This window comes from Pan paniscus, chromosome 5, assembly GCF_029289425.2.
Source record: "Pan paniscus chromosome 5, NHGRI_mPanPan1-v2.0_pri, whole genome shotgun sequence".
Classification (NCBI taxonomy): Eukaryota; Metazoa; Chordata; class Mammalia; order Primates; family Hominidae; genus Pan; species Pan paniscus.
The window spans coordinates 30,728,949-30,789,896 of record NC_073254.2 but is presented as its reverse complement, the minus strand read 5'-3'; the positions used below and the strand labels follow the sequence as shown (position 1 = coordinate 30,789,896).

The following is a 60,948-nucleotide window of genomic DNA, read 5'->3' as shown; positions in this document are numbered from 1 at the left end:
GAAGACAAACACCAAATCTCTTGATCTTGGGGTCTAATTTATATGGAAAGACTTGTAATACAAAGTTTTAATGCACTTTTTCATAATAAATTATGTCAAATACATACTCATGAAATCAAGATTCCACCCGTGTGGATATCACTGTTCTTGTCATGATAAAGATATTTTGATTTATCATAGATGTCCAAGGAAGGTCTTAGATACAGGATTGCGATAGATTAAAAATAAGCATCACTTACATTTCTAGGCATTTGGAGAAAAACCAAATCCTCCTCGCCCTTTTTAAGCTCCACTTTAGTCAATAAGAGGTCTTTCTCAGATTGTAGTTGTTTTTAACCAGCTTCAAATATATATTTTAAAAATCTCATCTAGCTGTGAAAATGTTTTCTTGAAAAATGGCAAGCCAAAAATGGTATATATAAGCAAAGTATAAAAAGAGATAACAAGGCAAAAATACTTAGAAAAGTGATATTCAAATGTACAGTGGAAGAAAAGTGATATTCAAATGTACAGTGGAAAAATGATATGATTCCTTTAAATTGCTTGCCTATGTTACCTGCCTTTGTCATCCATTTGACATCCTGCTGTGTAAATGAATTTTCTTCGGAGACAATTCTTGCTAGCCGATGACTGATGGGATGTGCTGCTCCAGGTCATATTCATATTGTAAGGCCAGTTAGATTGTTCCTTATTATAACTGAAAAACTATATTTTGCCATTAGAATGTTAGTGTATGTCATGAAAAGTAAAACACATATTATCAATAATTGAAACTATCCTAGGTATTTACAGTGGTGCCTTGTAATATTTTGTGTGTGTGTTTTTTTTTTCTTTTTGAGCCAGGGTCTCCATCTGTCACACAGCCTGTAGTGCTGTGGTGTAATCACGGCTCACTGCAACCTTGACCTCCCAGGCTCAAGGAATACTCCCACCTCTCAGCCTCCTGAGTAGCTGGGACTACAGGCATGTGCCACCACATCCGGCTAATTTTTATAGTTTTTGTAGAGACAGGGTTTTGCCATGTTGCCCAGGCTGGTCTTGAACTCCTGAACTCACGAGCTCCACCCACCTTGGCCTCCCAAAGTGCTAGCATGACAGGAGTGAGCCACTGCACCTGGCCTATATGATGTTAATAAAACCATCTTAGACTTTTTTTTTTTTTAACAATTAAAGGCTTTTATTTATATTTTTTTATCTGAAAGAATTTTGGACTTCAGAAAATAATAGTACAAACACTTTTCATATAGTTTCATATGAGTCCTTAGATGTTAACATTTTCTCACATTACTGTACTATTATCTAATATCTGGACCGTATTCATATTATACCAATTGTTCCATTAGTGTCTTTTATAGTAAAAGAAAACCTCCTGGATTATGTGTTGCATTCAGATTGTCAGTCTCCTTATCCTCCCTTAATCTGGAACAATTCGTCAGTCTTTTCTTGTCTTTTATGACATTGGCATTTTGAAGAGTACAGATCTTGTACGATATCCCTCAATTTGCGAATAATCATTTTTAAGGTAAAAGCAAAGATAGCAGAACGTAACATGCACTGAGAAGTTGAACAAAAGATTTATTAAAAGCCAGACCTCCTCTTTAATGTCCCTCATGCACTCTTGCTGTTTTCTAGGCAAGATCTAAATTCATGGTCATATAAGAGGCTTTTAGATCTGGAATCCTATTTGAAGATCATAAGGACAAGAGGTTAGAGACTTATGCTTTGATTTGTTGTGCCACGCTTTCCCCCCATCAAATTCCAATTACACGGGTTGCAAGTCAACTTTGTTAAGAGTCGGCCATTTTGCCTTGGCCTAATCTTCACATTGCAGGTTTCTCAGAGCTATGCAAGCCTTCAGTGGATGCTGTCCCCAAAAGAAGTAAACTACAAAAGGAGCTCACTAGTCACTATTCCATCCCTCATCCACTGGGACTATTTGATTCCTCTGGCTTAAATAACCTTTCTATCTTCTTTAATAATGAGACTGTGGTCAGTTGAGGACATTGCCTGGCTGCCTCTCAGCTCTCCCGTTTGTGTTTCTGTTTGCAGCTCTCCTGCCCGACTACTGTGGCAATGAAGTGTCACATTGACTCAATGGCAGGAAAAATATGTAAGCAGCACGTAAGCGAGTCCTGTGTAGATGTTTTCAAATACTCCAGCCCTAAGGGAGTAGGCACCTACCTCAAAGCACTGTCAGCCTTTGTCCCCATGTTTTACCCAAGAGCAAGCAGGCCTCTGAGGAAACAGCAGCTGGGGGCTCAACAACCCCCTCACTCATCAAAAATCATCTAAGAAAAGAACGGATTGCAGACAGAACCTGCCCAAGGTGCTGATGGAGCTGGCAGAGACTTTAGGGTCATGTCTTATCTCCTCCTCTCCCTCATTGCTTCACTGCTGAATAAAGTTTTAACAACCAGCAGAATATTATTACAAGAATATTAAATGCACACCAAATCTATACAGAAAAATAACGCAGAAGGACATACACTCATGTTGGCCGTGATTGTTTTGGCTGGTAGGTATTTACAAAAAGAAATTTTAAAGAAAAGAACTATCTGGGCCAGGCGCGGTGGCTCATGTCTGTAATCCCAGCACTTTGGGAGGCCAAGGTGGGCGGATCACGAGGTCAGGAGTTCGAGACCAGCCTGGCCAACATGGTGAAACCCCATCTTTACTAAAAATACAAAAAACTAGCCGGGCATGGTGGCACACGCCTGTAGTCCCAGCTACTTGGGAGGCTGAGGCAGGAGAATCGCTTGAACCTGGGAGGTGGTTGCAGTGAGTCGAGATCATACCACTGTATTTCAGCCTGGGCAACAGAGCAAGACCCTGTCTCAAAAAAACAAAAACAAAAACAAAAACCAAACTATCTGACTTTACTTAATTTTAGAACTTTATTTTAATGAGTGGCCATGGCTTTTGTTATCTAAAAATAATACCTAAAAATATTCAAGTGTGGCAGTTTTTTAGAATTAGTTAAAATATTAATGAGATATTTTAAACTAACCAAGAAAATTAAACTTTGATATGAACCTCCAGTATGAATAGACCGAGACTCCATTAGTTGCACTTCAAAGGATAAATATTAATATTATTCTGCCTACTTTGTCAATTCAAGATACTAATTAACTATTCAGGTTATTTCCCCAAATGATGTTTAGCAGGTATTTTTATTTGGACAAGTAGGTTACTAGAAAGATATTAGGAAGTTCTGCCTCTCTTTAAATTCTACTAAATCCTTTCTTCTTATTTTTTTTATTTTTATTTGTATTTTTGAGGCGGAGTCTCGCTCTGTTGCCCAGGCTGGAGTGCAGTGGCGCGATCTTGGCTCACTGCAAGCTCCGCCTCCCGGGTTCATGCCATTCTCCTGCCTCAGCCTCCCGAGCAGCTGGGACTACAGGCGCCCGCCACCGAGCCCGGTTAATTTTTTTTGTATTTTTAGTAGAGACGGGGTTTCACCATGTTAGCCAGGATGGTCTCTATCTCCTGACCTCGTGATTGGCCAGCCTCGGCCTCCCAAAGTGCTGGGATTACAGGCGTGAGCCACCGCACCCGGCCGCTTCTTATTTTTTAAAACACTATATGCTCTAATTACCTGAAATCCTTTGAATCTTGCTAATTATAATAATACCATCTCAATGTCCCAGGACAAATATTAAGGCAGTACCCTCCTCAAGGTTCTTGTAAAGTAACACGTAATTTCAGATACAAAGGAAGGAAAGTGTTTAACCTGAGTAACAAGCTGTATCATGCCACAGAGATTTTCATACAGAAGGATGCGTATATACTGTATTTTAAATAAACCAAGTATATGTTTTAATATGACAATGTTTCAGATATTTTGAGAGAGAAGTGAAACAATGCTTTCTCTGAAAGCTTATGAACCAAATTAATCAGTAGTTCATTTGTTTTCAGCCTCCAAGATTTCGCATTCCATTGCAAGATCATCCTACAAGTTCTTGTTCAAAGTTCTTTATGCAACGTCCACACAGGCAAAATGCAAATGTGATTGGTGAATGTTGCCAACCTTCGGCTTCATAGGCCAGAGAAGTGCACTTGTGTGGATTTTAATGCTGACCTTGCAAGTCATATGAAGGCCAAGTCACAACCAGAGACTCAATTTTCTGAGCTGTAAAATGGAGTAATACCTGTTCTCTGATTAAGTGAGACGGGTCACATAAAAGCATCAGCAAAATATTGGGAGAAATACTTAAATTTCTGTTTCTTAAAGTTCAGAAGATCAACATACCTAACATAATGAAAGTAAAATAATGTCAAGTGTGAAAATAATGCGCTGTGCAGTGCAATGATAGAATCAACACATGTTCTAAGACAGGGATCCTCAACACCAACCCCCCACTGCACAGCAGTAGATGAGCAGCAGGCTAGCAAGTGCGAAGCTTCATCTGTATTTACGGCCTCTCCTCATCGCTGGCATTACTGCTTGAGCTCTGCCTCCTGTGAGATCAGCAGTGGCATTAGATTCTTATAGGAGCATGAACCCTATTGTAAACTGTGCATTCGAGGGATCTAGGTTGTGTGCTCTTTATGAGAATCTAATGCCTAATGACCTGTCACTGTCTCTCATCACCCCCAGATGGGACTGTCTAGTTGCAGGAAAAAAGCTTAGGGCTCCTACTGATTCTACATTATGGCAAGTTGTATAATTACTTCATTATATATTACAATGTAATAAGAATAGACATAAAATACACAAAAAATGTAATGCACTTGAATCATCCCTAAACCATCCTTACCCCCACCCTGCAGCCAGAGAAAAACTGTCTTCCATGAAACTGGTCTCTGGCGCCAAAAAGGCTGGGGACCACTGTTCTAAGAGTCATACGGAAAATGGGGTGCTTTCTGCCCACTCCATGTGACTGCTGTGGAAATGTCATTGGCTATTAAAGGAAGCTTTGCCACCTCCTTTGCTGGCCTGGGCAAAGGAAAAGAGAAAAGATTACAGACATTGCACTAGGCATAGAAATCATTAAAAATGAAAATTTAAAGCAAATACAAACAGTCCTACTGTTCTTTTCTGTGTTGCTGGATTTGATCTAATACTACATAAGACACATTTGCATCTACGTTCATGAATGATATTTGTGTAGAGTTCTCTTCTTGTAATGGCTTTGTCTGGTTTTGGTATCGGGATCCTAGTGATGGCCTCACCGAATGAGCTGGGAAGTGTTCTCACTTACATTTTCTGGAAGAATTTGTATCGCATTGGCGTTGATTGTTCCCTAAGTGTTTGGTAGATGTCACCAGTGAAAACCGAATTTCTTTCCTGACTGATGCCAAATTCCCAAGTTTTCCCACCGTTTCCTGACAGCCAGGCCTGCTCAGAGAGAGAGGTGACCACAGAGCCCCAATTTTCTATTCCAGAATGGGGTGACTCCAGAGCAGAGCAGGTCTCTAGATGCTTCTCCCCTTCCTGATGCTGAGCAGTTCAACTGCAATTCCTCCATCTTACTTCCCCCCTTCCCTCCCTTGAACTCTAAATTGGAGTTTGGAGAGAACTAAATATTGAATTAATAATATTTTAGATATTAAAATGATTTCAGTTAAATTGAAGAAAACTTAAGACTTTGTAACAAAGCTGTCATGTAGTTTTCCAGAAAATTAGCCATGCTCCTTGGTCCTGTAGTTAAAGGAATGAGTCCTGCCTCTGCCATTTTATGATTTTGTGTAAGTTACTCCCCTGGCTTAACCTTGGTTTCCTAATCTTTGAGGAATTTGCTTGCTTGTTTGATTTTGGTGAGGATTAAATGAAATTATGCAGAGTCCTTGACACCCAGAAAGCCTACAATAAATACTGGCTATTATTACAACTCGTTAGGCCTCAGTTTCCTCAAAAAGGGGAGACTAATTTAAAAACATGAAAAGAGGCCGGGCACAGTGGCTCATGCCTGTAATCCCAGCACTTTGGGAGGCCGAGGCCGGCGGATCACCTGAGGTCAAGAGTTTGACACCAGCCTGGCCAACATGGAAAAACCCCGTCTCTACTAAAAATACAAAAAATTTAGCCAGGCATGGTGCCGGGGACCTGTAATCTCAGCTACTCGGGAGGCTGAGGCAGGAGAATCGCTTGAACCCAGGAGGAGGAGGTTGCGGTGAGCCGAGATCACGCTACTGCATGGGGTGACAGAGCCCAGCCAGGAGGCTGTTAGGTTATGTTATATACAAAATCATTTTCACAATTTCTTTCTGCTACCTAAGAAAGAATTTGCCCCTAGTATATTCATCTTTAGTGAAGCATACTTGATGATTGGTCAAAGTCATTTGTGGCTAGTGTATGTATTCTGAAACTTCATTATCAAAACTGGAATTACTCTATTTCATTTGGAGTTTAATTCTATTGGTTTCAAATTTATATTTTTCCCTTTATTTTTTGTTGAATATATGAGAAAATACTTAACCTGGGCCATGTTTTCATCATCGTTGTTGGACCTGATTTATTTTTGTAGTGAATTGGGTACAACTGTCCTAAATAACCCTCTATCTTGGTCTCTCACAGGGTAAGCCTGTCTCACAAGGTAGCCACATATTTAGCAGAGTCCTGGCTACTAATATAATCCAAGTAGGTAATATAGTAGCTGAACAGCAGAAGAAAATTTCTAGATTATGAATGGAACATGTAACTCAATGTAGATAGCTGTAGATGATCAAGTATAGACTACAGGTCTAAATAGGAGGTTATTTCTACATGATATTTCATTTTACTGTCTAACCACTAAAAAGTCACTAAACATACTTTGGCAATTTCATTATTGGTGGGCTTAGTTAGACTTTTACCTTAAAAACAACAACAAAAGTATTCTCAGGTATTAGCAAAATTGGCTTATGGTAAATGATTTGAGCTAAAAATATTGGCTTTTTTTTTTTTCTCTTGAGACAGAATCTCGCTCTGTCACTCAGGCTGGAATACAGTGGTGTGATCTCGGCTCACTGCAACCTCCACCTCCTGGATTCAAGCAATCCTCCTGCCTCAGCCTCCCAAGTAGCTGGGATTACAGGCGCCTGCCACCATGCCTGGCTAATTTTTGTATTTTTAGTAGAGACGGGGTTTCACCATATTGGTCAGGCTGGTCTCGAACTCCTGACCTCAGGTGATCTACCCACCTTGGCCTCCCAAAGTGCTGTGATTACAGGCATGAGCCACTGCAGCCGACCCCCAAAAATACTGATCTTAAGATTAAGCACAGAGTTTTAAAATTATGTACTTCTAAGTATGCCAGTCCTGGAATTTTCTTCTCCTATTTTATCACTTTATTTCAGTAAAAGAATGTCTTTCCTTTTTCAGTCGCTGCCTTCCTGATTGTGACTTAAATTGTACATTATATAGCTTTTCTAAATACAATTTAAAGTTATACAGATGACAGGAAGTAAAGGATTTTATCTTTGTGATTGTTATATGTGGCCCTAAATAGTGTAGCCTTTTTTCCTCAATCAGAGGTTATTTTCCAGGTCATCAGTCCAACTTCTTAATAGTTAATATTCTTCAAAACTCCATGTTTGAATGGAATCGTCACTGATTGTTATTTTATGTCTGTAGTTTCATTATCTGGTTTCCTCCACTTCCAACAAAAGCTTTCAAAAATTTTCTCCCCTCTGGTCTTGAAAGTAGAAAATGGGATGCCATCTGGGCTAATAATAAGCTGAGCGCTTCTGTTTAATAATGTATTCAGTGGGCTAACTTAGTCCTTTCTGAACTGACACATAGCAGAGAGGCACTTTAAATATTTTTGAGTGAATAAGTGTTCAACTTTCAAAGCAAGTTAGATTTTAGCAATCTTATGGATAAATTTATATTAATAGAATCTGTTAAATTTTTTATTTTAGAATAATTTGTAAATTTAGTATAGTACAGAGTTTTCATATACCCTTCACCCAGTTTCCTCTAAATTTAACATCTTATAACTGCCATACATTTATCAAAACTAAGAAACTGACATTGTATATTACTATTAAGGAAGCTATAGACATCTTTTGGGTTTCACTAGTTTCACCGCTAATGTTTTTTTTCTCTTCCAGGATTCCCTCCAAGATACTATGTTACTTGTCGGTTATCCTTAGTCGCTCCAGAACTGTGACAGTTTCTCAGACTTTCCCCCTTTTTCATGTCCTCGACAGTTTTGAAGAGTTCTGGTCAGGTATTTTTGTAGACTCTCCCTCAGTTTGAATTTGTCTGATGTTTTCTCATGAAACATTCAATAATAAGTATAAGTTTTGGGTAAGATTCCCACAGAGCCGAAGTGACATTCTCATTGAGTCGTATAAAGGGATACAAGATGGAAACATGACACTGACAACCTTAATTGCTTGGTTAAGGTAGTTTCTCCCAGGTTAATGTAATCATTTCTAAAAATAAAACTATCAATGCAGCCTCCAGATGCAGCAAAGTTAGAGATTTACAAACATGAAAGACACATAGAAAGTATTAAATTTCAATGACAACTGCACAAAACTTATTCAAATAATGACTCTAGTGATATTTCCTTCCTGCTTTTAAATGAATTGTTAAATGTATCACTTCTCTTAAAATATCTATGCAGTGACTGCATGGAAATGTATATTAAAATCATTTCTGCATTTCCTTTGCCATGTTAAAATAAAAGATATTCTAAAAAGCTACATAAAATACTAAATCATCTTTATAATAATTTTGAAAAATACATCAACATTTCTAAACTATGGCAAGTCACCTTCAGTTGTAATCATTTGGTAGGTATAACTATCTTCTACTTTTCCAATTACAATATTTAAAAATATTTTTGATATTGCACCAGAACCTATATAACATATACTCTGAAATAGCATCTATGTATAGCAGTAGAATACTGAGAATTTGGTCCAGCATACTTATTTAGTTTTCTGATTCAGCTTGTTTAAATTTTTCATCTTAGTGAATATACATCCCCAAACTTTTAAACATTTTTTTCTCTAGCACTTTATTTTTTCCCTAGTGGTGAATATCTTCAATTTTGTAGACAATCAAGTAAGATATTCAAAGGGGGTGAATGCAACCCAGATGCCCATCTACAGGTGAATGGATAAAGAAAGTGCAGTCTACAATGGAATATTATTCAGCCTTAAAAATGAAGGAAATCTCATCACATGCTACAACATGGATGAATCCTGAGGACTTTTGTTAAATGAAATAAGCCAGTCACAAAAAGAAAGATACTGTACAATTCCACTTACATGATGTATCTAGAGTACTCAAATGTACAGAAACAAAAAGTAGAATGATGGTTGCCAGGGGCTGGGGGAGGGGAATAGGGAGTTGTCGTTTAATGGGTACAGAGTTTTAGTTTTGCAAGATGAAAAAGTTCTGGAACTCTGTTTCACAACAATGTGAAATATGCTTAACCTTACTGAGCTGTACACCAAAAAATGGTTAAGATGGTAATGTTTGTTCCTACCAGAATAAAAAATAATTGCCTCTATACGTTTTAAACATTTATTTATTTTGAAATAATTCAGACATGCAGAAAGTTGCAAGAATAATACAAAGAGTTCTTTGTACAGCAGTTGTTCTCTATTCCCTTCATCCAGATTCCACAACGGTTAACATTTTACCACATTTGCTTTATTCTTCTGTGTGCATGTGATACTTTTATATAATATTTGAGAGTAGATTGAAGACATGATTCCCTCTTATTCCTAAATACTTCAGTATGTATTTCCTAAGAACAAGGACATTCTCTTAAAATAACCACAGTATAATTTATTAAAACAGGAAATGAACACTAATAAAATATTATTTTCTGATCTACAGACTTTATTCAAATTTTGTTAATTGTCCCAATAATGTCCTGTATAGTGAAAATAAGATAAAATAGACAAAGAAAAAAATCCAGTCCAGAGTCCACTCCAGGATCACACATGGCCAAATCTCTTTAGTCGCCTTTAATCTGGAATGGTTCCTCAGTCGGTCCTTGATAACCTTGATATTTTTGACAAATACAGGCCAGTTATTTTGTAGAATGTCTCTCAATTGGGTGTTCTTAATGTTTCCTCAGATTAGATTGAGGTAATACATTTTTGGCAGGAATACCACAAAAGTGATGTTGTATTCTCAGTGCATGATATCAGGAGGCAGGATGTAAATTTATTCCATTATGGGTGATGTTAACTTTGATCACTAAGTTAAGATGCTGTCTACCCAGTTTCCCTGCAGTAAGGGTATTATTCCCCTCTGCATTTCCCCTCACCCCTTGTAACTGATAAGTACTTTGCGGGGAGATACTTTGAGATTACGTAGTATAGATTATATTCCATTCCTCACCAAAACTCTCACCCAGTAGTTTTTAACATCCATTGATAATTCTTGTCCAAGTCAACCATGACGATGAGGTTTGTTGAGTGGTGACTATCACTTCCTTTCTTCTAGATTTTTTGCTGGTGTTCTACTACAGTGAAGAGCTTTTCCTTCTCATTGATTTATTCGTTTATTTATTCATTTATTTACTTATCACAGTATAGACTCATGGATTCTTATGTTATTCAGTGAGCTATAATTTGTTACTGTCATTATTTTGACACTCAAATTGCACAAGATTTGGCCAGTGAGAACCCTTCAAGCTATTTCCTGTGTTCTTTTGACATGGCCCCATCCTTCTTTGAACACTTCTTTACTTTCTGGTTCAAGATGTTTCAGGATCATTTTTTATTTTCTCTTTTCCAACTCTGGAATCAGCCATTTCTCCAAGAACCCCTTGTTCCTTTTAGTGGAGAATAATTGTTGTTTAGTTTTGTTTTTGAGACAGGGTCTCTCACCCTGTTGCCCAGGCTGGACTGCAGCCATGTGAACTCGGCCCACTGCAGCCTCAACCTCCCAGGCTCAAGTGGTTCTACCACCTCAGCCCTCTGAGTGGCCTTGACAACAGGTGTGTGCCACCATACCCTGCTAATTGGGAATAATGTTTAGAAACTAATATTTGAGCACTAGAAGTACTCATTGCTACAGGAGTGTCATTACTTCTAGGCCCTTTCAGCAGAGAGCTAGGATGTGAGTGTGTGTGTGTGTGCACTCACACATGCAGTTTACAGGAAGGGTTCCCTGAGAACTGAATGCAGACAGACATTAGTGAGCAGAACGTTTGTTAGGGAGCGCTCTAGGGGTGAACTACTATGGAATGCAAGGGAAGGAAGCAGGATTGGCACAGGGAGAAGATAGGCTGCGATGCGGTCTCCACAAAGACCTCAGTTGACCCCATGGGAGCTCTGATGCTGGATGTTCCTTTAGAGTTCTGAGTTGGGATGAGGGATTCAGGCCTTCATACCCCTGAGTCAATCAGTCATTGAATATGAGCCTCCCCAGGAAGGGTTCATGAAGTCAGGCAAGGTGGCTCTCTTTAGCTAAGGCAATTCCAAAAAGGGCTGGCAGCGAGACCTGTTAGTCAACAATGTTTCCAGCATTTTTGGTAATAAATCCTTTAGTCATGAAAAGACTGGGCAGCAGGGATTACTCATGACACTTCCACACACATGCTTATCTCTATCAATATCTGCCTGCCATCCATCGATCCATCCACCCATCCATCCATGAACCTGTCTATCTGTCTTAGAAACAAGGAGTTTGGCCAGGCACGGTGGCTCACACCTGTAACCCAGCACTTTGGGAGGCTGACGCAGGTGGATCACCTGAGGTCGGGAGTTCGAGACCAGCCTGACCAACATGGAGAAATCCCGTCTCTACTAAAAATACAAATATTAGCTGGGCATGGTGGTGCGTGCCTGTCATCCCAGCTACTTGGGAGACTGAGGCAGGAGAATCGCTTGAAACCAGGAGGCGGAGGTTGCAGTGAGACGAGATCATGCCATTGCACTCCAGCCTGGGCAACAAGGAGTGAACCTCCGTCTCAAAATAATAATAATAATACTAATATTTACAAATAAGTATTTGTTATTTATTATATTGTATTAATCTTATTTGAATAACATTTACATATTTGTTATTAATGTATATCTATTATTGCATCATGGGAAGTCATTTTAGCTTAGAAGATTGCAAGTCCAGTATAGTGGAGGGGTTGAGAGAATACATGCTGGAACCAGACTGAGGATGTGAAACCTTCTCAGATGTGTGGCCCTGAGCAAATCATTTAACCTCTCTGTGCCTCAGTTTCCTCATCTACAAAATAGAAATATCAACTGTATGGTTTTACTAGACTGTTAAGCATCTCAAAGTTAACACATCTAAAATCCAAATTTCCATGCTGGGAGCAGTGGCTCAATGCCTGTAATCCTAGCACTTTGGAAGGCTGAGGCGGGAAGATTGCTGGAGCCCAGTAGTTTGAGACCAGCCTGGGCAACATAAGGAGACCTTGTCTCTACAAAAAACACAAAAATTAGCCAGGTGTGGTGGTGCGTGCATGTAGTCCCAGATACTTGGGAGGCTCAGGTGGGAGGATTGCTTGAGTCCAAGTGGTGTTCGAGGCTGCAATAAACCAACATTATGCCACAGCACTCCAGCAGGGTGACAGCATGAGACTCCATCTCTTAAAAAAAAAAAAGAAAATCCAAAATCCAATTTCTGTCTTCCCCTTCCCCTTCAAGACTGCTGCTTCCTCAGTTTCCCCAAAGTAAACTGCAACTTCATCAAGTGCTCAGGCTCAAAGCCCTGGAATCATTATCGACTCCCCTCTTTTTCCCCCATCACATATCTAATTCACCCATGAGTCCCAGGTTATTACAATAATCCCCTGACTGTCCTTCCTATTTCTGCTTTTGCCACCCTAGAATGTATTCTCCACCAATAGCCACAGTGATACTTTTAAAAACAAATCTTTTAATGTCACTTCTCTGCTCACAGCCCTCTAATGACTTCCTGCCTCACTCAGAATAAAAGCCAGAAAGCTGGCAATGGCCCACCTGATCCAGCCCTCTGTACTCTTGGGTCTCATATTCTATCCCTCTGGCCTGTGGCTCCCTGCCCTGCAGCCACACTGGCCTCCTTGCTGTCCCTGAACTGAACATGCTTGCAGCTCAGGGCCTGTAGCACCAGCTGTTCCCTTTGCTTAGAAAGCCTTGTTCCCAGATATTCCTACCCCTTCTCCTACTGATCTTAACTCAAAGCCTTCTATGACTCCCCTATTTAAAGTGGCAGGCCTCAAATCCAGCATTGCCTACCTCCTTTCTGGCTTTATTTTCCTCCACAGCACTTCACATCGTCAGGCACGTTACACAATTTACTTGTCTATTTCATATGGGCTGTCTCCTTCCTCTCCTCCTCCACCCTCTCACCCCCCAGGCATGTAAAATCCATGGGGCAGGGACTTTTGTTTTGCTCACTGCTATATCCTCAGCTCCTAGAAAAGTGCTCGGTGCATAGGACACCTCAATAATTAATATGTGTCCAGGGCTCCCAAGACCACCTCCAGGTTCAGGGATTTACCAGGGGGACTCACAGGACTCAACATAGAGTCATACCCATGGCTAAGATTTATTACAGCAGGAGGATGCCAGGCACAAACAGCAAAGGGAAAAGACACATGGGGCGAAGTCCAGGGAAGTCAGACACAAGCTTCTGAGGAGCCTTTCCCACCAGAATCACACAGGACACACTTAACTCCTCCACCAATAAGTTGGGACCTCAGGTCTGAAGTGTTGTTTACTAGGGAAGCTCATTAGAGGATTACGACCTATGGTTTTTATTTGGGGCTGGTCACTAGGCACCGCTGCCCGGCACATACCCAAATTCCAGACGCCCAGAAGGAAAGAGGTTGTTTGGCAGAAACCATATTGTTTGTACAGTTTAGGCACAGTGAGTCCTTCTTATCAGTTCTGGGAATGGTGGGAACCCTCCCCAAGTCCAAATTCCTGGACACCAGCCAAGGGCCAACCTCACAAGCAGGCCTTTCTAAAGATAGCAATCTCAGGCCTGCCATGTTAACTCTGCACAGCGTGTTAAAAAAATTTGTTACTTTTCAGTTGACAAAAATAAAGCATTTTAGAAAACAAGAGCAAGATAAGGTCAATTAAAGAAAATCTTTCATTTTTTTGCACATTGGAATCATGGTGATAAATTTTGATCTTACTTATGCACACACAAACACTGTGCATATTTTTAAAGTAGCTTGGCCTGGTAAGAAGATGTGGATGGAACCTCACACATTGCTTGGATTCTATACATTTTAGGATCTATTTCTGAAGGGAATGAGAAGAAGCAAAATCTAGATGGAACGAGTGTCTATCAGAGAGAGTGGAACCTGTGACTGCCTTTATTGTTTTTTATTTGAATATATATTTTTATTTAGAATGCAGGATTAACGGCATGATAATAAACTGACACTCACAAGTCTGTACTGAGAAGCACATAATCTTCAAAACATGTTGTTTTTCACGAGTAATTTACACATAGCAGTATTATTATTTAGTACTAGTGTCAAAGACGACATTTAGATTCTTCAGCTTTAGGGCATTTAGCAACATCAAAATGATTTATAGTCAGACAGAGGAAAGCAATTCTAAAGCAGTTTCTTTTTCTTCCCTGCCAGTTCCTTTGCAGTAAGATCCATCTTCTTACATGAGGAATCACTAATGGAGAGAGCGTCAACAAATTTCCAGGTCTTATTCTTGAATACGACAGAGAATGAGTAGAATGATGACTGGGAATACCATAGGAGTCACTATTAGAGATAACCCCACTAGACACAGACTCTCCCTATGGGGTTCCAAGCCAGATGTCTCTGAGGTGGTTGGAGATGGCTCTTGTAGTGGACATTGCCCTGGATGATTTTTGAGCCTTGATGACAGCAGCACCATGTTGCTGCACAGCCATGAATTCTCCCTGGGGCCAGCTGTCATGTTTCAGAGCTTCATAAACAACTTCCTTTGCTTGCAATTTCACCTTGGCTTGGTTGACATCTGGATACTGAGTGAAGGAATGGTTTCCCCAGATATGTAATATTCTTTACATTGTCAGCAGTCACACCAAGTTTAAGAGTAATTTGAACTTGAGTTTGGTTGTGATCCAAACAAGTCAAGCAACTGAAGTTCTCATTGAAGATGGATGGAGCCAACTTGGAGGCAGTCAGGCAGTTGATATTGGCTGGGTTTCCCATAACAATAACCTTAACGAACCTCTTGTCATATTTCTCCAAGGCTGCACCCTGCCATTTGATGATTTTTACATTTTCAGTAAATCTTTCCTCTCTTGGCGTGGAGCCCAAGAGAATGGCCACATCCAGGTCTTTGAAGGCAACTTCTTTGTTTGTTTGGATGACATCTGTCAGGAGGGGAAGGGCACAGTCTTGCTGTTCCATTAGGACACTGTTCAGGACAACAAGCATGGGGGTGATATCCAATGGCACAAGAATGATAGGCTAGTCTTCACCAAAGACAGATGCATTTCTAATACTGTAGAGCAGTGAATATATGATTTGACCAGCTGCCCTAGTCACAAGGACTGGGATTGGTTCAGACATAACGGGGAACTGTGTGACAATTTTAGCACTTGCCAAGTGAGCCTCAGGGAGTCAGGTTACCTCTACTGCACAACTGACTTGTGACAACCTTTAGCACAATACATTTATATTTGGTTTTGGTTTTGCTTTTTGAATACCCAGTGCTCAGAAAAGTAGCTGGCACATACAAAAAGCTGCAAAAATATTTGTACAGCAGGTAAATGATACACTATAAATGCTAAAAATGATTCCATTTCATAGACACATGAGTAAATTCAAGCTATATCAAAAACAAATGTGACTTGTGGCAGATGCTGAATATAACTTGAAGATTGGTATTAGAGCTACTGTGAGAAAACAGGTTAAAATATTTTTATTGTACCATACTTAGATATGTTGGAATGGAAAGTAAATAGTTGGCATTGCTGCTTTTGTTTGGTTAAGCTAAAACAAGAGAGGGAAAACATGCATGCACGCACGCACACACGCACACACGCACACACACCCCTGAAAAACATCTGGTGTTGTGTGGAATTGGGGAAGGAGAATCCCTAGTTCTCTGAATCGAGACTTGCTTAGAGCAGTCTTCTTCAATGCGAGACTGTCATCATGATATTGAGACTGTAGGGAAACTTCTCAGGACAGAAGCTCCCAGAAAACTTAAGCCAAAATCATTTTTCAAGCTATAAGACCAGTAAAAGAAAAGCTGGCTTACGGCTGGGCTTGGTGGCTCACACCTGTAATCCCAGTACTTTGGGAGGCCAAGGCAGGTGGATCACCTGAGGTCGGGAGTTTGAGACCAATCTGGCCAACATGGAGAAACCCCATGTCTACTAAAAAAAAAAATACAAAATTTTCCGCGCTTGGTGGTGCATGCCTGTAATCCCAGCTACTCAGGAGTCTGAGGCAGGAGAATTGCCTGAACCCGGGAGGTGGACGTTGCAGTGAGCCGAGATCGTGCCATTGCACTCCATCCAGACTGGGCAACAAGAGCAAAACTCTGTCTCAAAACAAAACAAAAAAAAAAAGGAGCTGGTTTACTGAAGTCTGAAATGAGATAGGTAGGAGAGATTTAAGAAAAGTATGTAGTCTTGAATATATCTTGTGGTTTTAGAACTGTTTCCCATTAAAGCTTTTTTTAAATAAATATTACATTTTGCCTTATATTTTTAAAGCATTATTGAGGTGGAATATGGTACTTTAACTTGTGATGATAATTAGCATGGCCTTTATATATACATATATATTTGCATATGTGCGTAAACATACACACGTACACTTTTACTCCCGTTACTGATTAAAAATGGTTACTTTCTACTAGCTTAGGTAAAATACAAAATTTATTTGTAAATTGTGGAGAGATTAAAACAACCCACTTTAGAGGGGTGACATTAAGCCATTCTCATGCAGGCAAACTCAACTCTGCTTCATACTTGTGGCCTCGTGGCTGACACAATCTTTAACAACATTTTAATGTTCAAGAGTAAAAGTAAGAAGAAGAAACAGTCTTGTGAAAGACAACAGTAATGTGATGAAACACTTAAGAGTTCTACATTTCCGCGTTAAGTCACTATCCCTCTAAAATATTACTGTGGAACTTCTCCTAGGCAAATATTGACTCAACACATAAAGGGGCCTCAAGCATGTTTCTAGATATAGGATTCGAAAATGAATGCTAAACAATTTTTCTGGGCTATAGTACAATGAGATATTCCTAGAGTTTTAGAGATGAGTCAGTTCTTAAGAGACCCAGATGTAATTTTTCACTGTGCAGACTGAGAAAGTAGGCCCAGAGATTTTAAGGCATTTGCCTAAGATCATATGACAAGTTCTGGGCCAGTGGAAGAACCCATATCTGCTACTCCTAGAATTCTCTCCAGGTTATCCTACTGCTTCCTTCAGTCTCCAGAGAAGGGATTCAGGCATTAAGCACCCACTATATATATATATATATAAAATAGATAGATAGATATTATATATATATAATTCATATAATTTATATATATATATATAAATATATAAAAATACAGCAGGCATGTCCAGCCTTTTTGCTTCCCTGGTCCACATTGGAAGAAGAATTGTCTTGGGCCACACATAAAACACAGCAACACTAACAATAGCTGATGAGCTAAAAAAAAAAATTGCAAAAAACATCCATAATGTTTTAAGAAAGTTTACGAATTTATGTTTGGCCACATTCAAAACCATCCTTAGCAGCATGTGGCCTGTGGGCCGTGGGTTGGACAAGCTTGATATTCAATAATCTAGAAGCTTCTGAATTAATACAGGTTTGATCAGGAAGTGATTTTATGCCTCTCAGGCTGAAGTGGGCGAGGCTTGGCTGTATGATGCCATTTTTAGGTTGTACTCAAGAATGAACAGCTGGGGAAAGTATACCCTCATTTGGTTTTGCCATGAAACCCAGGAATCTTGGAATGTCCATCGAAACTCTGGAAACTTTGGATATTAACTCTATGAGAATCCTAGCACTTTGGGGGTCTGTTTTTTTTTCTCAAATAATGCTGCTTTGTAACAAGCCTGCCTTCCTTTGGTTTGCAGACTACCCTGAGCCAGCTGGTGAGCCTAAAATATCACGCTGGCCCATCCAACTCGAATTTAGGGCAGCAGTTTGAATTTAGTTGCAAGTAATACATTAAAACCTGAAGAATGTTTTTGGTGTGTAGCTATATATTTTGAAAAAACTAGGGGATTGCTCGTGCTTGGGGATTCTCAATGACACGTGACTCCAAAAATAGAACATGGTGGCCATCTCTCCAGGGCCGACTGAGGTGACAACATAGTCGCCCAGCTGGAGTTGCTGCTGAGAGGTACCTGCCCAGATTTGTGGTAGTGCAGCTTGTCCCCTAGATCTGCCTGCAGGCTTTGTGGATATGCCCCCAACCTCTCGCATGCTCAGTACTCCCCCGGGAGCAGTGAAACACAGAATCTCTAGTCATTTTTTGCTAGCAATCTAATGGAAAGTGGCATTTAAGTTTACTGTGTTTCACTCGTACCTCATGATTACAAGCCCACTCTGAGCATAACCTTAGCAGCATAGCAGAAGGTAATGCCTACTCCTGGCTCTACCCCCAAAATGAGAAAATCTGTCTTTAATTAGACAGGTACAGTCTAAATGGTTCATAAATAAACCTCTGGCATCATATTGGGATCAACACCCTGTTCCTGCCCTCACTCCTCCTACCTCCACCAAATCAGAGTGGTACTTTTCCAACAAATGACTGCCATCATACAATACTTCCTTAACCCGATGTTCTTAACCTGAGGAAGCAGTAAGACAGAAATTAGCATGAAGGGTCTTGTTTCTTTAGGGAGCATGATACCTAATCAGTTTTCAGGACACAATAAGAGTGTGTTCTTACTGGGTTTTCTTACCAGGACTCAAAGAAGTCAACAAAATTCTATCATTGTTGCTGCCCCCCCCACCCCACCATCCCCCTTGCCACCCTGCATAACTAAATATTCTAATTAATTTAAGGAAATTAATGTCTACAGACGCTAGAATTAACAGTGGCCAGAATGAAGGAGAAAATCTCTTGTTAGCTCCTATTGTGTCAATCACTGTTTTTAATTTAGCAGTAATAAAACTCAGCCCCAGTTGGAGAACCGTGACCCTCACCATCTGGTATGGTAATTCACAAAACCTCTAGCTGGGACACTCCCAGCATCCAGGGGTTGAAATAGGATCGTGCTGGGATCAGATCCCTTGGCCCACGCTCCAGAGACCCAGGGCCAAAAGCAAAGGAAAACACCGAACATCAGAATGATGCCATCCCTGGGGTAGCAAGTAGTTTATCATGCGCTTTCCCAGACATCTGGCAGAGCATCTGTGGGGTGGAGGTCAGCGGAATCATGGACCATCAAGTCTGTAATTTTCCATTTACAAAACAGAAAAGAAAAATGGAAATGACCATGCAGTATGCTTCTGTGATCTGGATACTTTTACCACAAGTACTATTTGGCATTTTATGGCTGCCAAAGAAAGATAATCTGCCACCCATTCAGTGGAAAGCATTCTCTTGGTGAATAAAATAAATGGAAAGAATTCATCCTTATATATCACATGTTAGGTTGAAGTCACTGATGAATTAACATAGCTAAAACTCACCTTAGAAGGCTTCCCCCTCATTAGCTACCACTTAACTATCTATCTATATGTATTTGTTACAACAAATATATATGTTTTGGTAAACTGCTCAGTGCCTAGGTTTTATTTATTTATTTATTTAGAGATGAAGTCTTGCTCTGTCACCCAGGCTGAAGTGCAGTGGCACCATCTCGGCTCACTGCAACCTCCACCTCCTGGGTTCAAGTGATTCTCCTGCCTCAGCCTCCTGTGTAGCTGAGATTACAGGCACACACCACCCCGCCCTGCTAATTTTTGTATTTTTAGTAGAGACGGGGTTTCTCCATGTTGGCCAGGCTGGTCTCGAACCCCTGACCTCAAGTGATCCACCTGACTTGGCCTCCCAAAGTGCTGAGATTATAGGCGTGAGCCACCATGCATGGTTGTGCCTAGATTTTAAATGTTTATTTAAAGATCTTTATACTTTCTCTACATGCTAAATTTTAGTCAATTCCACCTTAGGATAAAGCTGTAAATTTCAGATATATCAGACCAAACAAGGAAACAACTCAGTTTAAAGACAACAGTTCCAGTCTTTTACTTTCAAATAATACTTTTTAAAGGGGAAATATTTTGTGCTTCTAGATGTTTTATTATTTGTTCTTATAAAAATCATAGTTTCATTTTCTTATAAGTTTTATCATACAAAAACAATAACAGCAACAATAGACTAGCTTCCCATATAACTAAAATAACATGGATTTCGTATTCTTCCTTTGGGCATTTCATATTGGCATAAAAATAGAATATATCTAACAATCTAAAGTAAGTTAGAATTGCTATATTTTCCACTGATATAATTTCTTTTTGCTTGGAATCCATGTTGGTACCTGCCTTTTAAGATAATAGCCTTATTACTATTATCTTAAACATCTCTGAGTGGTAGAGAAAACTAAGTAAGACACTTCTTTGAATAAGCTAAGTATAGCAACATCCAAACTCAACTTTTAACTCTTGTTGTTGTAGTTAACAAGTCTCAACAAAACCTTTGGCTCTCTTGTTCCCCCATGCTGTATCTACGGCAAGCAAGACCTTTAACCTACCAGACTTTACACACCTGTTGGTCTTTTGTTGGTCTTTGAGTCTGACCTTTGAAGCGAGCTTGACCTGCAGCTGTGCTGCCTGGCAGCTTAAATCCTCTGCAGGCTGACTTCATTCTTGTGGTTTACATCAGATGTTGTCTAACTGGGTTCAACGATTAGAGAAAGTGCATTATTTATGTCTTCATTTGGTCCGAATGTTTTTGTGTGAATGTGGCCCCTCTTGAGGGCTCTGAACAATTTAAAAGAGCCCAGTAAGATACGAATGGGAAATATAAGTGCATTGCTGTTTCCAGAAAAACCTGTGCTTTATCACCTTTTATTCTCACCTCATAATTACAAAGAAAGGCTGAATGAACCCGTAATAGTTCAACAAGTCACTAATGCAGACACCATGGCCTACTCCCCTTTGATTATCTGTAAGAAAACATCATGTTAACAACAATGAAAATGGGTATCTAAGATGAATTTGGGAATGTGAGCCCCTTATTTTCATATCTTTTAAGATAACTTGTCAGGGAGGATAATTGCCACAGGCTTTGGGGTCATTGCTGATTCGGACAAAATTTAAACAGCTGCTGCAAGCACCTGTTCTTTATCCCAGGCCCTCACAATTGCTCGCAATGTGCTCACAATTCAGAATCAAAAAACCTTATTAAAGCAATTTGATTACTTTTAAATGATGTTTTATTCATGCATGCAAATAATTTTATGTTTCATGTCATGTATGTCTTTCTTTCCACATAGGCGAGTCTAACGACCAAAAAGAAAATATAGGAATTGAATTGTGGCAATGTGTACTAACCTTGGAGTGTTGATGACCACCACCAACTCTTACCCATTCTGATCTCAAGCCAGATTATTAATGCGGATAGTTAAACAGGTTTCAAGAAAGATCACGTATTATTGAGTCCTAGAACTTCTTGCTAGCTGCATGAGGCAGTGTTGGAAGTAGAAAGTATATTTCTTGGAGAAAAATTTCTACATCCCTGCCACTATCCCTCAATGCAGGAGGTGAGACAGAGCACAAAGGGAAGAAGATATGGAGACAGCCGTGGACAACACTAGGTTCCTCTCCGAAACTTGTCAAGGGAAAAAGAGGGAAATGAGCTTTCATCCAAGATCCTTCCAGGCACTGCTCTGATTTCAACAGGGAAGTGGCCCAAGTGATGCTTAGTGCAGGTTAACTGACCTTAGATTCTCTCTGGGAAATGCTTTCTTGTCCCTGCTACACCTTTGCCAAGGCAATGGGTGAAAGGGATTCCAGGGCACTGTGGAAGTCAAACACCACAAAGAGAAAGAATGGCTGCTTCTTTGCTGTCCTTTGTGTTATGGTTTGAATGATGGTCCCCAAAGATATGTTGAAGTACTAACTCCCAGACCCATGAGTGTGACCTTATTTGGAAAGTCTTTGCAGATGTAATCAGGTTAAGATGAATTCATGTATTAGTCCATTCTCACGCTGCTAACAAAGGCATACCTGAGACTGGGTAATTTATAAAGGAAAGAGGTTTAATTGACTCACAGTTCTGCATGGCTGGGGAAGCCTCAGGAAACTTACAATCACTGCAGAAGGGGAAACAAACATGTCCCTCTTCACATGACAGCAGCAAGGAGAAGTGCAGAGCGAAGTAGGGGAAAGCCCCAAATAAAACCGTTAGATCTCGTGAGAACTCACACACTATCATGAATACAGCATGGAGGTAACCGCCCCCATGATTCAATCACCTCCCACTGGGCCTCTGCCACAACATATGGGGATTATGGGAACTACAGCTCAACATGAGATTTGGGTGGGGACACAGCCAAACCATATCAATTCACAACAGATTAGAATGTGAGATTGAATTCAATGACAGATGTTCTTAAAAGAAGAGAAAGCAGACACAGTCATGCACAAGGAAGAAGACCATGTGAAGACAGATGCAGAGATTGGGGTGATGCAGCTACTTACCTACCAAAGAATGCCATGGACTGCCAGCAACCCCCAGAAGGTGGGTGAGAAGGAAGCAGATTCTCCCTCACAATCTCTAGTAGGAACCAACCCTGCCAACAGCTTCATTTCAGACTTCTTGCCCCCAGGACTGTGAGAGACTGTTTCTGTTGTTTTAAGCCACCCAGTTTGTAGTGCTTTGCTATTGTATCCCCAGCAAATGGATTCACCCTGCCATGCAGCAAGGCAGTAACCATGCTCTGCTTCCTCCCTGTCTTTCCCAGAATAGAGGCTGGGAGACAGTGGACAATGGTAGATCCCTGTGATGCTTACTGATTGAAGAGTGGAGTTTGGCCTCTAAAGTCTCTCTCTGATGGGCACAAACCACCACCACAATAGTAGACCCACCATTCATTGAGTGTGTGCTACATGCCTGGCTCTGGTGTCACATGTGACTGAAGATAACAACCCTGTGGGGTTGCCCAAATCTCACAGAAGAGGAAGCCCAGGCTCAGATTCAGTCACTTGCGCAGGTCACAGAGCTCGAAGATGGAGAAGCTCAGATAGGGATTCCAACTCCACACCGCCACAACAGACTACTGTCTTCTTCTTCTTCTTCTTTTTTTTTTTTTTTTTTTTTTGAGACAAGGTCTGGCTCTCTCACCCAGGCTGGAGTGCAGTGGCACAATCTTGGTTCACTGCAACCTCTGCCTCCTGGGCTTAAGCCATCCTCCCACATTAGCCTCCTGAGTTGCTGGGATTTCAGGCATGCACCACCATGCCTGGCTAATTGTTTTGTTTTTTTTTGTAGAGATGGGGTTTCACTTTTTTGCCCAGGCTGGTCTCGAACTCCTGAGCTCAAGTGATGCACCCACCTCGGCCTCCCAAAATGCTGGGATTACAGGCATGAGCCACTGTGCCAGGCCCAAGACTACTGTCTTCTTAGCAATTGTATTAAAATATTTGATGCCTTGTCACATAGTGGCACAAGGAGGTGTTTTCTGAAGAGGGTGGCAACCTTTTCCTTAAGTGTACGGAATTTAACTCAATGATCCTTAAAAATGTTTGCCTCAATTCCATTTTTTAGGGAAATGCAGAGAAAGTGGAAAGGTAGTAAACTAGTAGTTGAATTGGGGAAAGCAATAAAGAGGACTCAGAGAGTGGTGGTGATATTTTTACATTTCTTTATTTGGGTGACATTTTAAATCATATTCATTACATTTTCTGTGAAATGTGAATGATTTAGCTGTAGCACTTAAAACTAATGAACCAAGAGGCTATTTAGTCAGTGAATAAGTGGGGAACGAATAAGTCTAAATCCACATTGAACGTTTTAGAGGCTCAGCGTTTGCTGTAAATGATCTTGTTTCTCTCCCCAAGCCCCTAGTCTGTCTTGTAAGAACAATCAACTTGACCTACCCCAAAAGGTATGCTTTTGACTCACAAGACTGCCAAATGAAGCCAAGATAAAAGCCGTATGTAGAGATATGAAGATTGTAAATATTTGGGCTTAAAGGGCATCTATTCCTGCACAGTGTGAACCAGTCCATTCACAATATGCCAGCCTCAAACATATATTTTGAAATCAAAGGTAATAAACAACCTCTGAGTGTCCATGCATATGCATGTGGCACCCCTTGCATATTTAATAAACCGTGCACGTATGCCTTGCGCAAAAGCCATAGATGTGCCTCCGCTGGTATCTGAACTGTCCCTACTCCAAACAAAGCTGTGAGATAGGTTGAAGCTCAGGACTGTGGGGAAGCCTTGAGCTCCTCTGAGGAGTCTGTCTTTGGCTTCACCACACCCCAAGCTGAGCATATTTTCTGGAAGGCATTATGTGGTTTGTTAGCAGCATCATTCTGAGTATCATCTGGAATATTCACGTGTCAGAGTCTGTGGACTGTCTCCCAACCCCCCAGTTCACTTCCTCTTCGTCCTGGGTATAATACTGGACTACCTTTCCCAGTCTCCTTTGCAATTAGGTGTGGCCATGCAACTGAGTTCTAACCCACGGAGTGTGAGTGGAAGTGGTATGAGCCATTCTGGGCCACAGTTTTTAAGAAGTGGATGTTTCTCCTCCATGTTGTTTTCTTTTTTGGCAGATGGATCTAGTCCAAGAGAAGGCCCTAGAGGATGGTGGACCAGAATGTGCAAGGAGCCTGGGTCTCTGAGTCACCATGTGGAGGAGAACCACTTATCAACCAGGTGCGGACAGTTAAGTGAACAGTGAGCGAGGAACAGACTTCCCTTGTGTTAAGCCATTGAGATTTGGGGACGATTTTAAGTGGATTTTTTAATCATAATCTAGCTGCCCAAAGTGTAGTTCATGAATTGGTGCTGATTCATGAACAATTTATTACTAGTCCACAACAAGAGAAGCATAGTAATTTGAGAGTAAGCATTAAGAAGCTTTTATAATAATTTAATACTACCATTATACCTAAGTATCATGAGTGGATTCATCTCGTTGAGCAGGGTATAACCGGGTTGGGTACTGATGAACTCCTGTAGTGAGTTGCATATGGCACAAGTGACATACACATGGGCAGTGACTGTGATCAGAAATTGAAAGTAAAAGCTCCCTACAACTGTGTGAGAAGCACTAGTCTGGCCTACTATAATGAATATAAGCCAGCAACTGAGACTGCTACAGGTACCCCAACTTTCTGCCTTTACCTATGTTACCATCCATTTGCTGCTAGAAACCGCTGATGCTACCCCCAAATATTTACTGAATACATATTCTCCCCATCCCCACTGCCCCAGCCTTAGCTTGGGCCCCACCCTCTCTCACAGGGATTATTGCTGATTAACTCTCTGCTGCTTCTCCTTCTTATCCAACCCCAAGATTGTCACCAGACTGATCCCTCTAAATGAAAATCTGACCGGAGCACACCCTACTTGAAACCCTTCCACAGCTTCCATTGCTTCAAAAATAACTTTGACTTCCATCTGGATATTATCTGAAATTCTAGCCTCATCTATTACTGCTTTCTGCCTTGCAAACTGTGCTCCAGTGACAGTTGAAATTTCATAAATGTGCCGTGCTGAATCATGTCTCTGTGCACTTGGGCTTGCTCTTGTCTCTGCCTTGAATCGTCCTTCCTTCCCTCTAAAACCCAATGAAAAACATCTTCATTCTTTAATACCAGCTGAAGTTCCCAGAGATCTCCTTTGAGTAACTTCTCCCAAGTAGAATTAAGCCATCTTTTCTCTGTACTTCTCTTACATCTCCTTCCGTTATTTTGCTTGTCATATAGTACTTATTTTAATTTTTCCTTATCTCACCCCTCAAAGCTTTATTTATATGGCACTGGGCATGGGGTCTGGCCCAACAAAAGGTAATCTTTCAGTGTTGAATAAATGAATGATTGAATGAGTAAATGCAGGCAATAATAAACAACTTAACTCATCAACTGGCTTTGCTCTTGCCCTTACTCTTGCCATTTAAGCAAGGGTCTGTCTCATATTAACTTTCTTCTAATTTGTAATGTAAATGGAACAACACAGGTAGCTTGTTAACATAAGAGACTTGAAAAAAGAACGGTAGCTGGAACCAGCAGCTCTTCATAAAACTTTTGTTCATACTTCCATGCTTTGGATTTATGAAGGTGTTAAGTAAGCTTTTTAAATCTTCTGAAGATCTATGTTAGCACACACTCCTGCTACTAGCGAATTTCTTTCTAATATGGCTTTTGCCATTCCCTAAAAAAAAAAAAAAAAACAAAAAAACTACAATCAGGAAGAAATGAGTTGGACATCCACCAGCCTGGTGACAGCTCCCTCTGAATTCATAACATACCATTTTTCACAAGTGTTCTATTTTGAGTACAACCTAAGCCCGCCTCCTCACCACCTTTCTGGAAATTGTTTTGCAGTCTACAAAGAAAAGAATCCTTGGACTCAAAAGTTAATAAACATACAATACAAACTCTAGTACACATTTTGAGACAAGATTCAAACATACTTTTTTTTTTTTTTGAGATGGGGTCTCGCTCTATCGTCCAGGCTGGAATGCCGTTGTGTCATCTTGGCTCACTGTAACCTCCGCCTCCTGAGTTCAAGAGATTCTTGTGCCTCAGCCTCCTGAGTAGCTGGGACTACAGGTGTGCACCCCCATGCCTGTCTAATTTTTGTATTTTTAGTAGAGATGGAGTTTCACCATGTTGGCCAGGCTGGTCTCGAACTCCTGACCTCAAGTGATCCACCCACCTCAGTTCCCAAAGTGCTGGGATTACAGGTGAGACAATGCGCCAGTCTCAAATGTACATTTTGAAATCAAAGGTAATAAACAAAGTGAGGTGCGTGTCTGAAAAGAGATTCAGATATACATTTTAGAAGGAAGACAGTCATGGTATTTGTTGAATAAAGGGCCTATGCCCTTGAGGGAGTAAAATATCAGAAATATTTTTGTTAACTGTTTTAAATATTTATAATGTATGATATATGTTATCAAGTTATTTTGATTACAGAGGGGCTGGTTTCCCTCATCATCGCCCTGACCCTCGGATGTACAAATGCACATACTTAGTGTAGTCATCAGGCATGATTATACCTTGCCAAGGATTTTCATTATTTACCATCAATGTAAGAGACACCTAAGCGGGGTGGACAAGGAGAGAAGAGGGGAAGGAGGGCCTTCCTCATAGGAAGCAGCAAACTACAGCTGTAAGCAAAGGAAAGACTATCGCACACTGCAATGGGAACCAGTCTGGTGGTTTTCAAGTTCCTGCCAATACTCCTGACGCTGTCCGCCCAGTTCTTCCATACTTTGTTGTGGTCTTGATTCAGTCACTTGTGCATGCCACTTGCTCTCTTAGGCTGACGCTGCCAGCAGGCTTTGGAAACTATGGTTCACTCCAGACTTTCTGAGGTCTTAAACGGTATCCAAAATTTGCAGAAGAGTCAGCCCCTTCTTGTTTTTGTTTTTAAGGGTACAATGAAAAAACATTTTAATAGTTATTTTTCACTCATTCCAACGTCAATATCTGAAGTGTGGAATATTATAAATCCAGTTGATATTGACCTCACAGATGAAAGCAAAACGTTCTAAGTACATATACTATATTTTTAGTAGTTTGTCAACCTTTTAATGGAAGCATATGTGTCAGTTTATCTTCCCGACTTGAGAGTAAAAGCCTGTTTATACCAAGGGCTGGATTATTTGGGTTTCTTTTTTTGAACATTTTAGAATACCAGCCTCATTATATTTTGATGGCAGCTTTGATGTGCTGTGGCTTGGTATCTGAAGGTCTTTGGAAGTAGTACAGGGCCAAATTACACTGAGACGCATCTTTCTCTGAGGATGGTCAAGAGAGTTTCATAGGGCACAGTCCACTGGGACCAAGGTGGTTTTTCTGGAGAATCCATGCAGCCACTCACTTGGCTGGTATAGATATGTTTATGACAGTCCAGTTTTGGTCTGGCAGCCCACACTTTTGCCAAGAAGGGACTTGGAATAAAAGTGATTGATGATGACAGCAACGTCTGCTCTAGGTGATGGAAGAAGACAGCTGGAAAGAGTTGAAACCTCCTTGAATTTTTTTCAAATTTTGGAATATTTGTATGATATATAATTAGATATCTTGGGGTTGGGACCCAAATCTAAACACAAAATTTATTTATGTTTCATACACACCTCATACACATAGCCTGAAGGTAGTTTTATATAACATCATTCATGATTTTGCATATGAAAGAAGCTTGTGTTTTGACTGCAACCTGTCCCAGGAGGTCAGGTGTGGAATTTCCCACTTGTGGTGTCATGTCATTGCTCACAAAGCTTCAGATTTTGGAGCATTTTGGATTTCAGATTTTTGGATTAGGGATGTTCAACCTGTAATGGCCTGTTTTTCTTACAATCGACTAATAGAGATTTAGGTGGGACGATGCCTGGAGTCTCTTCTGTGACTCCAAGGTGGGTGTTTAACATATTAACAGTTGTTTTATCAATGGCTCCTTAAATTCAAGAGAGGAATGGTCACCTGCCCTATCACCAAGATTCAAGTTGAACACACGACCTGGTCTTCTGTCTACCACCAGGAGCCTGCAGCTCCTGCTCAAGTTGGTAAGTCCCTGAGACATATACCTGTCATCTTCTAACTCTACACTGTTGAACTTGATGGGATTCTAAGAAATGTCATTTTAAAGATCTTTTGGGGCCGGGCGTGGTGGCTCACACCTGTAATCCCAGCACTTTGGGAGGCCGAGGCAGGTGGATCGCCTTAGGTCAGGAGTTCGAGACCAGCCTGGCCAACATGGTGAAACTGTCTCTACTAAAAATACAAAAAAAAAAAACTTAGCTGGGTGTGGTGATGGACACCTGTAATCCCAGCTACTCGGGAAGCTAAGGCAGGAGAATTGCTTGAACCTGGGAATTGGAGGTTGCAGTGAGCCAAGATCATGCCACTGCACTCCAGCCTGGGCAACAAGAGCAAAACTTCATCTCAAAAAAAAATAATAATAACTTTGGGGGGTAATTCAAGAATTTTTCTTAAAGTAAACCATATCTCTGTCTTTTAACTCTCTCTCTCTTTTTTTTTTTTTTTTTTTTGAGACAGAGTCTTGCTCTGTCACCCAGGCTGGAGTGCAATGGCGTGGTCTCGGCTCACTGCAACCTCCGCCTCCTGGGTTCAAGCAATTCTCCTGCCTCAGCCTCCTGAGTAGCTGGGATTACAGGCATGCACCACCACGCCTGGCTAATTTTTGTTTTTTTTTAGTAGAGATGGGGTTTCACCATGTTGGTCAGGCTGGTCTCAAACTTCTGACCTCAGGTGATCCACCCACCTCGGCCTCCCAGAGTGCTGGGATTACAGGTGTGAGCCACTGCACCCGGCCCTTAACTCTCTATCTTTTTATATTCAGAGCTCCACATCTTTCAGTAATATACAATACTGCTCATTCCACATCAGGGCTCACTTCCCTTCCTTCTCCTTCGAGGTTTTAGGGTTATCTTTGAGTCATCTGTGGTCAGCTGAGAAGAAATGAACAATTTATTCTATTTTGAAAGAGCAACATACGTTGAAATTCTGAACCCCACAACTGACATTTTGCAGCTTGTTCTCCCAATCCTAAGCTCAGAAACAGCTTCCCATCGAGCTCATACAGACCTTTTCTCCTACTGTAAGAGGGCAGGAGTAGGGGTGGGGGTGTTGGTAAATAGTGACTCTTCTCACCGAGGTGCCAGGCACTGTCGTTTATTAATAGCTATGTGGTGAAAAAGCATGACTTAAAAGCTAGGAAAACAAGAACAAAAATTTCTCTGCTCAATCAAAGAGTGTGTTACTGTACAGCCAGTGTAGCTGCAAATAGTCCCTAATTCATAAAATGATTGTGTTTTAGAAAACTCAACATATATACATGTGTCAGTACATTGGTGTGTCTGGGGCTAACAGTGGCTTTCTCTCATGAAAAAGGATGAAAGGGAACATAGGGAAGCTTACTGAATCCATAATAATATTAGCTAGCAATAGTTAACCCTTATTAATCTCTTACTCCCTGCAAGGTACAACAACTATTATTATTAGCTATTATTATCACTCCTATATTGCAGAGATAAAACCAGGGTTCAAGGGGTTAGGCAAGTCAAGGTCACAGAGCCAGTAAGTGGTAGAGACTTAAATCTGGTAGGCTCTTTGCCATTCTTCTCTACTTACTGCTGGCATAAAAGGGTGAACAGGACAAGGAACACTGGCCTGAAACTGGCCTCAAACCTTGGTTTCCTGCAGGAGGGAGACTGACTGCTTTGGAAAAACAAAGCAAGAGAGGAAGTGATTTTTATTTCCTGCCGTTATGTGTACAGTAGGCATTCAGCAAGTATCTGAAGAAGTCAACTCCAGTTTTGTGCCTCTTCCTCTCTCCCAGGCAATCTCTAGCGTCAGCAAACCTAGATGACTTCTAGTCCCTGCCACAAGCAGCTCAACCACCCCAATCGCCAGGCTGCCTGCCTCACCATCAAGTCCCGCTCCTAATCCTATGGAAATAACCAGGCCATTAATTCACTCAGTTCATATTTATTATACTACATGTCTACTATGTGCGTTGTTAATTCCTGGGAATGCAGCAGTAAACAAGAGACCTTGTTTCTACCCTCACTAAGCAAGAAAACAAAGATATACATAGGAATTACCATCTGTATTTTGTTCAAGAAGAGAAAGCAAACCTGGATGTTCAATAAAAAGATTAAAATTTAAAATCAGCTAAACGATGAGAGATTCATATTATAGAATATAATGCACCCATTGAAATGATTATATGGGTTGTACAGAAAAACTTACTGCCATGGAAATACATCCACATTCTATGAACTGAAAATAGTTAATACAAATAGTGTATTTGGGGTAAAAATATAACAAGACATAGATAAGCACTAACAACAACAACAAAATAAAGTAAAAGGGGTCTCACTATGCTGCCCACGCTGGTCTTGAACTTCTGGCTTCAAGCAATCCTCTTGCTTTGATCTCCCAAAGTGCTGGGATTACAGGCATGAACCACCATGCCCGGCTGAATTTTTTCCTTACATGGCTTTGCCTTACTTGAGGTGAAAACTTTATGGGGTCATTCTACCGATAAGTCCCTTGAGTTAGCAGCACCATTTCACTGATAGGTTTACACTTACCAATTTTTCTTTCTTTCATTAGTATAATAAGCAGGTTAATAATTTAAATGTAATTAAATAACAATATTCAACAGGAATATTAGTTTGAGTGACATGTGATAACAACATTCAACAGGAATATTAGTTTGAGTGACATGTAATGTTTTAGGTCACCAACAGTTATTAATGACAATTTCTTTTTCTTCTTTTTCTTTTAGGCTTTAGGATTCAAATAAGAAAGTCTACCTTTGCCAGAAAGCAGGGACGACACATCCTTCTTCAAGGCCAGCCCCAAGCGGACTCTTTAGACCTGAGGTCAAACTGTAAAATGAACAATTATCTTTCCTGCTAGACAGGCTCCCCCTGAAGTCCTGCCCTACCCTGATCTCTGAGCATCTCACCTACCCTGGACACACTGCTTTGGTAGAAGGAGCACCTCATTGTTATCAACACCCACCAGACAGCACTGCAATCTAGTTTTCCATTCATTTCAGCCTACTCTCCATATCTGTCCCATTGAGGTAGACTTATTTCTGTTCTAATGAAATTGATTCAGAAATGAATTTTTAAAATCCTGGGGGGATTAATAACTTATTTCTCTTGAACAAAGTTTTAATCCAAGTTTTTATTTATCTGTGTAAAACAAATAATTGCAATACAGATCTATAGAACTGCTTCTGTGTGCTCCAAATATCTGGCCAGAGTTTGTCTAGTCCCTGTTAAGTTGCCAAGGAGGGAAATCTTCCCAAGCAGGTAGGCATAGAAGCCAGCTGAAATGGCCGAGGAATGCTCTACTAAATCCATGCAGGGCCCTTTGTGCCAGGCCCTTGGTCACTCACCTTGTGTCCATCTCAGCCTCACACCTGCCTGTGGCATCTCCAAAGTCTCTGATGGGACTTTGGGTGCCTCCTTGCCGGGTCAGTCAGAGCGATCATGTTGCCTGCTCATGACATTGCCTCCAGGTTCTCAAACAACCTAGGATCCCAGTTAGTGAGCCAGCACATCCAGGATTGGCCTCTCCCAATTCCCAACATCCCAGGATCCAATATAGTTAGATAGTTATTACACCTTTATGATGTTATTTTCACTTGAGTTATCTTGAACATTGGCTTGCTCATGAGTTATTTCGCAAATGCAGAATGAACCTCAGTGTACATATCAATGTGCATGATAGGAAAGCAATACAGTATAGTTCAGAAACAACCACCATACAAAGATACTAACATCAAGCTGTCTTCTTCTCTGATTATATAGTGATTGAATAGCTCCTAAGATCAATAGACCCAATTTGTCTCATAAAAATTACACACACACACACACACACACACACACACACATCCTATCTGGTTTTACTTGTTTGTCTAGTTTTGGGAAGAATTTTTAATAAAGGAAAACTTTATTCTAACAGTCCACATTTGCCCATATAAGTTTCTATTTCTTATTTGGGAAAAATTGCCATTTCCAAAAATAAGTACAAAGGAGACTGACATAGATTTCCAAATACCTCCATGAATATCTTATATTCCATGTAAGGTAATTTTGAGCTCTTCCCCAGCAACAAGTTATTATGTATAAGAAGAAGACACACTGTTTATAATACATTTTCCACCAAAGAGCTGAAAGTAGTTTACAGACATGACCTCATTTGGCTTTATAACAGTCTATAAGACTGAAACAGACTGTATTTTTTTGATATGTTTAGGTAACAGATATTGAAGTCATCAAATTGACACCCCCACACCAAATCACTATATTACATACTATATTGGAAACAAGAATCTCTGTATGACTCCAAACTTCTGAGTTTATGTTAGCTAGCCAAGATTGCAGGTGGCTGAACATCAAACTATAGCAACAGCCAACTTAAATTACAACACACCAGTGTAAATAAAGAGGCCATGAGTAATATGCTTTGTACGGCAGCAGACACTTATACTCAGTTCGAGAGTATCACTACATTCTGCTGCATTCAAGGATAGTGATCTCACTTGGATGTTCCCTCAAAATCTCATGTTGAATTGTAATCCCCAGTGTTGGAGGTGGGGCCTGGTGGGAGGTGTTTGGGTCATCAGGGTGGATCTTCATGGCTTGGTGCTGTTCTCTTGATAGTGAGTGAATCCTTACGAGATCTGGTTGTTGTAAAGTGTGTCACCTCCTACCACTGGCTCTCTTCTCCTTGCTCTTGCTTTAGCCATGTGAAGTCCCTGCTCCCCTTTACCTTCCACCATGATTTTAAGCTTCCTGAGGCCTCTCTAGAAGCGGATGCTGGCGCCACGCTTCCTGTACACCCTGCAGACTTGTGAGCCAATCAAACCTCTCTTTTTTTTTTCTCTTGAAACGGAGTTTCGCTCTTGTTGCCCAGGCTGGAGTGCAATGGCGTGATCCCTGCTCACCGCAACCTCCACCTCCTGGGTTCAAACGATTCTCCTGCCTCAGCCTCCCAAGTAGCTGGGATTACAGGCATGTGCCACTACTTAGTAGAGATGGGGTTTCTCCATTTTGGTCAGGCTGGTCTTGAACTCCGGACCTCAGGTGATCTGCCCATCTCAGCCTCCCAAAGTGCTGGGATTACAGGTGTGAGCCACTGCACCTGGCCTAAACGTCTTTCTTATAAGTTACCCAGCTCAGGTATTTCTTTATAGCAATGCAAGAACAGCCCAACATAGATATATAGAAAAACAACATTGACATTATAAAGTAATTCCTTATCTCATAAAAGGGAAGCCTACTGATTACAACCACAGAGGTGAAGTTATTAATATCTGCTTTTCTTGTTTAATGATCCTTCATATTTTGTAAGTACTTACTGAATATCCACAACTATATCTCCGCCTGTGCCTGAATACAGAGCTGACATTACGCTGGATGGCAGTATAGCAAAAATGTGAACTCCCTTCGGGTGTTACAGATTGACTAGATGATACAGAGTCCTGGTAGTATTCAAAGGGTTTCCCCACTAGCATATGCAAACCTTATCTGCATGTGGATTACATTCAAATGTGTCCAATGCACCATCTTCATTGTATCCTGTGACTGTAGATCATGGTGGTCATGGGCACTGATTCTAATGACAGACTGCCTGGGTTCAAATTCCAGCTCTACGGTTTACCAGATGTGGGGTTTGAGCAAGTTACTTAATCTCAACTTTTTCGTCTGCAAAGTGGGGCTTTGCAGATGCAAAAACTACCTACCTACCTACCTTTTTTTTTTCTTAACCTACCTCAGAAGGTAAATATGAGTTATTAAGTGTGAAGTGCTTACAATATAATACCTCGCACACAGTAAGTGCTACGTGAGTGTTGGCCATATTGTTCTACTCCCCCAGAGGGAGCAATGCAAGAACAGGGTGGAGTCAAGAGGCTGTTGAGAGATGCATAGCGAGACTGCAGAGAAGACAATAAATGCATGTGACAAAAAATGTGGTAAAAATAATGAAGAAGTTTTTATCATTTTTTAAGACAATGAAAATTAGGAATGAGTTCTTCAAAGCAATGAAAATCTCAACTGAAGCTGATGAGCTTTTCCCCATAACCTAAGTAGAAAAGAGAGTCTGAACCTGGTGTGAAAATGTACACATACATAGATAGATAATAGTGTTTTGTACTGAAAGACATTTTAATAGCTTAATTACCTTACACAGGTCATTTAAAAAATTTATGTTTCTTTTTCCTCATCAGCTCAACAGAAGGTTTCTTCATATTTGAAGCTGAGGAGAGAGCTTAGAGATCTTTCACACAAGAAATAACCAATATAAATTTGATGCATGCATGAATGCATAGATTCAACTATACTCTTATTTAAAAGAAACAACCTTCTGGTATGTACTACATTCATTTTATTTCATTTCAACATGCACTTATGAAACAGCTGTACATCCCCAGGTGTTGGGTAAGATGGCGGGAAGACAAAGATGAGCTTGTCAAACTCTGTGACCTTACGGAATTCACAGTCCAAAGGAAAAGGTAAGACCTGCAGTACATTAATCCTTGTGCACTAACCAGGACAAAGTACAGGATTGCTAGAGATAGGGCTTTTGTTAAAAGACACGGCCCAAACTGAATCAAAATTCAGTAGTTTAATTTTCCTCATGGTAGAGTGCAGAGGGCTGGGACAAGGGCCAGAGGAACAGGATGCAGAGAAGCCTCACTAGGTGGGCACTCCCTGAGCTTGAAGCAGGTTAAATGAATTCTCTCAGCAGGCCCCCTACGCCCACTCAGTGACCACTGTACTTACCACTATCTGCAGTTCACGGTGGAGAAATTGGCAGCTCAGAAAGGGAAAAATCTCTTGGCCCTGGCCAAGTAGCTAGTGACAGGCAGATCCAGTTTCCACTTGTTTCTAGCTTACCCCAGAGCCCTTGACATCATCCCAGAGTGTCACATCCATGCAGGGCAAAATCCTTTCCAGCCACACCAGGTCATCTGGACAGCCAGGCTCCAACGGGTTTGAGCTAAGTCTTAAAGCTGTCACCTGACCAATCATTCAGCAAGAAATATTCAGGGGGAGGAATGGAAGATGATCAAAGTCTGGAAACTGACAACTGTTTCCCAATAAATGCTTATTTGTATTCAACTCTTCTTTATTTTTATTTCTATTTTTTTAGAGACAGGGTTTCTCTCTGTTGCCCAAGATGGAGTGCAGTGGCATGAGAGTAGCTCACTATAGCCTTGAACTCCTGGGCTCAAGCAATCCTCCCATGTCAGCCTCCCAAACAGCTAGGACTATAAGCATGCTCCACCATGCCTGGATAATTTTTTTAAAAAGCTTTTTTAAGAGATGGGGTGTTCCTTTATTGCCCAGGCTGGTCTCAAACTCCTAGGCTCAAGTAATCCTCCTGTCTCAGGCTCCCAATGTGTTGGGTTTATAGGCGTGAACCACCATGCCTGGCCCTCAATGGTTTTCGTAAACACATGTGAGCAAAGAGGTAAAACCCAGCCACCCAATTTCAATAATACACAATTCTTGGTTAAAAAGTAGATAGGATGTTTGAGTTGTGCAAATGTCAACTCAAAAAAATACTAAGGCGATGTCTTAGTATTTTTGTCTTGATACTTACAAGTTAGGCTTAAGTGAAATATTCACTATTTTTTTTTAACAGGAAGTGAAGAAATCAATGAGTTAGTGGCAGTTTTTCCTGCCAAAACATAGTCATTCTGAATAGAAGGAGAGAATTCCTGTTTTCTGGGTTGAACACACGCTCAGTGCCAGGAGGGTGAAATCTAACCTTCCTTTCAATCTCTTGCCCTACTGTTTTTCCTAAGTTATGTTTATTTATTTATTGTTTTCAGTGCATACCAAAGTAATTCAGAAAGCCAACCATCTTAATAAAGAGACGAAATACAACCTAATACAACCATCCTAAATAGTTTTAATAAAGAAATGTTTATCAGAGTAATAACTTATTTATAATAATAAAAATCATAAGCATACAAAGTGGAGCTATGATGGAGGTACAGAGAATAATGAAAATACCTAGGCAAAATTGAAGTGTGTGTCTTCATAACACTAAATCACATAGGCATTTATACTGCTAATGTGATAATAATCGCTATTCATTTGATTCATCTATTAGAATGTGAAGGTGGTAAAAAATTTCTTTCCAGAGTTAGAATAACTTTGGTTGGCTATCTTCATCAATTTAATCACCTGGTTAATTGATCAGATCTTCATTTCACACAGGGCTGTTGATCAGATCTTCATTTCACATAGGGCTGGTGGAAGGTGAAGGAAGAACAAAGGCATGTCTTACATGGCAACAGGCAAGAGAGCTTGTGCAGGGGAACTGCCCTTTATAAAACCATCAGATCTTGTGAGACTTATTCACTATCATGAGAACGGCACAAGAAAAAGCGGCCCCCATGATTCAATTATGTCCCACGGGGTCCCTCGCATGGCACATGGAGATTATGGGAGCTACAATTCAAGATGAGATTTGGGCAGGGACACAGCCAAACCATATCAGAGCTTTTTATCCAATGCAGCCAGGTTAGTGGGAGTTGGAAAGAGGCACTTCTGTCCACAACACAGCATTGCTAGAGCTGTCTGATACCTAAAGGAGTGAGTCAAGGCCAATGTTGACTTAGATTTCTTTAACATCCTTCTTCCTAGGACCTTAGGAGTGCAAACCAACTCACATAAATTAAATTAGATTCTCCCAGTATTTAAGCTTTGCTTTAAGAGTACTACAAGGCACATTCAAACTTTTAAGGTACCCCAGTGACCAGAACAGTGGCAAACACACAGCTGGCATTGAGTAAACAGTGGCCGAATACACAGATAAATGAATGAATGAATTTATAAGCATTTAAAACCACAGCATTAAATATTTATTAGAAATACAAAAGCACTTAGCATACTTTTTCTGAAGTTTTTGTTAAACAGAGAAACTGAATTCATTAGATCCATTGTGTTTAAAAAATCCTAGTGTAATATAAAGAAATAAATAGATTCATTCTTTTCATTTTTCAAACTTCCCACAGTGACTGGCCAGAGTAATTCCAGAGTAAACAGAAACAGAACTGAGACTCCTGCCCGTGAGGACAGATTTCACAGTCTACTTCTGCATGGTTCATTAATTTATAATTTGTGAAATTAGCAAGAGAAGAGCCTAAAGAAAATACAAAAAGAAAATGAATGATTTATTTGATCTACCTTTTGGGTTCCCAACTCTCTCTCTATTATTGATTCTTGATTATCTAAGTTAAAATGAGCAAGGAATAAACAAATCCCAGGTAATATTATATTCATTTTAGTCAACTAATTAAACTACTCATCAACCATTTGTCAGAGCTGCAATGCAAGGAAAAGCTACTCATCAACCTTTTATTAATTTAATTGTTAAATTGACTCTTTGAGTTTCATCTCTCTACTCTTAGAACAATGTGGCCCAGAAAGGCCAGAGAATAACAAAATAGAAAAGCAAAATGTCCAAATAGTCTACACACTGGATAATTGTCCTGTTAATAATTAAAGTTTAGGGGAGCTCTAGAGTTGGTATAAGAACACCTCTGCGGTAGGATGAAAAGTGGCCTCCAAAAAATATCTACATCCTAATCCTTGGAACCTGTGAATGTTACCTGATGTGGTAAGAAAAAGGGGGCTTTGCAGATGTGATTAAGGATCATGAGATCACGAGATGGTCCCGGGCTATGCAGGTGGCTCTAAGTGCAGTGACCTGTATCCTCATAAGAGGGAAGCAGAAAGAAATCTGACACAAGAAAAGAAGGAAATGTGAAGATGGAGCAGAGAGAGACTTGATAATGCTGATCTGGATGATGGGAGTGATGCAGCCACAAGCCAAGGAATACCAGAGCCACCAAAAGCTGAAAGATGCCAGGAATGGATCCTGCTTTAGAGCCTCTGGATGGAGCGTAGCCCTGCAAACATCCTGATTTTGGCCCAGTGATACTGATTTTGGACTTCTGGAGTCCAAAATTGTGAGAAAATAAATTTCTGTTGTTTTAAGCCACTAAGTTTGCAGTAATGTTACAACAAATTTATTTCTATCCATAGGAAACTAATACGTCTATTTAGAATTCTAGTTGATGTGTGTGTGTGTGTGTGTGTATTCTAGTTGGTGTGTGCTTTCGTAGAGAAGAAGGGGATCTTATAGACTGGCTTTATATCATAATGATAATGAAGACATCCAACTTATTGTTCCTCCTGACTCTCAACTACAGCAACCTTTGGAAATGTGGTTTCAAGGGACCATAGTCTTCTATATCTGATACCTTTTCTATTGGGTAAATTACCCTATGAAGGTCACACAGCAAATTAGAACATTTTGCAGTGATAATAAGAGCCACTTTCTCCATCACCTAAAGCTAAAAGGGAAATAACATCCAAAATGAGAAACTCTTCTGTGACTTTGAGATCCTTATTTATTTATTGATGTGTGCTCTAAGGAGTGTGTGTGTGTACATCTGTGTGTGTGTTGAGACATGGTTGGAAATGTCATGTTCACAAGAAGCCATAGACTGCTTTCCACATAGAGTCAGCCCTGGGTAGCATGCTTGGAAGGCTCGGAGAACATTCATTTCTTGTCACTCAACAAAAATTCATCAGTGTTTTCTCTAATCATACAACTTGCCTGAGTGCCACAGGGGATGAAAAGATGTAAAGCATATTTATTGGCCTCAAGGTATATATGATACAGTTGGGTTGAAAATTCATCCAAATAAAAGGGGAAGTAACAGCAAAATACAGCCATATGAGAAAAGCTATAAGCCACGTGGCTAATTTCTTTCCTGAGATACTGTTACCTTGAGCTTTCTTTCCTGTATTTCCACTCTTCCAACCATTTCAAACAAACAGCTGGGCTGTTCCTATTCCTTGCATTGCAGAGCTGACAGCATTCCTGCAGTTTACAAAAACCTAAGCTCATTGCACATATTATTGTTACGGACTGAGTGTTTGTGTCTCCCTGAAATTCATGTGTTGAATCTGTAACCCCATATGATGATATTTAGAAGGGGAGCCTTTGGCAGATAAGTAGGTTTAGATGTGGTCATGAGAATGGGATCCTTATGATGGTATTAGTGCCCTGAGAAGAAGAGGAAGAGAGCTCTCTTTGCCACCCAAGTCAGGCCAGGTGAGCACAGAGCGAGAAGGTGGTTGTCTCCAAGCCAGGACGAAGGCCCTTGCAAAGAACTGAATAAGCCAGCACCTTGATCTTGGACTTTCTAGCTTCCAAAACTGTGAGAAAGAGATGTCTATTCTTGAAGCCACCCAGTCTATGGGACTCTGTTATAGCAGCCTAGATGGACTCATACAACTATAGCAATCCCTGAGGTGGGAAGAAGATGAAAGCATTGTCTTAGAAATTAGAAGAGGGGAGAGGCAGTGATTTTCCCCAAGTGGAGAAGAGATAGAAGTCCTGGGGGTGGCTGCCTCTTGGGTAAAGTCTCAGGAAGGTGAGGGGCCTAAGAGGGAAATGGCTGCATGTTGGGTCTAGAGAGGCCGAACTGCAGCCTGGGATGCCAGCCAAGGCAAAGCTGCCTTTTCCTCACTCTCCATCTGAAACGAGCAAGCGTTCATGTGATCTCCCAGGCTTTGGCTCTGAAGACCTCAGTGCTGACTGTGGTGGATTGGAGCATAGAGGCTTCTGCCCCTTTTTTCTGTGGTCCCTACAAGCACTGTATACTCCCAGGGACAGAGAGTATGGCTCTCTGTAAGCCGTCATGGCAGAGATGGGACTTCCACCTGCTTGGTGACATAGAAGCTCAGAGTCTAGGTTAAGTTGATTCGAGCAGAGTAAAGAATGGTGATACTTGGCACACTTTGGTTTAGGGATGCAGATGTCTACCTGCATCAACAGTCCATCCCACTAGACGCTCCATGATCCAGCTTCCTTCCTTTCCCCAGTGTTTTGCAATCCCACCCTAGATCCAGCAGCTTGGATCTAACCACAGATCTAACTTCTTCCCCAGATCGAATACACCTTTCAAGACTCAGCTAGAATCCCCTCTCCTTAAGAAGTCTTCCTAGACGCTCTCAGTCACAATGAATCTCTTCTTTCTGTACACTCAACATTTTATATTTCTATTTTGCATTTACCACTACTTGCCTCATATGGTATAAATGTCCGACGTTTGCCCTTCAGTAGATTATGAATTCTGGGGCCTGGAGAGGTTCTCCGTTGGATTTGTCCTTTGGCCCTCTCTTCACATTTGATACCATGACCTTCTCACTCCTCACAGCCTACCCCAGCACCCAGGATGGTGTCTTAACCTTAGAGCGTTTTCAGTACAAATGTTCCTCTACTTAACCATGTCCTGATAAACCCATCTGAAGTTGAAATCATTGTAAGTCAAAAATGCATTTAGTACACCTAACCAACTGAACATCATAGCTTAGCCCAGCCTCCCTGAAATGTGCTCAGGACACTTACATTAGCCTAAAGCTGGAAAAAATCATGGGCAACACAGCCTGCTGTAGAGTATCAGGTGTTCACCCTTGTGATTGAGTGACTGATTGGGAGCTGCCACTGCCTAGCTACATGAGACAGTGTCCTACCGCATATTGCTAGCCTGGGAAATGACCAAAATTCAAAATTCAAAGTATGGCTTCTACTGAATGCATATTGTTTTTGCACTATCATGAAGTTGAAAAGTTGTTAAGTCAATACGGTCTGTGTTTGTTAAATTTCATCCAATTGCGGGGTGTAGTCAATCAGAGGAGGCAGAGAAAGAGCTGAAATGAAGTAATCGCAGCACACTTCTTGGGGAAGGCAGACCTTAATTTGGATCCCCAAAAAGAGGTTTGTTTTTCTAAACCATGGGTAATACTTTGCAAACAGGGTAGCGCTCTAAAGGCCTGAGAAAGATAGGGGAATTACCAATAACCTTCCTTACTGAAAAGGAATGATTCATCATAGAAAAATATCTGAATGAACAAGTTTTTTTCATACATAAAAGTCATTAACTTGGGCTTCATTAATCTAGAGTTTAAAGTATTATTAATAATAATATCCAACATTTGAATAGTGCTTCTCTGTCAACAGAGCAGTAAGCAAAATACTCATATACATTAATCCTATTTCATCCTAACACCATCTTTTGAGGTATCTTGCAATCCCAATCTGAAGAAGAAATAAAATCAGGGAGGGTAAATAATTTGATTTCTACTCAGGTCTTCTTTTCATTTTTTCCCACCACTAAACCACATTGATTGAAAAAAATCATCAAATTTAGAGTTAAAAATCATTTAGTTACAGACCCATTGTCTCCCTCTAAACCTTGACTATAAAGTGGTAAATCAACCTTTGAAATCAACCTTTGCTGGGCAAATTAAAAGTGTAAAAAAGATTAAACGGAAAATTTTACAATCACTGAAATGAACAAACTGGAGAGTTTTGCTATAGAAGCAGGATTGTTATGGAATAAAAATAAATCAGGAGTATTGGTGAGCTGATAATAAACCAGTGGCATTAGTGTAATAATAACAAACCTGTGTAATGGAGAATATTAATTAGTCAGTGAACTGTGATCATTATACTTCTTCCTTGTTTATTTGCTAAAGAAAATCCTCAAAAGACCTTTATCTGACACTGCTTGATTGGCCTAATTTGAATTTTCTATATACTTGAAAGCAATAAAATTGTATTTCTTTAAAGTGGAGTCCATAACTCAAACTTTTTATTGCTTTACTCTGGTCTCATCCCCAGTTAGTTAAACAAAATAGTGACACTTGATTATATTCCTTTGTTTGACTTTGCTCTGAGACAGCAGTATACAGGCACCCGACTTTATCAGGAAAAGTCTAAATCCTTGACTTTCATAGAAAAATAAAGACTCTCTGCCCCATGCAACAGAACTGAACTATGTAATCACTTTTTTTTTCTAAAGAAATTTCAAGGGCCAAGAACATCACATGCCATGAATTATAAAAGAGCCAAATCTTGGTTTTATAAGATTTCAGGACAAAGCACAGAAGGGCAAAGAGTATTGTAAAAGCTGAAATAAAAGCCTTGATTATGTGAAAGGGCTTTTTATGGAGGGGGATATTTTGGCTTTTAGAAATCTGTCTTTTCTGAGCGTTTTTGTGAAGCATAAAAATGAAACACAATTCCTTGTGTGAACTTAGAGAAGGTAATTGAGCAGAAATGCTGACTCTCTTTAGCATTTGGTCCTCTGGTATATGCTGGGTCCCTCCCTGACCTCAGATGGCTATGCCAGCCTTAAAGTACAGTTATAAAAATCCAATTTTCTTGGAAGACTTGATTTCTATGATTATTATTATCATCCCTTTGCATGCTTTGCACACTGTGGACTTCTTGGGATAACTTTTCTTGAAAAGAGATTTAAGTGTATTCATCTTGCCTCGGGAAATGGTGAAGCTAGGTCATAACTGCTACCACTTCTGTAGGAGGAAATATTCTTTTTTAAAAAAAAAAATTTGGATTCAGGGGGTACATGTGCAAGTTTGTTACATGAGCTTATTGTGTAATGCTGAAGTTTGGGGTGTGACTGACCCTGTCACTCAAGTAAGGAGCATAGTACCTAATAGGTAGTTTTGCAATCCCTGCTCCCCTCCCCACCTCCCTTCTTTTGGAGTCCCCAGTGTATACTGTTTCCATCTTTATGTCCATGTGTACCCAGTGTTTCACTCCCTTATAAGTGAGAGCATGTGGTATTTGGTTTTCTGTTTCTGTGTTTAATTCACTTAGGATAGTGACCTCCAGTTGCATCCACATTGCTGCAAAGGACATGATTTCATTCTTTGTATGGCTGAGTAGTATTCCATGCTGTATATGTACCGCAATTTCATTATCCAGTCCACTGTTGATAGGCACCTAGGTTGATCCCATGACTTTGCCATTGTGAATAGTGCTGTGAGGAACATGCATGTGCATGTGTCTTTTGGTGGAATGATTTATTTTCCTTTGGGTATATACCCATTAATGAGATTGATTGCTGGGTCGAATGGTAATTCTATGTTTAGTTCTTTGAGAAATCTGCAAACTTCTCTCCATAGGGCCTGAACTAATTTACAATCTGCAGGAGGAAATACTCTTGCCTCTCCTTTTATATAAGAGAGAAAAGAGAAAATATAAAAATCTCCTTACCTGTTGCCTGGAGAGTTTAACCTGCAGTTTGCAAAGATTTTTGCAATCATGGTAACAGACTTTGCATGAGCAAAGGTGAAGACCAAGATGTAGCTGAATAATTGCCTTGCCAACCTTGCATCAACAAAAATATGTCCAGAGTCTCTCCCGTGGAGTGTTTTATCAGTCTGGGCAGCACTGAAATTCCCTGAACACAGAGGCAGAAGCTAGTGTAGGAGACCTTAGTCTGTGCTGTATGACTGTCTAGTGCCCATCATTGACTCCCCAGAAAGCATCCTGCCACCCCTGAATCCTCAAGTCCATCCATTCAGTGTCCTTGCAGTATACCCTGTCCTTTGGGTCTCCCACTTCCTGATCTCCAGTAGAAGATAAAATGCCCCAGACAGTATGCCATCTTTTCTAGACCCTTCTAGATACACACTTCCCATACTTTAATGTGCTTTCAGATCCTCTAGGTAATACTAAACTAAAATACTTACTAAACTATAATACTTACTAAAATTCAGATTCTAATGGACCAGGTCTGGGCTGGGGCCTGAAATTCTGCATTTCTAACAAGGTCTCAGGTGTGATGCTGGTGCCGTTGGTCCCTGGAGCTCACTTTGAGGAGCGAGTTTCTAGACAAGCTGACCCTTGTTGTTCACTTCCTCCCTTTGCAATTATTAAACAAATTATTCTAAATTTAGATAGTTTGGTTTCCTTTTTCAGAGCTTAGTGTCCCACGAGCACATGCTGTGGAATTGATAAAATCTGGTTAGTCTTGAATCTCAGTCTCTTCATCTGTAAAATGGGCAGTAGTTGTCACTGTGCACAGAATAAGGGAGAAGAAAAACTCAGAAAGTGCTTGTGAATATAAACTGTCAAGTGCTTTGTAGATATCAGTTAATCGGTAATATCTCCTAGCTGTATGAGAGGGGAACGTCTAATACCAGGACTTCGTTTGTGTCCCCCACAAGGGAGGAGAAGTTGGTAATATTATTGTGTGTATTTGGGCTTCATTGGGCTGTATTTTACTAATGGGTGAGATTAGTGTGACTCAAAGACAGATGCACAAATGCTATCTTCTTACTCTGTGTTTCTTGTCTTAGACCCAGGCAAGAACTGACTCCTGGGGGGCAACCCAGCCCTGTCCATTCATTCCATTTATGTTGTCTGTCCTCCTTGCAAGTAGCAGTGAGTAATTTTCTCTGCAGAACTGGCTTGTTCTGTTGAGCTTTCTCCCTGTACTTCTCATCTGAGTATGCTTTGCCCAGAATTTAAAATCTAGAGGGACTTAGAAGAGCCGCTGAAGCACAGATACCCATTTTCTCGGAGTCTTGTCTTAGGCTCAAGCTCTTCTGAATCGATTAATAAAGGAACACTTAGTTTCTGGGTCCCCAGCCATAATAACAATAGTAACAAAACGATAGCCATAATTTAAACCCCAGACTTGCTCATCTGTTTTGTGGCATTGAAGAGCACTCTAGGTATCCATAGCATAGACCTTTGATGGAGACTTCTTTTCTTTTTTTTTTTTGAGATGGAGTCTCGCTTTTGTCGCCCAGCCCAGGCTGGAGTACAGTGGCACGATCTTGGCTCACTGCAACCTCCTCCTCCTGGGTTCAAGCAATTCTCTTGCCTCAGCCTCCTGAGTAGCTGGGATTACAGGTGCCCGCCTTCACGCCTGGCTAATTTTTGTATTTTTAGTAGAGACGGGGTTTCACCATGTTGGCCAGGCTGGTCTTGAACCCCCGAACTCAGGTGATCTGCCCACCTTGGCCTCTCAAAGTTCTGGGATTACAGGCGTGAGCCACCGCGCCTGGCTGGAGATATTTTTCATATTTGTAAAGAGACACTACTAATTCCAGCACTGATTGGAAAAATGTGACAACCATCACTTTATTTGGATGTGAACAATCTATCTAAATCTCTAGTGGCACCTCTTCCTCTAGGTGGACATTGCAGTTGATTCCCCAACTCCATCCCCTTTCTCAACCATTGCAGAAGAGCAATAAGTTGTGCAAAAGAGATCTGTTTCAGAGTAGATGCTGATCAGGTTAAATCAGTCATGTTAATCCTGTACCCCTGATGTGTGGCTGCGTCAGGGACCCAGACCTGAGTGGTCAGATAATGATTAAGAAAGGGGCAGGTGACCTGATTCGGCTCAATTTGGCTGAAAGGAAGAACTCCTGGCAGCTTCTTTCTCTCCAAACACAGATAGGGAATCCTGTAGCTTCATTTCCTCAAAGAAGTCACCCTGAAATCTAGAAGATAATCAGGATGAAGTCAACATTCTGAAGGGCAGAGTGAGAAATGAAGAAACCCCAGGCCTTGATGGTATCATGGGATTTCTCTGTTGACCAGCTCTGAAGTTACTTTGAGTTTTCTGTTACCTGCAGCTGAAAACACCCTAAGGGACAGATTTCCTGCATCGGTAGATTTCCAGTCTTTCGATTCTATGAAAATCTATTTATTCTTTTATTTAACAAAGACTTTTAGATCATCTGTTGTGTACATGGTTCCATATTAAGTATTAAGGATACAACAAAGCAGACACAATTCTTGAGCAGATATTCTATAATAGGCAGAAGCATGTCAGCTATGATTGAATTGTTGTGATTAAGCAGATAGGCCTTAAATTGAGGGATGCTGGGTGTACAGCTGACCCTTGAACAACATGGGAGTTAGGGGTGCCCCCAGATGGAATTTCACACACAGTTGGCATCCATGTATAACTTTTATTCCCCCAAAACTTAACTACTAATAACCTACTATTGACCAGAAGCCTTGCCTATTATATATGTGTCAATCAACATATATTTTGTATGTTATATGTATTATATACTTTATTCTTACAACAAAGTAAGCTGGAGAAAAGAATGTTATTAAAAGAATTATAAGGAAGGGAAGCTATATTTACTATTCATTAGGTGGAAGTGGATTATCATAAAGGTCTTCATTCTCATGGTCTTTGCCTTGAGTAGGCTGAAGAGGAGGAGGGGTTCGTCTTGTTGTCTCAGAGTAGCAGAGGCAGTAGGGGTGGAGGAGGTGGAACAGGAAGCAGGAGGGACAGGTACATGGTGTAACTTTGATTGAAAAAATTTCACATATAAGCCCATGTTGCTCAAGGGTCAACTGTGTTTGGCTCTAGAAATATAAGATTGAGAGTAATTTATTTTCCTCCCAATGGTGTTTAGGAAAGGTTTACCCACCATAGCATCAGTCAGTCCCCATTTCTTTCCAGCTTTTGCAGTAGAGGGAAAAGGCAGAGGCTGGTGGAAAATCCATCGAAGTTCCAGCCTATGTAGGCAGTCCCCCAACCCCTGTTGTCCCATCATCCTGTGTCCCCTGAGTCACATTTTGGTCCTAAATTCAGCAATAGGATTTAAATAGAATTAATCAATGCCCATTAGGCCTTTGTCACATGAACACATTGATTTTCATTTCACATGGACGTTCTTTAATTCCTAACAAGAAAATGTCTTAAGCAGGGAATGTATAGTTTTAAGGGGTCATGTGAAGATAGAAGAGACATGCTTTGAACGTCTAACAAGCTCCATAAACATAAAGGATGTTTCTTTTCACTAGCACTTGTTAATAATTCTTTATCATGCCATATGTGGGAGACATTTGAAATCATAACCACTGAAAAGACATAGATTCAGGCACACAGCTACATATACTGCAATTACAATGTGAATATTAAATACTAAATATTCACATTAAACACAAAAATATGCAGTGTAGTAAGGAAAGGCTTATGACTAACTTATTTTTCTGACGTCATGAAACATAGAAAATAATCTCTCTCTAGTAACAATGAGGTGAGCCCTTCCTGAACCCAGAGGGCTACACTGACTTTGTTAACTGTCAGTATCTGAGTCCCTGAGCCAATAAGAGCTTTATTATCTCACTCGACTTTCCTTAACTTTCCACAGCTTTTGGGCAAGAAATGAGGCCAACAAAGCTTCCTGCAACACATATCTTCAGTTCTGAAAAGTCTGATTCTAGAATTACTGTTTTAGTGACTTAAATTTTTGCTTCTAAGAAATTTCATAAAGAGATAAATTTTATCTGTTTCAAAATATTTTCATATCGTATCTTTCCTTATACTTGGGATCTGTGGAACATGAAAATCATACACACACACACACACACACACACACACTCTCTTTTGTCAGCCATACAGTATCGTTCAGCGTAGGATATTTGCCTTGTGTAGACACAGCTGGAATTACTCAACATCATTCCTTGCCACAAGTAAACAAAAATATATATAAGATTATGAATTGTAAAAATATCTTTGACTCACAGCTGAATTCACATCACTGTTGACTAGAGCCTGGCAATCCTATATGACTGTAAAAGAAATAAGATGCTGTAATGCCAAGTAGTTATTCTTAATGTGAGCATAGGCCTTCCTCTCTCCTCTAATCTTGAGTTAATACACCTACATTTCTATGTCCCAGTTTTTTACATATAATATAGCATCAGGAATATTTATGACCAGAATGAAGGTTTTGACAGAGATGTTGATTTTCAGCATCAAGATTTTGGTTTTCGGGCCATGATGAACTCATTAATCTTTTAAAAATATACCAATTTTTTTTAAGTTCACTTGCTTACATGGCTAGAAGATTCTGGGGAGAATGTCCTTTGTTCTCATAAATGAATGAATAGTGTGAGGCAAAAAGAATGAGAATGAGTGACAAGAAAGGAACAGAGAATATGTTCTCTTCTGTGACTGGTGAACTCACTTTCTTCTCCGTCCTCAGCCTTCTAAAGCACCTTAAGCTACATGTGGAGGGTTGATGTAGAGTTTAAAGGTACCAGATGTTAGCTCAGAAAATAGGGCATGGTGACAAGGAAGGTGACGAGGAGGCTGATGTGACACCCCTGGGGGTGGCAGTGACAAGAGTGAGCTCCCTGCTCCTGTATCTTCACCTACTGATCAAGCATCCTTGGCTAAGTCACACACATTCTGTGTTTCCGTACCAATTGCTTTGCTTTTAAATTTAAAAGCACCTTGATGTTGTAAGACAACACCTATAAAAGGGTATGTGAACAGGGAGAAAAGAGTTTCCATGCTTTCCATCCCCAGTGAGATAGAGAGCCCTGTCTCTGATCCAGGGAGGAAGATGAGAGTTGGAAACATCAAGAAAACTTAGACATGGGTCTTCTTGTCCTGCCAGGGCAAATCTGAGAGGGAAAGAAAAGGTCCTAGCAGCCTCCTCAGTGTGAAGTTTGGAGGATGTGAGAGAAGTCTCCTCTCCCACAGGCCCATTGAGACATCCTAGAGTCGCTTGTCCTGAGGATGGTGAAGACCAGGGTGAGTGATCGCTGGCTGCCCTAGGACTCCTGTATCTCCCAAATGAGAGAGTGGTGGCTGCTGCAAGTCTCAAAGTTCCCAAGGTCCTCAATGGGAGGAAGAAGTCAGCAGAGTGTGAGAGAGAGACAACAGCAGTGAGGGGCCCCTGGGCCTGCAGGGGTCTTAGAGTGGCAGCTGTCATCTGAGCAGATCCCCAGAACCAGGGAGCCCAGGGGAAGCAGTGTCAGCATCAGTAGATTTCCTAGGCCATCTTCTACAGCAGACGTTCTCCATCATGGGAGCTTCGGCAATTCTCAGTGCTGAGCCATGCTCTGGTCTCATCATTCAGAATCTCTGACCATGCTATGCAGGCATTACGGTTGACCCATGAACAACCTAAATTTGAACTGCATGGTTCCACTTATACACGGATTTTTTTCAACCAAGTAGATGGAAAATACGGTATTCCCGGGATGGAAAACTCGAGAATAGGGAGTTTTCATATATGCGGGTTCCTCAGGGCTGACTATGGAACCTGAGCATGCGTGGATTTTGGTTATGTGGTGGTGGAGGGGCATTCTGGAACTGATCCCCCGCATATACCAAGGCATGACTGTACTATAACTGTACTATATTTTAAAGCTCCTTACCATGGACTCCCCAGATTTATATGTTGAAACCCTAATCCTGATGTGATGGTTTTTAGCCTTTGGGAGGTGATTAGACTATGAGAGTGGAGCCCTCAAGATGGGACTGGTGCCCTAATAAGAAAAGACCAGAGAAGCCAGGTGCAGTGGCTCACACCTGTAATCCCAGCACTTTGGGAGTTCAAGGCAGGCAGATCACTTGAGGTCAGGAGTTCAAGACCAGCCTGGCCAACATAGTGAAACCCTGTCTCTACTAAAAACACAAAAAGTTAGCTGGGTGTGGTGGCACACACCTGTAACCCTAGCTACTCGGGCAGCTGATGCAGGAGAATTGCTTGGACCGAGGAGTCGAGGCTGCTGTGAGCCGTTATCACACCACTGCACTCCAGCCTGGGCGACAGAGTGAGAACCTAGAGACCCTGTCTCAAAAAAAAAAAAAGGAAAGAAAGACCAAGAGCTAGCCAGCTCTCTTTCTGCCATGTGAAGATACGAGAAGTCTGCAATGGAAGAGGGCCCTCACCAGAACCCCACCATGTGGGTGCCCCAATCTCGGACTTCCAGCCTCCAAAACTGTGGGAAATAAATTTCTGTTGTTTATAAGCCACTCAGTCTAGAGTACTTTGTTATGGCACCCCGAGGGAAGACACCCCCATGTAATTGCAATGTGGAGTCAAGGTTGGGAACCACGGATCCAGTTTGTTCTGTGCACTCTTGCTACTTACCTAAAGTGTGGTGCTCAAAGACTGTCAGCATCAGCAACACCTGGGCATGTGTTAGAAATGCAGAATTGCAGGTCCTACCCCAGAGCTTCTGTCTCAGAATTTACAGTTTAAAAAGATCGGAGGGAGCTCATGTGCGTGTTAAAGTTGAGAAGGCTGCTGCTCACCGGCTGGGCAAGAACCAGACGAGGTCAGGTGGACCTGTGGTAGTGAGCCCATCTCATGCTTAGATCAGGGATTTTCAGCCTTGCAGAATGTTCCACCCCAGACCTTTGAGATCAAAATATCTACATGGGGAGACTGGTCTTTGGTATTTTTCAAAAGCATCTCGGCTGATTTTAATAGGCAGCCAGGGTTGAAAACTACTGACTTAGGTACAAAGCTGACAACTCCACACTTTGTGGAGACAAAGGCTGGGGAACAAGCAAGAGGGAAATTTCAACCTGAAAGTGACTGAGTTGCAAGTCTGAATTGACCGAGAATTCACTCACTCAAATGGACTGAGTTCCCATGGACGCAACTGAATTAAGTATCTCCAGCAGACAGAATACAGCTTGGAGACAGAACACTGCCTCGAGTTTTTCAAAGATAAAGACACATTTTTGCATGCCTGAGTCTGACTACGAAGTCACTCCATATATAAAATACTGTGATAATGCCTGGCACATAGTACTCTATCAATAAATGGTTATTATATTTAAGCAGAGAATGACATGACTGTAATATATATGTCCACTATATTTTGTTTGGATTTTAAAATCTGAAGATTGATATCTTGCAACAATTTTGGAACCTCTATCTCTTTAAACATCTCCTCTCTCTCTCATTCTCTCTATTCTATTAATAAACTGCAGCTGGGTGTATACGAGCTCTATTCTTTCTAGTCTCTGAGACCCTTATTAATTGTTTACATTTTTTCATTTCTTTGTCACTCCATGTTGCATTTTGAGTAATTTCTTCAAATCAGTTTTCCAGTTCACTAATTTCTTTTCTTTCTTCTTTTTTTTTTGTGCTGGGGAGAGGGGATGGAGTCTTGCTCTGTTGCCCAGGCTGGAGTGCAGTGGCGCAATCTTAGCTCACTGCAACCTCCACTGCCCAGGTTCAAGAGATTCTCCTGCCTCAGCCTCCCAAGTAGCTGGGACCACAGGCATCTGCCACAATGCTGGCTTATTTTTGTATTTTTAGTACAGATGGGGTTTCACCATGTTGGCCAGGCTGGTCTTGAACTCCTGACCTCAGGTGATCCGCCTGCCTTGGCCTCCCAAAGTGCTGGGATTACAGGCATGAGCCACCACACTAATTTCTTTTTTGAACTGGGTCTAATCCACCATTAGTGAGTCCTTCAGGCTTTACATGTTAATTTATATTTCATAAATAAACATATATTTATATTTATATTATTTATAAATATATATTTAATTATATATTTATACATATATATTTAATTATATATGTATAAATATATTTATACTTATTTATATATAAATATTTATTTATAAATATATTTATAATTTATATATAAATATTTATAAATATATTTATAATTTATATATAAATATTTATTTATAAATATATTTATATTTTATAAATAAATAGATATGGGGCATATAAATATATCGTTATATTTTATAAATAACATGAATATTTCCTTCCTTTCCCTAGCTCTATTTGTTTTACTGTCTCTTATTCATGCTTTGATCACTTTTATATTTTCAAATAGTTAAATCATGCTTAATTTTTAGTCTATGCCCGTATCTAAATCTAAAATTATCCAAAATCTAAAATTATCCTGAGTTTGATTTTGCTATGTGTTGTTTCTGCTGGCTCTTGCATGTGGTGGCTTATTTCTTTGTTGGGTGTGTGTGTGTACGTTTGTGTGTGTGTGACTATAAGTTCATGTTTTATTAGTAATTTTTTTTTGAGGATTGATAGATAATTCCTTCTGGTTCATTTCAGCAAGTATTGTGTTGGCTTCTTCTAGGCTACTGGGGGGTATTACCAACCCATGATGCTTTAAAATAATTAGCTTGAAGTTTGTAGGACAATTCATGTAGGGTGAATTTGGGCAGCAAATCTGCAAGAGTTAGCTTTCGATTTTAATTGGAGCAGAATTTTCCTCCCTTCCACCCAAACCCGTGCTGGAAGCAGCATTTTTCCTCGCGGTTTCCATCTGTAAGGCAGGTTGATTTCTGAAAGGCCCTTACAATGAGAATAGTCCTGTGGCATCCCGGCTTTATTAGGGTCTCTTATCAGGATGCCACCTTGGGTGGGCAGGTGTCTTTGCTTTTCTGTCCCTGTATCCCCATGCCTCTGTCAAAACCGAAGCTTCAAGTTGCTGGGGCTTGGCCCTGCTGCCAGGGTGAGAGCCAGCTTGGCTGCTTGCTGACATCTCTGCATTCCTTTTTTCACTTTATGTTTGGCTTCTCTGGATTTCTTACTTTATTGCCAGCTCAGTGATGCACTTTCAGTGATTTTTCAAAAGCTTATCCAGCATTTCGAGTTATTTCAGAAGGCAGGTTGTCCAGAGTAGCTTATTCACAATGTTTCCAGAAATGGAAGACCTCAGTAGTTTCTATTCTAGTGAGAGGTGACAGCGTGCTGGCAGTCCTCGCAGCTCTCGGCGCCTCCTCTGCCTGGGCTCCCACTTTGGTGGCACTTGAGAAGCTCTTCGGCCCACTACCGCACTGTGGGAGCTCCTTTCTGGGCAGGCCAAGGCCGGAGCCGGCTGCCTCAGCTTGCAGGGAGGTGTGAAGGGAAAGGCGCGAGCGGGAACCGGGGCTGCGCGCGGCGATTGCGGGCCCGCTGGAGTTCCGGGTGGGCGTGGGCTTGGCGGGCCCCGCACTCTGAGGAGCCAGCCGGCCCTGCCGGCTCCGGGCAATGAGGGGCTTAGCACCCGGGCCAGCGGCTGCGGAGGGTGTACTGGGTCCCCCAGCAGTGCCGGCCCACCGGCGCTGCGCTCGGTTTCTCACCGCTTAGATTTCTCATCGGGCCTTAGCTGCCTTCCGGCGGGGCAGGGCTCGGGACCTGCAGGCCGCCATGCCTGAGCCTCCCACCCGCTCCGTGGGCTCCTGTGCGGCCCGAGCCTCCCCGACGAGCGCCATCCCCTACTCCACAGCGCCCAGTCCAATCGACCACCCAAGGGCTGAGGAGTAGTGAGTGCATGGCGTGAGAGTGGCAGGTAGCTCCACCTGCAGCCCCGGTGCGGGATCCACTAGGTGAAGCCAGCTGGGCTCCTGAGTCTGGTGGGAACATGGAGAACCTTTATGTTTAGCTCAGGGATTGTAAATACACCAATAGGCACTCTGTATCTAGCTCAAGGTTTGTAAACACACCAATCAGCACCCTGTGTCTAGCTCAGGGTTTGTGAATGCACCAATCGACACTCTGTATCTAGCTACTCTGGTGGGGCCTTGGAGAACCTTTGTGTCCACGCTCTGTATCTAGCTAATCTGGTGGGGACGTGGAGAACCTCTGTGTCTAGCTCAGGGATTGTAAACGCACCAATCAGCGCCCTGTCAAAACAGACCACTGGGCTCTACCAATCAGCAGGATGTGGGTGGGGCCCGATAAGAGAATAAAAGCAGGCTGCCCGAGCTAGCAGTGGCAATGCAGTTCGGTCTCCCTGTGCAGTGTGGAGGTGGCAATGCACTTGGGTCACTCTGTGCACTGCGGGGGTTTTATTCTTTTGCTGTTTGTAGTGAATTCTGCTGTTGTTAACTGTTTGGGTTCATACTGTCTTTATAAACTGTAACATTCATTGCAAAGGTCTGCAGCTTCACTCCTGAAGCAAGTGAGACCACGAACCCACCGGGAAGACCAAACAACTCCAGATGCCCCGTCTTACGAACCGTAACCCTCACTGCGAGGGTCTGCAACTTCATTCTTGAAGTCAGTGAAATCAAGAACCCACCAATTCTAGACACTAGGAAATTCTTTGTGGGCTTTCAAGGCTCAGAAAGGGAATTTGCACAATGAAAATAACTTAAGAACTGTGGAAACCGGTTTTTTAAACTTATACCCTGTTACCATTACTTATTTGAAGTGTTGTTTTAAAGGAAACAAAAAATTTGTGAAGTTCTTGGCTTTCTAGGGAATGTTGGTCATTCAAATTTCTGCAAAAACAGCAGAAATGTCTCTGAGCTAGAGGACCAACTGAAAGCAGAAGCGATAATCCTGTCTTCATGCTGATTTAGATGTTGACAGAAAGCTGAGTGTGAAATTCTGCAGCACATCACGAAGATGAAAAATCATTTAAGTTTGCTGAGCCCTAATAATGAAAACTTGGAAAACCACCCAATAGAGGACAGTGATACTACTCCCCAAAAATAATTGCTCCAATTTTATCAAGCTGCTGTCATGCCAATATATATATTTTTAATTCCCTTAGTTTCTTAGGCCCAAACATGACAATTTAAAGACTTTCCATCTCAATTGTACAGACAACCATAGAGAGGTCTGTGATTGTATATGAAATGGTTCATGATTTTACATCACGAGATTAGAACTATATGTTCTTCAAACAGGATGAAACGTGTTCTAGACCTATTATGTAACATGCTACAGTTATATGCATAAAATAAATGAATCATCCTACTTCAAAGCTTTCTCTTTCTGACTAATGTTACTATGGAAGTTTTTCAATGACAGAAGTTTTGACAAGAGTTGTTACTGCAGGTTTAATTTTCTTTCATAGTTTAAAAAATCATAATTATTTATAGAAAATAAAGAGATAAATTTACCTTATTTAACCTGATTTGACAAACACTAACTGGACTGGCCTTTGTAAAATGGACAATAGGGCCAGAGGTGGTGGCTGACACCTGTAATCCCAGCAGTTTGGGAGGCCGAGGTGGGAGGATTCCTTAAGTTCAGGAGTTTGAGACCACCCTGGGCAACATGGTGAAACCTCATCTCCACAAACAATGCAAAAAATTAGCCAGACATAGTGGCGTATGCCTGCAGTCCCAGCACTCGGAAGGCTGAGGCGGGCGGATGGCTTGAGCTCAGGAGGCAGAGATTGCAGTAAGCTAAGATGGCACCACTGCACTCCAGCCTGGGTGACACAGTGAGACTCTGTCTCAAAAAATAAAATAAATAAAATAAAATAAAATATAAAAATAAAATGGACAAGAGGCAGCCACAAAGAAGGCAGGGCATAACTAGTTAAAAATAACAAGCCCAGCCCCAAGGTGCTCACCTAACAAGGCTGAACTTAGCCCAGATACACCTTGACCCTGGCACAGCCCTGTTCTCTTTGCCTTTTCTTGGTATCAGTGGTGGCATGTTCTGTGTTGGCTCATCCTCTGCTTTGTGCCTCTGGCAGTGGTTCTCCATCATGAAGCCTTGACACCTAGCATCCAAGGTGTTCCTTCCCTGCACCCACCTTTCTCAGGGAAACAGTTGATATGGACTATGAAAATAGAAGGAAAACATTCTATCTAGCTGACCTGTAAAATTGTCTAATTTCCTTTAATGTTCTGGATTTCTAAACATTCTTATCTGATTTTATGATAAGATTCAATCCACCAAATACTCTGTGAAAGATTTTTCAACCGGTAAGAATGAAGGGCAAGTTCCATTTTGACTTTGTAAGGAATAGGCAAAAGCAATTTCTAGTGTAAGTTTCCCTTTTGCGAAAGAAATGAGTCTTACTGAAGTCCTCTGCCCTGTTGCTCATATTTCTTCTTCATGTTTTGTGTGTGTATGTGTGTGTGTGGTAAAATACACATATCATAAAATGTGCCATTTTAACCATTTTCAAGTGTACAGTTCACTGGCATTAAGTATTTCAAAATTGTTCTGCAAGGCCGGGCACGGTGGCTCACACCTGTAATCCCAGCACTTTGGGAGGCTGAGGTGGGTGGATCACCTGAGGTCAGGAGTTCGAGACCAGCCTGGCCAATATGACGAAACCCCATCTCCACTAAAAATACAAAGAATTAGCCAGGCATGGTGGCGGGTGCCTGTAATCCCAGCTACTCAGGATGCTGAGGCAGGAGAATCGCTTGCATCTGGGAGGCGGAGGTTGCAGTGAGCTGAGATTGCACCACTGCACTCCAGCCTGGCTGACAGAGCAAGACTCAAAAAAAAAAAAATTGTTCTGAAAGCATCACCACGATCCACCTCTAAATTACTCTTCATTATCTCAAACTCTGTACCCTTTAAACAAGGACTCCCATTTCCCCCCACCAACACCTCCTGGAAACCACTACTTTCTGTCCCTATGAATTTGATTATTCTAGGTATCTCATATGAGCAGAATCATACAGTATTTGCCCTTTTGTGACTGGCTTATTTCACAGAGCATAATGTCCTCAAGGTACATACATGTTGTAGCATGCATCACACTTCCATTCCTTTTTGTAGCTGAATATATTATTCCATTGTGTGGATGTACCGTATTTTTGTTTATCTAGTCATCAGTTGAACACAGTTCATTGTTTCTATCTTTTGGCTTTGGTGTGTAATGGTGCTATGACCATGAGTATACAACTATCTATTGGGATGCTGCCTTCAATGCTTTAGAGTTTATACCTAGAAGTGGAATTTAATTTTTGAGGAACTGCCATCCTCTTTTCCACAGTGGCTGCTCCATTTTTCATTCCTACCAGCAATGAAAAAGGGCTCCAATTTCAGCCAGGCACGGTGGTTCATGCCTGTAATCCCAGCACTTTGGGAGGCTGAGGTGGGTGGATCACGAGGTCAGGAGATTGAGACCAACCTGGCTAACCTGGTGAAGCCCCATCTCTACTAAAAATACAAAAAATTAGCCAGATGTGGTGGCAGGCGCCTGTAGTCCCAGCTACTGGGGAGGGTGAGGCAGAAGAATGGCGTGAACCCGGGAGACGGAGCTTGCAGTCAGCCGAGATCGCACCACTGCACTCCAACCTGGGTGACAGAGCAAGACTCCATCTCAAAAAAAAAAAAAGGCTCCAATTTCTCTACATCCTCACCAATTATTATCATCTTTTTTTTTATAGTCATCATACTATGGGTATGAAATGGTATCTCACTGTGGTTTTCATTTGCAGTTCTCTGATGATTAGTGATATTGTCGCTCTCTATGTTTTCGGACTTGATGTGTTCTTATGTGTGTGTTTGTTATGGGAGAGACTATCTTGCTAGGGATGCCTTTGACTTGGGGAACAGGTAAAGCTCAACACTCTCCCATTTCTTTTCAGAAGGATTTAATGCACCTCAATTATCCTTGAACAGATTCAAGGAAGTGGCTAAGCTTGTGGCTACATCATCCACTTCCTTTCATTCCCAAAGAAAATGAAGTGCCAGCCATTTCCTTCCCTTTGTTCTTTCCCTTTGAGCACTGCCCTTAGGGTAGTCGTCCCCTAGGTTCAGCCAGCATGAAAGACGTTTGAGAAGGGCTGAGGACAGGTGGGCAATTAACCCCAGTGCTCAGCTCAAACAAACCCTGTGGCTGAGCATGGTGAATGAGGGTATTACTGCAGAGGGAAGGCACCTAATGTGTCACAGACAGTATCACGCAGGAGACCAAACGGCGCAGCGGATTTATGACAAGAACAACTGCCTGCATGTGGACTGTGCTTAGGAAAGCAGATGAGTCGCGGCACAACGCTGGAGCTGGAGAAATCATTTGTTAGTGAAAAATGTGCAAACTGGTTAAAATTAGTTTCCATGACCAGGGAACTAGAATTCAGGTGGGAGCCTGACAGCTGCCACATGTCAGCCTTTTAGAGGCTGTTTTCAAAGACGTGTTGGAAAACAGAGACTCCATTCTCACGGCAAGTTAGCTTGAGAAGAAATTACTAGACAGAATCATTGTTTGTATTAACTTGAGGATGACTCTCACTAAGCAATTTGATGCTCTTTCCTATGGGCCTTAGCCAGACCTAGAATCTGCCTAAAAGGATACAAAGTTCACTAATTTAAAATAAAGAAGTGTGATCTAAATTACTCAATACCGTATTTAAAATAAGTGAAGTTTTAGCCAGTAATATACGCCGACGCAATTTTCCAATTTTTACCATAATTAATACATTAAATGTGAGTGGCGCTGCTAAGGAGTGTTTTGCTTTCTTGGTAAGTTAAATAACCCATCTAAATCCTTATTCATATTTAATTTGCTAAGCAATCTGTTTCCTCATAGATGGTACAAAGGTAAAGTTTAGCTCAGTTCTTGTGTGCATTAGTGGGATTTAAACTATTAAGATTTTACTGCAGAGACGGAACCACTATGCCAGGTTGAAATTTCTATTGTGAACATCTAATTATCCCATACATCAGTTGCAGGAATATTGTCTTTGGAATGTCAAATTATACTCACTTCATGGTTTCTTTTACTTTTGTTCAGTAAAAGATTTAAAATTGACTCCATTATATTTAGGTTTTGGACTTATATTTTAAACACTCTATAAGTTGACAATTTGTCTGTGGTACATCTTCTTTAAATCAAAGTAGGAGGTTTCCCTAACAGCACACACAAGCCTCAAATGGTATGAATAGGAATTCAACATTTTTATGTGGCTTTTTTCCTCCCTCTCTTCCTCTTCCTTCCCTCCCTCCCTTCCTCTTCCTCCCCTCCCTCCCTCCTTCCTTCTTTCCTTCCTTCCTTCCTTCCTTCCTTCCTTCTTTCATTCCCCTCCTCCTCCTCCTCCTCCTCCTAGCCCTCCTTGCCTTCCTGCTCCTCTTCTGGTTGACTTGGTAATTTGGCACTCTCTCATAACAGCAGATCTTGTTTAGGATCTATTCTATAAAGGAGGTTGCTTCGTTATTCTTTTCAGCCCAGATACCAGTATTATGGTGGTAATTGCCAATTGGTCATCTACTTAATTATACCTTAAGCAGAGCAGATCCCATATTCTGGAATGACATATTAATAGAATATTCTAAACTGTTTACTATGCAAAACCTACCACCAATAGCACACAGGATGGATACGGAGTGGCTCTGGTGCTTTCTAACAATTCCTCCCCATGACAAAGCTGTGCCAGGTATGGCTGAGAGGAGCACCATGGTCCTGGCTTGGTCTTGGTCTTCTCTCTTTGTTAATGCCTACTTGGCCTTTGATCTTTCATGATCCATGCTGGCCCAGTTGTTCACATCCTGGACTTGTCAGTTCAGAAGAAAGTGTTCTCTTGGTTATTTTAAATACTTGTGTGAATGGTGGCTCATGCCTGTAATCCCAGCACTTTGGGGGGCTGAGGCGGGTGGATCATGAGGCCAGGAGTTCAAGACTAGCCTGGTCAACATGGTGAAACCCCATCTCTACTAAAAATACAGAAATTAGCTGGGCTTGGTGGTGGGTGCCTGTAATCCCAGCTACTTGGGAGGCTGAGGCAAGAGAATCGCTTGAAACTGGAAGGTGAAAGTTGCAGTGAGCCGAGATCGCCCCACTGCACTCCAGCCTGGGTGAAAGAGCGAAACTCCGTCTCAAAAAAAAAAAAAAAAAAAAATAACGAATGTTCTGTGTCTGTTTTTATTCCTCAAAACTACATGTTAATAAAATGAACTATTTCCCTAATTGGGTGTTATAAATGTATGCAAATGCTGAGTTGCAACCTCCAACTCTATAAAATGGTTTAGCAATGACTAATTACAATGTATTTCCTCTGTGCTGTGGAGAGGGATTGCTGGTGGATGGACTTATCTGGCCTTTACTTTTAGTGGAGGCTCTGTTAAGCATTGCCCTCCATTACTGAGGAAACTTCTTCTAGAATACTTTTCTCCTAGATGAGTTCTCTGACCTCCTTTAAGTCTTTTCACTGAAGCTCCTCATTTGATGCTGCAAACTGTCCTCCCCAATTCCCTTACCCTGTTTATCCTGCCTTGTTTTTTCTTTACCCATAGCATTTACCTCTTACTCACCTCCAATTACATTTATTTATATTCATTGGGCTTATTGTGAAGGTCCTCTCCCAGGCCTGCAAAACATAAGCTCTGTAAGGGTGGAAATCTTGGTCTATTTTATTCACAGACTTATCCCAAGTGTCTAGGACAGTGCCTGGCATACAGTAGGTGCTCAATAAATATTTTGCTGAATAAATTTAATATACAAAATATAGCAAATCATAATTGCTGTTATTTATTGTGTACCTCCTATGTTTCAGGTGCTGTACTCAGTATTTTTTAAAACACATTATCATGTTTGATTCTTCCAACAACCTTGTGATGTTGGTACAATTATCATTATCATTACTTTACATGTGGTAAAACTGAGGTTTAGAGAGGTGAAATCATTTGTGAAAATTGCTCAGCTATTAGAAATTAGACCAGAGATTTGGGCTAGACATGCCGACTCCATGCCTGACTTCTTAGTCACTCTCCTATAATGGCCTATAATAGCAGCTACATAATGTGTGGGCCAAATGACAAAGGAAAACGCAGGTTTCCTTGTCAAAAAACTCTTCAAGTTTCAAGATGGTGGCAACAGAGCATTAAACGAAGTGCAGGGCCCTGTGTAACTGCACAGGATGTATTCACGAAGCCAGTACTGAGCTAGTCAATGTACATCCCCAGCCATAGCAATTGAGGGGCAGATGCTGCAATTTCTTTCATCCTCATTTCAGGATGGCTGGCATCCACTCTAGTTTTGAGTTAGAAAGAAAAGCTGAGATTAGTTCATT

At 41.1% G+C, this 60,948-nt stretch overlaps 1 pseudogene; it reads right to left on the bottom strand.

The window, feature by feature from the left end:
- Nucleotides 1–14,392: 14,392 nt before the first annotated feature.
- On the bottom strand, nucleotides 14,393–15,434 carry LOC100981341 (malate dehydrogenase, cytoplasmic-like; annotated as a pseudogene).
- Nucleotides 15,435–60,948: the final 45,514 nt, after the last annotated feature.